At 37.5% G+C, this 72,089-nt stretch overlaps 1 pseudogene; it reads right to left on the bottom strand.

Moving 5' to 3' along the window:
* Window positions 1-39,425: 39,425 nt before the first annotated feature.
* On the bottom strand, window positions 39,426-68,917 carry LOC121169109 (annotated as a pseudogene).
* Between the last annotated feature and the right edge of the window lie 3,172 nt (window positions 68,918-72,089).

Raw genomic sequence — 72,089 nt, 5'->3', positions numbered from 1 at the left:
TGGATTTGCCAGTGGATGATGTGAACTGATTTAGCCTGGTCTACTCCTGACCCATGCCAAATCTTGGGAAACTTTCCATGGCCTGTTCTGGGCAGTTTTCCTATTGTGCTTCTTGAGCTTACCTGCCGGGTCTGTGTCCTGCCAGAGGAGTTGCCCAGGCTCCTCCATCAGAACCAAGGCTCCTCCATCAGAACCTGTCCCAATGCCAGATTTTGTGCATACCAGTGGATCCATGAGCCAGCCTTACTCAGTTCACCTCCTGTCCTAGCAAGAACAGTGGCTTTTCCTGACTGGCCTTCAACCTAATCTGTTTCTTGCTGTTGGATGTTTCAGCCCAGCCAAGGCTCGCCCATACCCACATAGAGTTCACACATGGCTCAGTAGGGATTGAGACCTAGCCTAGTCCATCGCACATCTACCCTGGTCCTCCAGAGTACCAGAAGGTGTTGGAGTGTTGCCCGGATTGGTGTGTCAAGTCCCAGTCCACATTTGTGCCAAGATAGACTATAACTGTATCCTGATCAGAACGCTGCACCCATTCCAGCCCCATGCTCCTTGGTGGGAAACTCAACCCAGTTAGGGTGTCTCCTTAGCTCCCCAACCGGACTTGTTCCCAGCCATAGATCACATGCATGCCAGTGTTTGCTCTGACTCAGCTTGGCACAGATCTTCACCTGTCCCGACACCTGCCTTCATGTCCCTGGTTCACGCAGACCAGTAGATGAAAGAACCTAACTCAGCATGACCTGTGCTCCATCCTGGTTTCTAAATTTACTTATGGGCTAAGGTTTGCTCAGTCCTGCCCTTTACTTCCTGTTCCATTTCCAATTCACCCATTAGTCAGCTGTTTTAACTATTTCACCCAGCTTCTCCGACCCCCAGGTCTGGACCACATGCTCACCAGTGGAAGCTATGACTTGCCAGAGGAGTTTCCCAAGTTTCTCCACTTGTTCCACTCCTAGACCCAGTTCTCATACATGCCATTGTGTTTTAGGCTAGTGTCCGACATAGTCTGACCTTCCATTTGGCCTTGTATGAGCTGGTGAATGTTGCAGCCCGGCCCACCCACACTCTATTCAGAATGCACATTCGGGTGCTGCTGCCCTGACCAGTCCAGACTGCTATTGGTTACTTTACCTGGGGTTGATGGCAGGCTCCTTGATCACACCTAGCTTAGTCCATTACCACCCCGTCTCTTGAACTAACCAGTGGGACTAGTATTTCCACAGAATTCCACACAGCCCCTACAGAATCTACCCCCAGATATGGTTCTCTGGCGTGCTGGTTAATGTCATGGCCTTGCCTAATGTGACCTGTTTCCTCACCCACCATCATGTCAGGTAATAGGATATGAACCTGCTAGACAAGCCCCGAGTCTTAGGTTTTGCATGGACTTGTGTTCAGTGGTCAGCATTGTCCAGTGGTTACAAGTTCTTCAAAGGAAAAGTTACTCTGTCATTGGGAATCTTTGGGATTGATTCACATCCAAGAAGCACAGTGGGTTCAACATGGAGCTACATAAGCAGCGATTCAAAGAAGCAAAGCCACAGAGCTCCCATCCGAGTGGCCAGCAGGCTGGTCTGGTGCCGAATGATGCACTGTCCACGCAGGGACAACTTACCACATACATGCAGTAGCTGGAGTCAGGGATTTGAGCATGGAGATGCCCTGGCCTGGCACCCACCAGCAGCTAGCAGGCTGCAAGAAGTTTCAACCCCCAAGCCAACATCGTGCCCCTCCCCAATCCCATCCCCTGCCCAATGGTAACAGCAGGTGCACTCTGAGCCTGCCTGGACCTCCAATACCTCCCCCCTTGGTGTACTCACCCCTAAGAGAGCAGCCCCTAGGGCCCAGGCAGGCCCAGGGACAGCTAAGCACGTGTATGCAGTGGCTGGAATCAGGGATCCGAGCAAGGATAAGCCCCAGCCTGGAACCCACCGTGCCATCCATTTATGTTCATTAATTTTGTATCCTGCCACCCTTCCAAAGTCTCTTATGAGTTCCAATAGTCTCTCTTTTTTTATAGATTTATTTTATTTGTATTACAAAGTCATATATACGGAGAGGAAGAGAGACAGAGAAGAAGATCCTCCATTCGATGACTTACTCCCCAAGTGACTGCAACAGCTGGTACTGTGCTGATCTGAAGAAAGGAGCCAGATCACTTTTGTGTCTCCCACCTGATTGTAGGGTCCCACGTCTTTGGGCCATCCTCAACTGCTTTTCCGGGGCATTAGCAGGGAGCTGGATGAGAAGTGGAGCTGCTGGGATTAGAACTGGTTCCCATATGGAATCCTGGCAAGCTCAAGGTGAGGACTTTAGCTGCTAGGCCACGGCACAGAGCCCCGATAGTCTCTTGAATGAGGTTTTTCATTCTCCTTTAAGAGGATCTTGTTATCTGCAAATAGAGATAATTTCAGTCCCTCATTTCCCAATTTGAATTCTTTAATTCCTTTTTATTGTTTAATAGCACTGGCAAGGAATTATAATACTATATTGAACAGAATACTACATTGAAGAGTAATGGTGACAGTGAATATTCCTGTTTAGTTTTAGATTTTAGTGGAAAAGCTTCCAGCCTTTCCTCATTTAGTGTGATGTTTGCATTTTTTTAAAACTTTGATTGTGTTGTAGATTGTTCCTTCTGTGCCTATCCTGCTTAGGTTTTTAGCATGAAGGTGTGTTGGATTTTATCAAATGCCTTTTCTGCATATCTTGAGATGATTATATTGTTTATATTTTTCAATTTGTTGATGTGGTGTATCATATTTTTTATGTGAAGATGTTGGACCATCCCTCCTTGCCTAGGATGGATCCCACCTGGTCCAAGTGAATAAGCTGCCTGATCTGCTGTTGTATCTTATTGGGTAGTAATTTTTGCATCTATGTTCATCAAGTATATCGGTGCGTAGTTCTATTTTTCTGATATGTCTCTAACAGGTTGTGGTATTAAGGTGAAATTGTCTTCCTTCATACTTTTTTGGAAAAGCTTGTGGAGGATTGGGGTAAGTTCCTCTTGAAATATTCGATAAAATTCGACAATGAAGCCATCAGTTCTAAGACCTTTCTTTGTTGGAACTGCTTTAATTTCCAATGCAATGTCAATCCATGTATAGCTCTACCTAGATTATTGATTGCCTCATGATTCAATTTTGGTGGATTTTATGGGCAAAGAATTGATCCATCTCTTCTAGGTATTCTGGTATGTTCGCATAAAGTTGCTTGTAATAGTTCCTAATAATTCTCCATATGTCCGAGGTATCTGTTGTTACATTTCCTTTCTCATCTCTGATGCTATTGGTGCATATATTCTTCCTGCTGTTTCTGATTAATTGGGTTAGTGGGGAGTCTATTTTGTTGATTTTCTCAAAAAACCAGCTTTTTGAATCATGAATCTTATATATAGTTTTTGGTCTCTATTTTGTTTATTTCCTCCTTTGTTTTGATTGGTTCTTTTTCCTACCAATCTTGGGATTGTTTTGCTGTTGTTTTTCTAGTTCCTTAGAGATTAGCTCATTTACTTGGTGCTTTTCTATTTTTTCAACATAAGCATTGATTGAGATAAACTTTTTTCTCTTAGCACTACCTTGACTTTGTTCCCTAAGTTTTGATATGTTCTGCTGATTCCTTCATTTATTTCAAGTGATTTGTAAATTTCCCTTTTGATTTCCTCTCTAACCCATTGCTCATTTATTAACATATTATTCAGTATCCATGTATTTGCATGCCTTCCTGGGTGCTTTGACTTCTTGGTCTCTGGTTTTATTCTATGTTGGTCTGAGAAGATGCGTGGCATAATTTTGATTTTTTAAAATTTGCTGAGGCATGTTTCGTGGCCTATGACATGGTCAATTCTGGAGAAGGTTTCATTTACTGATGAAAAAAAGTGTATTCTCTGTATGCTCTATAGGAAGAAAGGTTTGATAGATATCAACTGAGTCCATTTACTCTAGTGCTTGGGTGAGTTCTGTTGTTTCTTTGTTAGATTTCTGTCTCATCGATTTGTCCATTGATGTTAAAGGGATATTAAAGTCCCCCACTATTATTGTATTGGAGTCTATCTATCCCTGTAAATCCATTAATGTTTGCTTCACCTGGCTAAATGACTTGGCATTTGGCACATATACAATGATTTTGACAAATTCTTCTTGTTGAATGGATCTTTTAATCATTATATGGTGTCCTTCTCCATCCCTTTTAATGTTTTTCACCTCAAAGTCCATAGTATAAGATATAATCATGGCTACACCAACTCATTTTTCCTTATCATTAACCTGGAATATCTTTATCCATCCCTTCACTTTCAGTTTCCACTGATCTTTGCTGGTGAGATGTGTCTCCTTTAAGCAACTGATATATGAGTTTTACTTTTTTATCCTGTCCTCTAATATATGGTGTTTAATTGTTGAGTTTAAGCCATTTACATTCAATGTTAATATGGATAGGTTGCAGTTTGGTCCTATCATTTTAACATTATGTTGTTCTTTGACTTCATCTTCTTTTGACCTTTGGCTGGGATGTTCTCCACATTTGCATTGGTTTTGGTAGGTGCTATTTCTTTTCTCTTTCATGAGAACTTCTTTAAATATTGTTTGTAGGACAGGTTTAGAACAGGCAAATCTTGGAGATTTTCTTTACTCTGGGAGAATTTTATTTCCTTTCAAAAGACCAAGGAGGGCTTTCCTGGACATATTATTCTGAATTTTTTTCCCTTTTAGAATCTGGAATATGTCATTCCAGTCTCTTCTGGCCCATAGCATTTCCTCTGAGAGGTCAACTGTAGAGAGCTTGATTATCATGTGTCATGATGAAGTTTACTTTTGATCAATTCTTTTGGGAGTTTTGTGACCTTCCTGTATGTTGTTTCCTAATTCTTTCTCCAGATTGGGGAAGTTTTTTTTTATTATTTCGTTGAACACACCTTTAATTCCAGCTTCTATTTCTGCAACTTCTGGAACTCTCATAAGTTTCTCCGCAACTTCTGGAACTCTCTTACTTTTGTCATTTTAGTTATATCTTTTAACTCGTAGATATATTTTTTGGCTTGATCTACCTCTACTTCCAGGTTTTGATTGTTTTCCCATAGAAAGTAATATCTTCCAATTCTGAGATTCTCTCTTCTGCTTCATTCACTCTATTTTTGAGACTCTCCATTGTACTTTTAATTTACTCCACTATATTCTTAATTTCTGAAATATCAGCTTTCATTTGATTCATCTCCTGTGTGACATTTTCCTTAAGTTTCTTGAACTGCTGCTGTATTGTGTGTTTCTCATTGTTTTTCAGAAGCTTTATAATTAGTTTTCTGAGTTCTATGCCCCAATTTTCTCCATGTATTCCTCAGTTAACTCTTAGGCTATAGAGGCTTTTGCTCATTTGCTGGAGAGTCTTCAGTAACATTCATAGTGCCTCTCTCTTTTACTTTTGTCATTACAATTCTTTTTGATGGGTTCTTCTTTTTAGGGCACATTTCTAAGGTGTAAAACCTACAGGTCTACAAGTTGCTTTTTATGTTCAATCAGTGTCCAGTATTAGGACAAAGTCAATTGTCCAGAACTGGGTTTGCAGCACTGGTCTTGCCAATATGGGCTGACCATTAAGTCTGAGTGCCACCTGAAGTTATATTGAGTGGAATCTGTAGAGTGACATAATATAACTCTTTTCTCTGAGGGGTCTGCACAGTGCTCTAAGGTGGAAGTGATTTTGTTCCCAATTTAGCTCATACACCTCTCAGCTGTCCTCCCTTCTGTCTAACATTGCCTGGTCCCCTGAGTTGACACCTAGTTCCTACTGATTTAGCACATGAACAGTTACTGCTTCTTCTCCCATCCTCTGAGTCCTTGCCCCTCTCTGCAAGATGGTGCCTGGTGGAGCACCGAAAGTGATCCAGGGCTGTCAGTCATCACATCCTGGAACTACATAGACCCTGCAGGTGCTGTTTGCTATGGCCTCAGCTCAGTGTTTTTAGCTAGAAATGAGCCCTCTACGGGCCATCTCTTCAGATTCATACTCTCTGCCCCACTGCATAAGATGGTGCCCGGTGGGGTGACAATAGGAAATCGGGGCCATCAGATTTCATATCCCAGGACCTCACAGACCCTGCAGGATGAAAAGCTGGTCCTGCCCTCCCCATGGGATCAGCCCACTGAGATCAGTGGAAATGAACCCATTCCAGGCCTTCCCTTCAGAGCTGTACTTTCTGCCCCGCCACACAAGATGGTGCCTAAACTCTGTGCTGTGAGGTTCGCCTGGGCACTAATCTGCCCTCTGAATTCCCATGCTCCTCCACTCATTGCTGGGCCAAACTACTTGGCAAATTGTGCAGGTATCAGTTTGCACTCTCTTCCCAGGCTCCCCATGTGAATCCATGCTCCCACATGGCTGCCATAACAGCCATGGTCACCACTGGATTCCTGGAAGCCACTGGAGCCCTGATCACTGCTTACCAAGCTGCTGGTGGGTTTTAGGTTCACTGTTACACTGCTCTGCCCTGGACATAGCTTCCCTATGTCTAGGGAGTCTCTTGGTACCCCCGTGCAACCTGCCCTACCTCTATCTTTTCTTGTTATTCTGCTCCTTATGCTTCACCCTGTCCAATGATTCTTCATCATTCCATACTTGTTGCACCCTATGCCAGAATCTTGATACTCCCATGATACAATTTTATAGGTGTTGAATTCCCCCTCTGTTTTCCTTCACTGCCTCCCCACTTTGCCCCCTTTTCTACCCTGTATTATTACAATGGTATAATCCTTCAGCAATCAGTTACAAGCCCAACATTCAGCTATTTAAGTGCCTCATGGTTTGGTAGGCATAGGCGATGGTAGAAAATCATAGCTTATACAATTTGCTTTTAGTTGACCTAATATATAATGGTGTGCGTTTTATGGTCTCTTATAGATGTGTTTTGCCTGTGCAGCACTCCTTCTCATCAACCACTAAAACTCATTATTTCCATGATGGTACCTTTTCCGGAAGGCATTCACTTGAAATTCCACAATAAGTAGTCTTTGTAAATTAGCTTATTACCTTTTGTAGTGTACATTCAAGAATCTGCTGTGTTCTCCACAACTTTTTTATGTTATTCCCATTTAGTTGAGAATACTATTCTCGTGCCTTGATGTACCACAATGTATTTACCCATTAACTCATTGAAAAACACCTTTCTTGCTTCCAAGCTTTGGCAATTATGAATAAATTTGCTCTAACCATCTATATACAGGGTTTTGTATGAAGACAAACATTCAACTCTTTTGGGTTTATAACAAAGACATGAAGTTATGTGGTAAGAGTATACTGAATTTTGTAACAAATGCCAAATTTCTTTTTAGAGTGTGCCATTTTACATTCCTGCCATCAATGAATGATAGTTCTTGTTGCTCCAAAACCCAACATTTGGAGTGTTGCATTTATCTATTCTAACAGATTTTTAGTGCTACCCTTTTGTTGTTTTACTTTGCATTTTCCTGATTATAAATGACATGGAGCAAATTCTAAACTGCTTCTCATCTACACATGCTTTGTCTTTTTTTTTTTTTTGGTGATGTGTCTTTTATGGTATTTAGCTCATTTGACAAGAAGAGGATTATTTGCTTATTGTAGAGTTGGAAGAATTCTCTGTAGATTTTAACAGAATAGTCTCTTATCAGATATGTCTTACAGATATTTTGTTCAGTCTATAATTAATCTTTTTATTCTCTTCAAAGTGTTAGTAATGAAGCAGCAATTGTGGCAGCCAGTGTTGTGGTGCCAGTATATTAAGCTGCTGTTACCTGCAGCACTAGCTTCTTATGACTGCCATTTTAAGTCCCATGTGCTCCAATTCTGATCTAACTCCAATATTGTCACAACTGGAATTGCAATGGAAAAATAATGTAGGTACTTGAGCCACTGAACACATGTCAAAGATTGAGATTCAGGGGCCCAGCACGGTGGCGCAAGTGGTTAAGGTCCTCACTTTGCACTCCCTGGATCCCATATGGGCGCCGGTTCTATCCCAGCAGCCCCGCTTCCCTTCCAGCTCCCTGCCTTTGGTCTGGGAAAGCAGTCGAGGACGGCCCAAAGCTTTGGGACCCTGCACCTGCGTGAGAGACCCAGAAGAGGCTCCTGGCTTTGGATTGGCATAGTATCGGCCGTTGCGCTCACTTGGGTAGTGAATCATCAGACGGAAGATCTTCCTCTCTGTCTCTCCTCTCTGTATATCCACCTTTCCAATAATAAAAATAATAAAAATAAATCTTTTTTTAAAAAAAAAGATTGAGATTCAGTTTTTAGCCCCGTCCTCGATGCTATGACCAAATCTGGAGTTAACAGGTGGATGGAAGAGCTCAGTCTTCAACTCTCTCTCTGCAATTGGCTTTGAAATAAGCAAAAAAATTTGAGTATTTTTTTAAATAAGGTGATAAACTTTTTGTTTTAAATTAAAACAAAAAAACACACATTATTGTGAGAATACAAGGATACTTCAAGTGTGCATAAAACAGAACAAAAAATTTAAGTATGGTAGAGTTCAAAACTTTCAAATGCATGAATAACTTTTCTATAATACACATACTATTTGAATTTTCGCAACATTCTTCATGAATTACTACAAATATAAAGTGAAAAATGGTGGAGAGTTTAAGTAAAGTCCAACTTATTAATTCTCTCATGGATCCTTGCCTTTAGAATAGTATCTGCTTTTCCCCCAAATGATTTCAGAATTTTTTTTTGTGATTTTTTTCCCATAAAAACTACTATGGAGAATGTAGTATTATGTAATAAATTGAGTTCAGAACAGATTGACTAAGCATGATACTTGAAGGCAAGTGCTGAAAGCAAGTACCATGAAATCATGCATTTATTTTCTTTTAATAGTGCAGTTCCAATTGAATTCTAGTTTTTTCCTTTAGATAGTGTAAGGTTTATGCTTATCTCAATACTCATACGCATACGCTATATTAATAATTGAAAACAACTATATTTTATTTAAATGTTAAGAAGCAACACACAATGATGACACTACAAGTGTACTTCCAGTGTGGAAGAATAGAATTAAAAGATGTACTTTTATGGCTATAAAAATCGTGACATTAACGCATAGTTTTTAATGCACATTTGTTGTACAAATTTTGAAGACACCCCTCATGCATTACTACATATCAGTTTCAAATAAGAGTAGAGGATTTAAATAAAGTGCACGAATTGCTGGAGTTAACAGCTTTGCACTTACTGTGTATCACGCAAGATGTTTATACATCATATCACTTAATCTTCAGAAATATTTGTGGTCGATATTGCTCATTAAACTAACACATGAAGTCTCAAATCATCCAAGACTCTACATTTAGAAAGAGATCTATACTCTTAAGATACTCCATCAGAAAAACATCTCCCCATTTGACAAGTTTGGAGTCTTGTGATTTATTTATACTTTCCCCAAATTTAGATAAAAACACTGGGTTCGCACTAGTGAAACAGGACCAATAATTCATGTCAAGTAGCATTTCAGTCATGTTAGATAACATACTTTAGATATCATGTTGAATGAGTGAGCATGCCAAAATCCACATGTGCTCATCAGTAACGTTTGAAAAAACATCAGATTTCCCAGGGGAAATATCCTGTGAAAAGAAAACACCATATTTATAGAGTGGTAGTACATCAGAAAACTAGACATTCTGAATTCAATACTGTGATAAAATCTAGATTTTGTTCATATAACTAACTGATGTCTTCACTTTAAGCCATGGAATGAAATGACTCATGAAATGACGAAATGAGTTTTTTTTTTATAGATACAAATAGTTATACATACTAAGTAAAGCAACATAAACTGCATAGCACAATAATTAATATATAAATAAAAAACAAAACAAACATTGGCCAGTAGTATTAACAGTGGTAATGCAACAATAGTAATAGTAGCAACAGCAAAAGCATTAATGAGTTCCTGAGAACTGTTTATTTTTTAAAAAATTATTTTTTAATTTTTATTGGAAAGGAAGATTTACAGAGAGATGGAGAGGCAGAGAGAAAAAAACAAAATCTTCTGTTAACTGCTTCACCCTCAAATTATTAACCACAGCTGGAGCTGAGCTGTTCTGAAGCCAGGAGGGGGAAGCCTCTTCTGGGTTTCATCTGTGGATGCAAAGTCCCAAGGCTTTGGACCATCCTTGACTGGTTTCCCAGGCCACAAAAGGGAACTGGAAGGGAAGTAGAGCAGCCAGGATATGAACTGGCACCCATGTGGGATCCTGGCACTTGCATGTCGAGTATTTAATTGGTGAGCCATCACAGTGGACCCATCTGAGAACTGTCCTGTACCGGTAAATGTAAAAGTTAATGTAAAATGTAAATGTAAAAATTAAATAAGTTGTATGTAAATAAGCTTAAAATACTTCAGTATTCTATAGTTATAATCCAAAATGGGTTATATAAATATGAATTTTGATTTTAAGTGTCAAAACCTATGATTATTTCCAAAATTAAGGGTTATATTAAATTTGAATGGAATGGTTTTGATGGTTTCACACATAATAAAACTATACAATACAGGTTAATTAACTACTTGTGTGTTAGAACTGCTGGTGACTTAGCAATTATACCTGAGTGATAGATTTCCAATGAACGTACAATTGCAAAGTGTAGCCATCTGGCACATTTTATGCTATACCTGAGGGTAGGATTGTTCCACAATCTTTTTTTCAGTAAATATGTATTTATTATGTATATGCATTTGTATTTGTTATATGTGTATTACATATTATGTATAAAATTATTTATATATGGATATCCAATTGATGCTTTTATGAGTTTAAATATGGAAAGTTGCCTTGCTCTGTTTGCATTCCCATGTCCATGCTGAATGCATTCTCTTTATATTTTGGTGAACAAAAGCTAAGCATTGAGCTTGTGACTAACTAGTTCAATTTGACAATTGAATAACATTCCCTGGAAAATTCCAGAAAATGGATCTTGGGACAGTCAGCTGAAGCTGCCTAATAATCTAACTTTTCATGGTCATCATGACCAGAGGACTGATTTATGAATTCATGGTAAAAGTAAACACGGTTGTTACAATGAGCCCGTTATCCAAACATGGCTAGGGACATCTGGCTCTATCCTTTCTTACCTTTATTCCTTGATTTATCTTCCCTTTTAGTTCTTTTTCAAAGTCCTTTTGTAAATAGTAATTTGGGAAGAGCACATTTAAGAATGAAGAAGTCTTTCTCCACTTTGAATAGTTCTGCTCCCTTGCATCAACTTTTGTCTCTCAAGAATCTGTTTTCAAAGTGGTAAGTCCAGCCTAGTTTTGGCATGTAACATCGTTCTAATTGGTAGTATTGGTAGTGATCTAATTTCTGCAAAGATGATGTATTTTCTTGGCATCCACTGGAGAGGACATGCAACATAAAAGTTTAACCTTTTAGTATTATCCCATTGACAAACAAGCTTCATCATATGAGTTTGGGGGAATATATTCATCCCATCGCAATGTTATTATAAATGAACAGGCTCTTCTATGGTTAAAACAGTTCTATGACCATATTAAATGAAGGAGTATATTCACTACAATGCATTTGTGTGTTTGTGTGCATGTGTCCATGTAACATCTTTATAACAGCAAATTATGTGTATAACTGGATATAATTTTCAATTAAAAATAAATCAGTAATTTGTAATATAATGAATTACATGAACAGATTATGGAATGTTGGGGATGGGAAACCTTTTTTTTTTTTCTTTTTTCTTTTTGCCAAAGGTCATTTAGACATTTACAACATCATTTTCAGGCTGTAAAAAAAAATGTCACTTTAAAAATTAGCCTGCTACAGATTAATTGAATTTTAAGTACTGCCCGTGGTTGCCTTGGCAGGGCCAGACCAAATGAATTAGCAGGAGTTATATGGGCTGCAGGGCAGACATTCCCCACCCTGGATGGTGAGTTTGTCAATTAAAAGAATGTAGAAGGAGAAATACTTTCAAAACTGCTCTCTTGAGTTTCATTGTTCTTTGGTTACTATAAGTAAAATATTATTGAAATTTATCTTTTATAAATTTCTACTGGTTATAATTTGAATGTCATAAAGTTGTAAATGTACAACTCAATGACTTATAAGTGAACTTATAAGCTGTTCCCATAATAATAACATATATGTTTCTATAATATTGTCACCACTTCAAACTTTTTCTGTTTTGCCCCTTTGCTGATTATGAAATAAATTGTATACACCAACAAAACTGCAACTGGTCCCTCTCATTCTTTTCAGTGAGCCATTAATGTGAAGCTGACAATGAAACCCCTAAAGTATGAACCAAAGAAAAAGTGATTACAGGTTCAGGCTTTGGGGTTGGGGACAACTGCAGCTCCCTACAGTGTGGCAGCTGTGGGGGATGCCCCTGCTGGGTCAGACCCAATGCTGGGGACTCAGGCCAAAGTCACTGCTGAAAGGCATTGACTGAGTCCAGGGCTTTTGGTGGCCAGCATATTAAGTAGTGCCAGGCTTCGCTTGCTGGCCACACAGCAGTGAACTCTGGGGTTTTTAAGATATGTAGTTGCTCCCCGGGGACACCCATGAATTAGGCCAGTTTTAGTGTAGGTGAGAGGTGAATTTTGAGTTATTCCCAGTGACAGGGTCATGAAAGTTTCAGGCATGCGGTGGGGACTGAGACCAGAAGGTTTGGAGGGAAGTATCCAGAAGATAATTTGTGTTAGACTGATTCACCAGCCCAATTAGGAACCCATACATGGGCTGTTAGCATAGAGCATCACTGATGGCCACACACCAGTCCACACGAAAGCTATGGATGGGGGCCTCTTTGGTAGGGTTAGGTACCATTACCTGACTGGGTGGTGTAGTGGTCACATTTGGCAGAGTCAAGACACTCACCAGCATGCAAGAGAACTTGGTCTGGCGGTAGACTCTGTGGGGTTGTATGGGTCCAACCCTGTAGAAATACAAGTCACACTGGTTAGCTCACAAGCTGGGCTTGTGATGTACTAAGCTAGGTGTGACCATTACACCTGCCATCACTCACGGGTAAAGGAACCTACAACAGTCTGGGCAGGTCAAGGCAGCAGCACCTGAATGTGCATCTTTAAACAGGATGTGGGGTGGGCCAGGCTGCAACTGGAAGAGGGCAGAATGGGCAGGGCTGAACTAACCTTAACTCACAAGAAAGAACAGAAATCAGGCTGAAACACAGGTCATGTCAAGTAGGCCCTTGCACCTACTGATCTACGTGAGCCATGGACACTAAACCACAGCATCTAAGGCAGGGTCCAGGACAGGTGAGGGGATGTGCCGAGCTGAGTCAGAGCAACCACTGGCCTGCACCTGATCTAAGGCTGGAAATAGGCCCAGTTGGGGAACTAAGGGGACACCCTAGCTGGGTTGAGTTTCCCACCAAGGAGCACATGGGCTGGAATAGGAGCTGCTTTCTGATCAGGAAACGGTTGTAATCTCACTTGGCACAAGTGTGGACTGGGCCTGAAAGCACCAAACTGGCCTAGACTCCAGCACGATCTTGTGCTCTGAGGACCAGGGTAGATGTGTGACAGACTAGGCTAGGTCTCAGCCCTTACTGAGCCATGTGTGAGCTGTGTATGGGTATGGAAGAGCCATGGCTGGGTAGAAACATCCAACAGTAAGAACCAGATTGGGTTAAAGGCCACTCAGGAAAAGCCACTGTTCCTCTTAGGACAGGAGGTGAACTAAGTAGAGCTGACTCATGGACCCACTGGTGTGCACTAAATCTGGCACTGGGAGAAGTTCTGATGGAGGATCCTGGGCAACTCCTCTGGCAGGACATGGTTCCTGCAGGGAAGCGCAAGAAACATAATAGGAAAACTGTCCAGAACAGGCAATGAAATTATCCCACTGACATACACATGGCATGGATTGGGGGCAGACCAGGCTGAACCTGTTTACATTACCTTCTGGTGAATCCGAGCACCAGAACAGAGTGCAGGTTGAGCCAGGTTCGGTTGCAACACATACCAGTACACAACAAGTAATGCCAAGGTGAGATGAGCCATACCAGATGTGGTTGCAGCACCCAAACAGCACATGTGACAATCAGGGAGGAGGCAAAGCCAACAGGGGAACGTTTGGGCACCCCTGCTGGATAACTACTTCCATTGGAAAGCGTGAATTGGGATGGGGGAAGTTCAGACTAGGCAGGGCTATAGCACCTGTGGACCTCACAGGGAGCTGACTGTTCTGACTTGTGCAAGTAAAATTAGAGTGGGTTGAGGGGTGTTTGGGCTTAGCCACAGCATTAGCTGGCAGAGGCTGGTACTGGGAGCTAATTCTGTCAAGTCAAATGCCAGAATCTCCTGGAAACTGCATAATCTGGGAGTGGGTGTGGCCTAGTAGGGAAGTAGTGGGCACCTCTCTCAGGGTTACCACTCTCACTGGACAGCACAAAAACCAGGATAGGGGCAGGGGTGGCTAGACAGAAAGGCACCTGCCAGTAGGTGTATGGGCTGGATAGTAGGCTGGTTGGGTTGAACTAGGCTTTATTGCCCATTGACATGTATGAGAGCTAAATGGGAAGTGGGACAGACTGGACAAGCCTGCGGTACATACTGGCAAGCATAGGAACTAGGGTAGGGGGCAGATCTGGTAGGGGTTCTGGGGAGTAGCCCCAACTAGGCTGCAGCTCCCATTGGTTTGCATGAAGACCGAATATAAAGTGGGTAGGATCAAGCTGGACTACAACACCCATTGGTTCACGAGGAAGACAGGGCTGGAAACAGAACTGACCCAGCAATAGCAACAACTAGTATGTGCAAAAACTGATTGGTGCGACGGATGGTGCTGGACCCTGTACTAGCAAACTCATGCAAGAATCGGGTCTGGGATGATCTCAGATGAAGTATCTTTAGAGATTCCTCCAACTGAACTGCTGATCTCAGAACCCCAACCATGAAGAGACTATGTCAGCCAGTGGATTCTGAATAGGTTACATCACGATTGGAACAGCGAGATTTGCAGCGATTTAGAACTGTTGGACCATCAAAACTGTTCGAGCAGGACCCTTGGAGCGCGCCTCACATCGGGGATCAGGGATGGGTGGGAGGCTGGGTGGGGCTTTTTCCTTTGTTTCTCCCCTGACCCCAGATACAGGGAAAAGATGATAATATGAGTGTGGAAATAATGGTATTACCCACTTTCACCCTGTAGCCCTTGACCCTTTATATTCTAACCAACTAAGTAAGATTATTAATATATATATATATATAAAAGAAAAAGTGATTACAGATTACTAACGGTATGTTACTTAAGCAAAGCCAAATTATTTATATACATATATACCTATATGTATGTAAAATATCTCTATGTATCTCCATCATTGTCAGAAGAGACATGGAATAGTGGCTGTTTCCTTAGGTGTCCAAATTAAGTGAAGATTTAAAGAGCAATTAAAGATATAAAGGGAAATGTAATGCATGACCCATTCTAAAGCAGCACATATATTTTTGGAAGCCATACCTAAGAAAGTTCACTAGACTTACTACACAAGGAGTTTAAAACAACTGTCTAATCTGTATTTACCACTAGAAGGAAACATGAGAAAGGACAAACAGAATCAGGAATGAAGATAGCCAAATTATACCAAAATGACACCAGTGAGTAGACCAATATATGTGCTATTAGAATCAGTAGTGCAAGAGAGAGATAAGTGGGAAATGGTTATTTGAAGTCTTTCCAAACTTGATTACTACAAGAATCTAAAAAATCCAAGTAACCCAAAAAACACAAAGTTGAATATAAAAGAGTCTTGTTGATTAACAAATGCTGTTAGAGCTACGTGAAGTGTAAGAAGTTCTAGAATCCTGTTCTACCACAAAGTGACCAGGGAGAATGTTCATATATAATGCACATTTCTCTATTGAAAAAACTAGAAGATAGAGTTTAAAGATCTTCAACAACAACAACAAAAAATGCTGAATGCTTGAGGAGATATTATTATGGGACATTATGCAACATCTACATGTGTATATTAGAAATATCTGATCATACCAGATAACTATGAGCACTTTTTGTGTCTGCTAAATAAGTTTTCAAATAAAATTTTAAAAGTAATATTATAAGTAATATAAAATTAAAACCAATGGTACCTTCTGGACAATAAGATGCTGGACTTTATGCTAGGTATATGCTTGCAACGAAGAAATCTCAACTGAACTTGAACTGTGGTTATGCAGCAAGGTGGAGGAATTCACCATGGGGGGAGGGTTGTGGGAGGGGTAGGGAGAATCCCAGTGCCTATAAAACTGTATCACATAATTTAAAAAAAAGTGGAAAAAAAACTAATGGTACCTAATATCTTTACATAGTCATATTATCTTTGGTGATGTGATTGTTCATGTCATCTATCCATTTTGTTTTGCTACCTAATGTTTCTATAATAAGGCCTATCAAAATATTATGACCCAGAGTTGCCCTTCAGGGCCCTCTGTCCTTCCCCTGACAACAACAGTAAAACAAGTGTGTTAGTCCCATCATAATCATTAGCCACCTGCAAAACGTTTTCTAAAAATAACAGTTTCTGTTTTTTTCAAAACATAACTTCTCACTCTGGAGAGACAGCACCAATTCCACCAAGGTGAATACACATGTTATTGACATGTGCATCTTTTGATGATCATAAGGCTAGACACCTCAACATCTGCAGGCACAGAACAGAATGACCCTACTCACAGGATTGCCTAAAAAGCCCAAGCTCCTCTGGAATTTCCCAGCTTATATATTTGTGTCTGTGTAAATTACTTCACTGAGACACACAGAAACACAAACACACAAAAAAGCAATTCAGGAGCAATAACTCCTCTTTCCTTTGCACTTTCATCTATCTTTTACATGGAAATTTAATTTTGAGGTACTAATAGGTTCACATGCAATTACAAGAAACAATACCATTTGATATTGACCATACACTTCACCTACTTACCCAGTGGTAACCTCTAATATAACTATAGAGCAATATCACCACCACAAAATTTCAGTGAATAAAATGCTTTGAATATTGATGTTTCTGATTTTACATGCACTTGCGTGTGTGTTTGTGTTTAGTTCTGTGTACTTTTGACAAAGTAAAATTCCAATAATCTGTTACTAGAATCATGATTGACAAAGAAATCTCATTCCTCTTCCCAGAGATCCCTTGCAGCTGTTAAAATCTTATCTTTTTTTAATCAAGACAAGAATGCCATATAAAATATAAACCAAGTAGTACAACATGCAAACAATCACTTTGCATTCTTTCAGCCATGAATTGTGAGCCAGATTTTGTCTGTCTTCATGAAAATTTGATGTGATCCCTACACTGCTTCAAACAATTGTGATAGTAACATAAGAATATTTTATTGAGTTTTAATTTTTTTAAAGATTTATTTATTTACATTGGAATGGTAGATACACAAAGAGAGAAAAGATACAGAGAAAAAGATCTTACCTTCTCCAGAGCACCCTCCCCGCCAGCAGCCACAATGACTGGAGCTGAGTCTATCTGTAGCCATTAGCCAGGAGCCAGGAACTTGTTTCAGGTTGGCCAAGAAGATACAGGGTCCCAAGGATTTGGGCCTTTCTCTACTGCTTTCCCAGGCCACAAGTAGGGAGCTGGATGGGAAGTGGAGCAGTCCAGGCAAATGCAGCACCCATATGGTATCCCAGTGTGTGCAAGGTGAGGATTTAGCCATTGAGCCATCACTCCAGGCCCCTTATTGAGATTTTAATTTAAATTTCTCTGTGGTTAAAGATGCTGAGCATCTTTCATGAACTTTACAATTCTATATCTACTTCAGTAAACTCTAGTTTTGATTCATGTTCATTTTCTGATTGAGGTTGATTTTTCAATTTTCTTATTATTACTCTTCAGTTCTGATTGGTATTTGCAAATTCTATATGTAAGTCCTTTTTTGGATATATGATTCACAATATTTCTGGCAGGCATTAGTTTGCCTTTTCGTCCTGTAAACAGGATATTTTAGAGCAAAAGTTTGTTCTTTTATTCATAAAGTATAGCTCACAGATGTTTCTTTTTATAAACTACACCTTTTGTGTCAAGCATAAGAATTCTTTACCTAGTTCAATAATGCAACATATTCTCATTTTTTTTCTAAAAGTTATATGTTTCACATAGTACATTTATATCTGACCCATTTTAAGGCAACTTTTTTAGAGACACTGATATTGATATTTGTTAATGAATTATTTTATGATTTTCCAATTATATGTGCTATTTGTTCAATCAACCATTCTATTGAATGGTTTTGCCACATTCGTTGGAGAAAACATATAGTTATGTGACTCGTTCATTTTTCAAACTGAACTACTTGTTTTCTTGCTGTTATGATTTGATTTGTGAATTCTATTGTCAAGTAGTAGCAAAAAGGATAAAAGAGCACAGAAATTTAGCCTGTTAGCTATAACATCAGCTGAGATGACCATATTCTATAGCATAGTATGTGAATTCAAGTCCTCGCTCTGTATACTTGTTCCAGGTTCCTGCTAGTGTGAATAGTAAGAGGTAGCAGGCAATGGATCAGGTTGGAGTAGGGTCCCTAATGCACATATGGATTTAGTTTCTGGCATCTGGGGAGTGGTCAGCAGATTAGCAATCTGTTTCAAGAATATGTATCTTTGCAAGTTTTTGTACATTGTGGATACATATCTATTCTCAGATATCCAATTTGCAAATGTTTTCTTCTGTGTTTTTATCATGTCTTCTTAGAGCGATCATTTTAGATAATTTTGATGAAGGCAGTTTTACCGTAATTTTGTTGCAATGTCCAACTCCAAGTCATAAAAATTCTTGTGTATTTTCTAGTAAATATTTGCATCTTATGTTTCAAGCTGCAAGCCATTATAGGTTTGCATTTGTATAAAATGTGAGATAGAAATTAAGATTTCATTTGTTTTGAGCATAAATGTCCAATTAATCCAAAAACATTTAAAAATATTTTCTTTCTCCTTTTAATCATCCTTGAAATTTTGTCAGAATTCAGTTAACAATGTTTTTCTAAGCTAATTTCTGGAAGCCACTGTGTTCCATTGACCTGCTTGGGTACTTCAAAAAGTTTATGGGAAAAGGAAATTCAAGGTTAAGTTAATTGTGTTTAATAGAAATAGAAATCCAAGCCAGTTTTTTTCATAATTTTCATTTTCCATGAACTTATGAAGAGCTTCATATATATCTATTTCAAAAGATTCCATTTGTAGCTGTACTAAATTTACTGCAAATATAATGGTTTAAAATAAGATAAGTTTATTAACTTATAATTCTGAATGTCAGAGGTCCACAATATATCTGTGTTGGTCTAAGCAAAAACATCATCAGGACTGCATCAAAACCAGAATGGCAGATGATCTCACTCTTATTTCTCTTGCCTGCTTCTGGAGACACTTGTGCTTACACTGAGCCAACTTGGATCATCCAAAATATTTAACTTATTTATTAATATTTAAACTTATCTCATTTGCAATGTCTCTTTTCACATATCAGGAAACATACAAATTCTGGAAACCAATGTGGGCATCATTGGCAGGAAAGTCACTATTCTGCCTATCAAAAATGAAAAGACATATTTGAGGAGAAATTATATTGACTAATTTTGCCAATCCATTATCACAAGATGTACTATTTAAGCATTCTTTGATTTCTTTCATAAGACTTTAGCCGTTTTCAGCAAACAGATCCTGTATTTATTTTGTTAATTTTGAAACCATAATAAGTGGTACTTTTACTTTACTTTCAGGTTTTCATTTATACTACATAAAAATTGATTGGCACTTATATGTCAATTTTCTATCCTGCAACCCTGCTAAATTCACTTAATATTTCTAGACAGTTTTTAAGATGTATTCCCTGGTATTTCCTATGTGAATAATTACTTTGCCTAGAAGCTTAGATGATTAATTATATATCCTTATTCTTGTCTAATATGTAGATCTAAAGCTATAAATATTCCTGCAGAAAATGTCTTAATTACATCAAAGAAATTGTGATATATTACGCTTTGTTTTTTTTTTTCAAAGCATATTTTCTGTTTTATCCTAGTGTTTCCTTTGACGTATGGTCTCTCTCTCAATTTCTCTCTCTCTCTCTATATATATATGTGTGTGTGTGTATACATATGTATATATAAACTAATACCTTTAATTAACCATATACAATTTTATTAAAATTAATTTGTTAACATATGTAAATAAACCATATACAATTTTAGTAGTTACACATCCATTGAAACTTGATTTTTTTGCCTCATATATGACCAGTTGTGGTGAATGTGTCAAATAGACTTGTAAATACTAATACTATAATAATGTTTGCCTGATTGTCAAAAAAACATACATTGCCAAGTTAATTAATACTGTTTTTTAGATCTTTAATATCCTTATTGATCTCACCTTATCTTTAAAAAAGAATATGAGATCTGGTGGCTGGGTGAGTTTGGGAGGAGTTTGGGCCTTGGGCTTGGGGGCCTCTGATGCTCCCTGCAGTGTGGTACTCTGGGGGGTGCCCCTGCCGGGTCGGACTCAATGCTGGGGATGCATGCCAAAGACACTGCCACAAGGCAGTGAACGAGTCCTCGGGCTCCCCCAGGACCCAAGAGAGCTCTTCCCTCAGGGTAAGTCCACCATGAGGGTACTTGGGAACTGGGTTAAAATTCCTAGCTCCGCCCTGCCGCTAAGATCTAGCGGCTGGGTGAGTTTGGGAGGAGTTTGGGCCTTGGGGGCCTCTGATGCTCCCTGCAGTGTGGCAACTGTGGGGGATGCCCCTGCCGGGTCGGACTCAATGATGGGGATTCACGCCAAAGACACTGCCACAAGGCAGTGAACGAGTCCTCAGCCTCGCCCAGGGCGGCCAGTGCACCAAGTGGTGCCAGGCTTTGGCTCCTGGCCGCCCGGCATGGCAAACTCTGGGGTTTTCAAGATAAGTAGTTGCTGCCTGTGGTCACTCATTACTAAGACTAGTTTGAGTGTAGGTGCGTAGTGAATTTTCGGGTATTCTCAGTGACAGGGTCATGAAAGATTTAAGCATGCGAGGGGACCAAGACCTGGTGGATTGGAGTGAAGCATCCAGAAGATAATATTAGAAAGACAGATGCAACAGCTCAATTATGAATACAGAGATGGGATATTAGTATAGAATATCACTGATCGCCACATACTAGCCCACACCAAAGCTATGGATGGGGGCCTCTTTGGTAGTGTTGGGTGCCATTACCCGACCGAGTGTTGGAGTTGTAGAGTGGTCACATTTGGTAGGATCACGACACTATCCAGCAAGCAAGAGAACTTGGGCTGGGGGTAGAGTCTGTGGGGTTGTGTGGGCCCAACCCTTTGGAATACAAGTCCCCCAGGTTAGCTCACAAGCTGGGGTTGCAATGGTCTTACTTAGGTGTGACCATGCCACCTGCCATCACTCATGGGTAAAGGAACCCACAACAGTCTGGGCAGGTCAAGGCAGCAGCACCCAAATGTGCATCTTTAAATAAGTGTGGGGTGGGCCAGGCTGCCACTGGAAGAGGGCTGAATGGGCAGGGCCGAGCAAACCTTAACTCACAACAAACAACAGAAATCAGGTTGGAGCACAGCTCATGCCATGTAGGTCCTTGCATATACTGATCTGTGTGAGGCAGAGGCACTAAGCCACAGCATTCAAGGCAGGGTCCGGGACAAGTGAGGGGCTCTGCTAAGTGGAGACAGAACAACCACCGGCCTGCACCTGATCTAAGGCAGGGAAGAGGCCCAGTTGGGGAACTAAGGGGACACCCTAGCTGGGTTGAGTTTCCCACCAAGGAGCGCATGGGCTGGAACTGAGGCTGCATTCTGATCAGGATACGATTGTAAACTCACTTGGCACAAGTGGGGACTGAGACGGGAAGCACCAAGCCAGGCCAGATTCTAACACCATCTGGTGTTCTGGAGGACCGGGGAGAGATGTGTGACAGACTAGGCTAGGTCTCAGCCCTTACTGAGCCATGTGTGAGCTGTGTATGGGTATGGAAGAGCCATGGCTGGGTAGAAACATCCAACAGTAAGAATCAGATTGGGTTAAAGGCCACTCAGGAAAAGCCACTGTTCCTCTTAGGACAGGAGGTGAACTGAGTATTGCTGGCTCATGGACCCACTGGTATGCGCGAAAACTGGCAGTGGGAGAGGTTCTGATGGAGGAGCCTGGGCAACTTCTCTGGCAGGACACAGTCCCCTGCTTGCAGGTAAGCGCAAGAAGCACAATAGGAACAACCCAGAACAGGCAATGGAAATTATCCCACTGACATACACATGGCTGAACCTGTTTACGTTACCTTCTGGTGAATCCGAGCACCAGAACAGAGTGCAGGTTGAGCCAGGTTCGGTTGCAACACATACCAGTACACAACAAGTAATGCCAAGGTGAGATGAGCCATACCAGATGTGGTTGCAGCACCCAAACAGCACATGTGACAATCAGGGAGGAGGCAAAGCCAACAGGGGAACGTTTGGGCACCCCTGCTGGATAACTACTTCCATTGGAAAGCGTGAATTGGGATGGGGGAAGTTCAGACTAGGCAGGGCTATAGCACCTTCGGGCCTCACGGTGAGCTGACTGTTCTGACTTGTGCAAGTAAAATTAGAGTGGGTTGAGGGGTGTTTGGGCTTAGCCACAGCATTAGCTGGCAGAGGCTGGTACTGGGAGCTAATTCTGTCAAGTCAAATGCCAGAACCACCTGGAGACTGCATAATCTGGGAGTGGGTGTGGCCTAGTAGGGAAATAGTGGGCACCTCTCTCAGGGTTACCACCCCCACTGGACAGCATGAAAACCAGGATAGTGGCAGGGGCGGCTAGACAGAAAGGCACCTGCCAGTAGGTGTATGGGCTGGATAGTAGGCTGGTTGGGTTGAACTAGGCTTTATTGCCCATTGACGTGTGCCAGAGCTAAATGGGAAGTGGGACAGACTGGACAAGCCTGCGGTGCATACTGGCAAGCATGGGAACCGGGTAGGGGGCAGATCTGGTAGGGGTTCTGGGGAGTAGCCCCAACTAGGCTGTAGCTCCCACTGGTTTGCATGAAGACCGAGTATGAAGTGGGTAGGATCGAGCTGGACTACAACACCCATTGGTTCACGAGGAAGACGGGCCTGGAAACCGAACGAACCCAGCAATAGCAATGAGCAGCATGTGCACAAGCTGATTGGTGTGACGAACGGTGTTGGAGTCTGTAATAGCAAACTCATGCAAAAATCAGATCTGGGATCAACTCAGATGAAGTTTCTTTGGATATCTCTCCAACTGAACTGCTGATCTCAGAACCCAAACTATCAAGAGACTGTCAGCCAGTAGACTCTGAATAGGTTTCATTGCGATTGGGACGGTGAGATTGGCAGCAATCCAGAACTGATGAACTATCAAAACTGTTTGAGCAGGACCCTTGGAGAGCGCCTCATGTTGGGGATGGGGGATGGGTGGGAAGTTGGGTGGGGCTTTTCCCTTTGCTACTCCCCTAACCCCAGATACAGGGAAAAATGATTGTATTAGTGTGGAAACAATGATATTACCCACTTTCACTCTGTAGCCCTTGACTCTTTGTACCCTAACCAACTAAGATTATTAAAATAAATTAACGAAACATTTACAAGAATTCTGTTTTTGATGAACATACTATCATTATATAATTCTGCCATTTATTATTGTTAAAATTCACCTTTCAGGAAGCATCATCTTTAAATGTTCAATTCTGTTTCATTAAGAACATTCACATTGTTCTGCTATCATCAGGGCCAATCATCTTCAAATTTTGTTTCCTTTTTCTCCAACTGAATTCCTGAACCAATTAGATAATAATTCCCTATATTTCCCTTTTCCCAGACTCTAATAACCTCTATGTCCTGTTGATGAAGTTAATTAATATTGATATCTTATTACTGGAATTATAATATTTATATTTTTGTCACTCATTAGTTTACCATTGTAATCAAGCTTCATGCATGTTGAAAAACTCTGTCAGATCTCCTTTCTTATTAATATGTAATTATATATAGTGATATGCTTAGATCACTTTTATTTCTTTTTCATTGATCTAATGATAAATATTTCTCTTGCCTCTACTTTTGACTGTTGTGAATGATGCCACTACAAAAATGCCTCCAAAAATATGTGTTTACATCTCTACTTCTGGTGTTTTAGATTATGAACCTTGGAATTAAATAACTGAATCATATGAGCAACCATTCCCGCAGTGGCTGTGCCATGTTGTATACACACTAACAGTGCACATGGATATCAACATTTCCATATTAATACCAAGACTTATTATTTTCTACTTTTTTGTTTTCGTTTTTTTGATGATGCACATCCCATAATTTGTGTGAGGTGGTATCTCACTGTCATTTCATTTATGTGTTCTAAATAATTTATCAATGGTTAGCATATTTTATGTGCTTCAAATAATCAGTATGTCTTCTCTGCAGAAACATCTTGGTTTACATATTTTTTGTCGTTGTTGAATTGAAGGAGTTCCTCATACATTCTGGATACTAAGGCCATTTGAAATATATTCTTTTTTTTTTTTTAAGATTTATTTTTATTATTTTTTCATTGGAAAGGCGGATATACAGAGAGGAGAGACAGAGAGGAAGATCTTCCGTCCGATGATTCACTCCCCAAGTGAGCGCAACGGGCCGATACTATGCCGATCCGAAGCCAGGAGCCTCTTCTGGGTCTCCCACGCGGGTGCAGGTTCCCAAAGCTTTGGGCCGTCCTCTGCTGCTTTCCCAGGCCACAGGCAGGGAGCTGGAAGGGAAGCGGGGCTGCCGGGATTAGAACCGGCGCCCATATGGGATCCCGGGCGTGCAAGGCGAGGACCTTTAACCACTTGCGCCACCGCGCCGGGCCCTGAAATATATTCTTATAAATATTTTCTCATATTCTGTAAGTTTTCATTGACTTTCAAATGTAATGGAATGGAATTCAAATATTTTTGCTTTTCTAGTCTGTGCTTTTGTCAAAAGTGATGTACAGTGTTGATAAATTATTTTTTCTTATGTTCTCAATAAGGTATCTTCATTTTTTATTCCCTTTTTGATATACTCTCTCTGTATTGTTTTTTGTTTATACTTAATATCTTATATTGAATAAAATATGATTTAGTTTTAAAATTTGATTTAAATTAAATCAACTCAGCTTTAATAGAAAACAAAAGCTCTAATCCTTAATATAAAACAAAAACTCTAATTATACATGTACCATATCATGCTACCAGTGTAAAAAAATCTACAGGTTTGGGGCCAGCATTATGGAGTAATGCGTTAAACTGCTGCCTGTGATTCTGACATTCCATATGGGCACCAATTTGCTGCTCCACTTTGGATCTGATCCCTGCTAAAGCATCTGAAGAAGCTGCAGGAAATGACTCAACTACCTGGAGGCAATGACACCGTCGTGGGAGAGCAAAATGAACCCCTTGTCTCCATTCAACCTCTGCCTTTTCCTTGCCCTGGCCATTTCAGCCATTTCAGGAGTAAACCAATAGATGTGAAATATAGTCCTGGAACTCCTGAGTTTCTCTCTGAAAGTTAGTCTCTCAGATACATAAGTAATTAATTTTCTTTTTACTTTCTTTTTTTTTAAGATTCACTTTATTCTTATTCAAAAATCAGACATACAGAGAGGAGGAAAGACAGAAAGGAAGATGTTCCATCCACCGATTCACTATCCAAGCTGCCACAATAGCTGGAGCTGAGCCGATCCAAAGCCAGAAGCCCAGACCCTCTTCCAGGTCTCCCACGTGGGTGCAGTGTCCCAAGGATTAGAGCTGTTCTCTACTGCTTTCCTAGGCTACAATCAGGGAGCTGGATGGGAAGTGGGGTCACTGGGATTAGAACCAGCATCATATGGGATCCTGGTGTATGCAAGGCAACGTTTTAGCTGCTAGGCAGCAGCACAGCACCCCCCCCCAACCCTTTTTTAAAGCTTCCTATACATTGTTGATTGGTGCAGATTTATATATCATTCTAATTTATATATTGGCCTCTTATATTTTGCCAAAATTGACTATGGAACTGCAAACTAAAATTTCCTATATTCTCTTTCCTATCTGACTTTCTACTTGCCCTTCCTGGAGAAGTTTATTCATTGGTATGACTTTATGTTACTATCTAGTATGCATTCTTTTCTTTATGAATTACTTCCTTTACCATTTGTTACATGGAAGGTCTTATGGCAATGAGAACTGTCATATTTTATTATCGAGACATGTCTTAAATTCACAAACTATTATGATGAAACATTTTGCCAGTTAGTGGATTCTCAGTTCACATTTCTTTTTCTTTCAGCACTTTTAATATCTCATTTTATTGCCTTCTGTGTGCTGAAGGCTCTGCTGAGAAGTCAGCATGCAATCTTTTGAAGACATTGTATTTCAGAATACCTTTAAATTCACAAAATAATAATTGTGAAACAGTAATAAAAATGACCCCATATACTACTCTTCATTTCACCTATTCATACCTCTCATATTAGCATGTTTGTCATAATGAATGGACCACACCCAGCATCACCAATTTTGTGTTATCCAAACACCTGGTAATCCTCTAGTCCCTCTCAGGCTCTGGTAGTCAATATCCTACATGAGGTAGAACCTGGTATGTATCTTTCTTTTTCTGACTTATTTCAAATAAACATAATGTTTCCCAGTTTGATCTATTTTGTTGCAAATCATAGAACTTCATTTTTTTTGTATACTAAATAATATCCCCCATTATGTGTGCATGTGTTTGTATCACATTTTATTGAATCATTTATCTATTTATCTAATAATGAACACCTTGGTTCATTCTATATTTTGGCTATTGTGAACAAGGCTGCTCTAAACATGCTGATACTGGTATCTTTCTTGCACAATGTGTTCATGTCTTCTGTGAATATAACAAGCATTGGTATTGCTGGATCATATGGCATAGATATAGATATAGATATAGATATAGATATAGATATAGATACAGATATAGATATATAGATATATAATTTCCATACTGTTTTCCACAGTGGCTACAGCAACTTACATCCCAAACTTACATCAGTAAAGGGGTGGATAAAGCACCCCCTTTATCCACATCTTTACCCAAATTTTTTAATGCACCTTGATTAACAGCCATTCTGAAAAACAGTGAGGTGATAATCTCATTTTGGTTTTGATTTGCAATTCACTAATGGCTGATGAAACATTGGAGGCATTTCCACCAGGTTCAGTGACAAAATAAGGATACTCAATATCTCAGCCTATATTCGACACTATAATTTGCTTTTATTTGTCATTGTCAATAATTCTTTTCAACATGTAATATTTCCCATTCAATTAGGTAAGAAAAGCAAAAGAAAAGCATTCTTACAAAAATATACAACTGTTTCTTTTTGCAGATGAAACACTATTTGTATGTTTGGTGGAAACCATGATGTCTACAACAAGGATCAGGTTTTTTTGGGGGGTCTCAAAGAACACAGTATATTCTTATATATATACCATGATGACTTTCTTAGAAAAACATACACCACAGCAAAATCAGTAAAGGGAAAAGGGGAATTTGAAAAAAAAAAAATCTAGAGGAAATCAAGTGGAAGTTTCCAAGACTCCTTCTCCAGTGAAATTAAACAGGATGCTTTTGATTCCTCCTACAAAAAAAAGCTCATATGATTGAAGAAGTATCAAAGTATAAATGAGAATATACTAATAAATAAAATCTTAGAAGGAAAATTAGCCTTACTAAACGTTAAAGTATAACTTTAAGATTCTGCAGTAAAAAGAGTACAGTTTTGGCACATGAACAGTAAAACAAATCAGTGGAATAAAATTTAAAATCTAGAATTAGATGAAAAATATAGGAGGGGTAACGGTGTGGTACCTAAAGGCTAAAGTCCTTACCTTACATGTGCCGGATCCCATATGGCCACTGGATCTAACCCCAGCGGCCCTGCATCCCATCCTATTCCCTGCTTGTAGCCTGGGAAAACAGTCAAGAATGGCTCAAAGCCTTGGGATCCTGCAGCCATGTGGGAGACCTGGAAAAGGATCCTGGCTCCTGGCTTCAGATCGGCTCAGCTTCAACCATTGCGGCCACTTGGGGATTGAATCAATAGATGGAAGATCTTCCTCTCTGTCTCTTCTCTGTATATCTGACTTTCCAATAAAAATAAAAAATAAATCTTAAAAAATACATGATAATTTAGTGTATGATGAATGTAGAATCCCATGTTCAGGGTAAAAATGAATTTTCAATAAATATTTGGAAAAAGAAAATTGGATTCACATTATACTAGAGAATAAATGGATTAAGTACAAATATGTTCTTTCAAAAATTACTACACATATATCTGCAAAGCATAAATATATTCACCTTTAAACTTACAGCAACAGACTCTTTTCTAAATGACTAAAAGTTCAGGCACAGTAAATTAATGGTTTATGTGATTAGATTTATAGTTTTAAAGTTTGTATGCCTTCAGCTTTTTGCTAATACAGATCCTGGAGGAAGGCTCAAATACTTGGGCTCCTGGCAACCAAAGGGAGATTCAAACTGAGTTTCTTGCTCCCAACTTTGACTGGTCAGGCTCCAGCTTCCAGCAGCTATAGGCATTTATTGAGTGGACCCATGGATTGCTGTCTCTCTCCCACTCTCTCTGTGCACATATACACACAGACCAAATAATGACACTTTCCAGAGAGTCACAGACTGAAATTCAAGATATTCTTAAGTGTCTTGTCTACCACTCTGTTTCATATTTTTAAAAGGGGCTGATTCTGCTTTGGGGATACTTGCCACTTTGCTCTATCACACTCAGTATGCTACTGTCTGAATCTTTGTACTCATAGATTTTTTATGTGATGAGTGCATTTAAGCCAGATACACATATATTTATGTTTCCCCTACTTCCATCTAGTATGTATTCTAATGTTGTTACTGTGGAATGTACTCTAATGTTACTGTGAAACAACTTATCCCATTAAATATGAAATATTACCATGTAGCTTGGCACTAACCTGTTCTTCTCAGCCTGCATTGCTTTTCTTCATAACACCTGTTGTTATCTGAACTCATCTACATATATGCATACATAATACATAAATACCACAAATGTAAACCTATATTTACATATATAGATATATAGACATATGCCTAGTTTTATTGTTTGTATCTTCCTACTGTGTTACCATGAGATTTGTTGTACTAAGTCTTATAACATATTCCTAGTACCTAAATAGTGCCTGAGCTTGTAGTTAGTAAGATAAATAATGTTTGTTGGATGAATGAATGAGAAAAACACAATATTTTAAAGTCATGTTTGTGCGAGTCTTGATGGGAGGAATCTATGCCCAGAATGTGTGCAGCTAGATAATTAATAATTCAAAATAAATTGGCAAAGGCTTGACGATCTATTATTAGTTGATATGCCAGTCTAGCTCTCTATCTATTGTGAAGAAGATATCCATAGCATGCACAGCTCTGTGTAAGTATAGAGATGCGTTTGTTGAAATAGGTCCTAAAGAACTAACAGTGTGTAGTCGAACATGTTGATGCTGTTTCTAAATCCATGTGCTATCATTCAGCTTTGGCAAGCTCTGCTGTTAAAGACCTGGATCAGCCAACTTGAAAGTTTGCCCTTGACACACTATCTGCCTCTCTGTATGTAAGTGCCAGGGATTTTTACTCCCCTGTCCTTTACATAACTGCCTGAAGCAAAAGATCAACAAAAGTGGGAGTAGGACATCAGCATGTTTACCTGGAAATAGGAAAAAACTACAATTTGTGGAAAGCAGGGCACAATGAAAATGCAGCTCCTTATTCAGGAAGGAAGTGGCAGTCTTTTAAACAAAGTAGCAAATGTACAGGGCGTGCACCCACAAACGTGGCAGAACTGGGAACTGCGATTTATGCTCCAGAGGTCTAGAGTTTTGAACTGAATTTCTGGCTTCATTGAAATCACACCCTTTCTTGTACTCTTCCTGGCTTTGTTCCCACTACCTGCCCTTAACATTTTAATGATTTCTCCCTGGAGTACTTCTCTAATGAGTTACTGATGCTTGAATGTTTTGGCTATGGCTCATCATTATGTGCAGTAAGCATTTCCACAATGTACTCTCAATGTATATATGTGGTCATGTGCTTGACAGAATGCAGAATAATGCACAGCTTGTTATATTTGATATTTAGATAGAGAGGGAAGCTTGCCAGGTAATCAACAGAAGGTTTCTCACTCTAAATCTTATCAAGTTTCTAACACTTGTTACTTTGGTAATATTACAGCTCGAATCTGAATAAATAAACAGTAATTCTAACTAAAATATGCTTTCTTCAACCGCAGCAAACTAGAAGTAGGTTGGCTAACTTTTCCTCAAAGTGTTCATACCCTCCGAGTATTTCAAAACTGTAAAGAAAGGAGTAATGAAAGTTTCCATATCCTCATAAATGCTCCAAAGCAGTTTGAGAAATGTTTGTAGAGAATGTTTTCACTCTCAAAATAACCATGGAGAGCTTTAAAGAAACTGTGAAGTGGCATGAGCTGTGAAGTGGCATGATAAGAGTAGTGAGGCATATTTAGCAATATAAAATCTGAGCCTCCTTTGAGCTATTGAATTGGATTGTCACTCTTTTTACTGCCATAAGTTCAATCTCCTTATTCTCTCCACTTCAAACGATTCATTTCAATAGGTGTAGGGAGCATATGTGGAAGCTCCAATGACTGGACTCGGTGAGGAGGCAAATAACAGAACCAACTTGGAGAAGAGTTTATTCATCAAAGGAAATTTCAGTCAATTCTCCAATGCTAAATTGCCTTCCAATAGTTATTAATATAAAGCTGATGACTCCAGGTTACACCAAGATTGTGAACAAAAAATATGTGTGGCACACTAATGTATTTCTGTAACATGAAAGTTTCCTGGGAGGCTTTTGTTGAACTTAAACAACAAAAATCATTACCATCCTATAATTTCAAAACCATTAACATAATCAAACACACTTTTGTATGTGTGGATTTTCTAATCTTGCTCATAAGGAATAACTACTGATTCTAGTACTTCTTTTTGCACGTTTCAGTGTAAAAGCACTATTCTTCACCATAGAAACTTGTTAATAATTCCAGCGACTACTTTTAAAGAGAAGAACAAAAATGAGTGAGCTGAAAATTGTCCTGCTTTTGAATGTTCATTTTTCATTCAAAAATTCTATTTATATAGATGATTGAGCAAAGTAGGGTTCAGATGCAAACCAAGAGAATCGCTTCATGTGTGATATTCCTCCTCTGCCAAAAATGAACTAAAAAATGGTAGCTTGCCAGAACAATACGTGTTGCACAATATGAACAGACACCCTCAATGGGGAACAACATAGTAAGATATATGGTGTGGGAGTTATTTAACATTTGCCTTAATTTTGATTTTATTATGAAGTAAATAAAATAAAGTTATTATGGCTTCAATAGTATAAATTTGCATATAAAATGAGTGCACTAAAGGCAGCAACTTAAAAGGGATGACTAGATTCATTGTGCTTCTATTTATGCATGCAGTTGATGAGCTAGAAACAATGTGCCAATTTTATATAGGCTGGTAGCCGTCAGATAAAGCAAACAAACAAACAAACAAACAAAAAAACCCAACTATCAGCTTACCAAACTTAAGTGTTATCTTTCTTAAATGATGGCATAAATGGATTTTAAAAAATTTGCTGGAGTGACTGTTGTGTGTAGAGGGTTACGCAGACATTTATTATACGCACATTCCTTATCAGAGTACTAGCCTAAGTCTCAGATTCTCCAATTCCAAGTCAACTTTATGCTAAAACCATTGGGAAAGCAGTAGAGGGTGGCTCAAGTACTTGGGTTGCTGCCACCCATGTAGGAAACCTGAATGAAGTTTTGAATGTCTGGCTTCTTGACCTGATCCTGAGGATTGAACCAGTAGATTAATGATTTTCCTGTGTCTATCTTTATTCCTTTTTCCCCTCTCTCTCTTTCACTGACTTAATCACTCCATTCTGCCTTTCAAACTAACTACCTAAATAAATAAATCTTACAAATACAATACGAATTTACTGTAATTGCATGAGTTATGTTCATACAAGCTCAGATATTCCAAGCAAGCCTCCTTATTTAAGGTTGTGATTTTCCCATCGTAGCCTCTCAGCTACTGGCCTTTCTCAAAGGAAATATTGATGGGGCATTGTAAATGTCTATTGAGTATACCTCTGCAGCCGTCTCTACCTCTAGAATATCCCAGAGAAACAAAATCTTAAATATATATATATAATATATATTATATTAATAATATATAATATATATTATATTAATAATATATATATATTAGCTATTTGAAAGGTAGAATTACAGAGAAAATGAGATCTTCCATTAGCTGGTTCACTCTCCAAATGGCCAAAGTGGCCAGGGCTGGCCAAGGATGGGTAAAGTCAGATGTAGGAGCATGGAATTACTTTCTAGACTCCAAGGCAAGCTCAGCGGCCTAAGCACTTGCACTGCATTGTGCTGCTTTCCCAGGCACATTAGCAGGGAGCTAGATCACATGTGAAATAGCCAGGAACACTGCAGGTAGCAGCTTAACCCCGTATGCCAAGCCTTTCTAGATATACTAGAGTTCCTAAGTCAAAAGGTTTCATGTTTTAGTAACAAATGAAAAGAGGGTTACCATGCATGCTAGTTGACACTAGATTAACTGTTCAGAAATGATCTTTTTTTATTCCTTGAAAAGTGTTTCTTCGGTATTTGCTAGTAGCTTAGTTTAGAGATGGAACAGACTATTCCAGGGGTATTAGTTTCTCCATGAATCATCAAATGCACCATCGTGTTGGAAGGTAGCAGAAAATGGTCTAGACCCTTATCTTCAGTTAGTATATGTATGCCATAATAACCACTGATTTGTTAGGCTATTCAACGTAATACACATTGCTCAAGCATTTACTTAGCTCAGCCACATGTAATTGAAAATTTATTTCCTAATAGCTTTTATACTTCTTAAATAAATCATGTTGATAAATTTCCCCTAAGTAGATTATGTTATTTATTGCATTTTGTTTCATCTCTCTCCTTTATATGAATTCACCAATCCTAAGCACACTGGGCCTACCCAGCCTCTATGGAGAGGTTATTTGACTTTTGTGGATCAATAGTAATCAGTCAAATGTCACTTGCTTAACTTCTTGCTAAGTGCCCAAATATAACTTCAAATAGGTCTTTAAAAAAGCAATTCTCATTAAACATTAATTGAATAGTCCAAAACCAGTTTTTATTATGTTGTTACCCTGGCCTTCCAGGGGAAAATCTCATGTGGGCTGTTTATTCAGTGAGTCAGTAGCACTAAAACACACCATTCTCTCCCTTCCTGGGATTTCTCAATTGACATGAAACTAAATATATTGGACATTCTCTTTCTTTGCTTTATCTTCAGATACAATTCCTTAATGATGTCTTCTAATTTCTCATTATGTTGTCATCTAATATCCTTATTTTCCTAGCATCAAGATATGTTTAAAAAAAACATAAAATAATTTGAAAAGTAACAATCTACTTACCACCTTTCCTTAGAATGAATGCATGTGTTCTTCTAACTGGCATATCTGTACTGAATGCAAAACAATAACTCGGTTTGACTTTGCTATGAATAATTGATCTCGCTAACAAAGCAGCTGAAGGACACTCATGATTCTGAAGAGAGCACACACAGAGAACGTCAGAGTGAGAACCTTATTATCTTTATAATATCTCACTCCATTTTGTAAAAACAAATAAACATATTTCGGGTGAAGCTCTTTGTACATGAAATCATGTTTAACAATTCTACAAAGCTGATTCTAAACTATTTCATACACAGAGAACTTTCTGGGTTTGAAAACCAATTTCTTTTTTTTTTTTTTTTTTTTTTTATTGTAAAGGCGGATATACAGAGAGGAGAGACAGAGAGGAAGATCTTCCATCCGATAATTCACTCCCCAAGTGAACACAACGGCCGATGCTATGCCGATCTGAAGCCAGGAGCCTCCTCCGGGTCTCCCACACGGGTGCAGGGTCCCAAAGCTTTGGGCCGTCCTCCACTGCTTTCCCGGGATACAGGCAGAGAGCTGGAAGGGAAGCGGGGCTGCCGGGATTAGAACCGGCGCCCATATGGGATCCCGGACATGCAAGGCAAGGACCTTAACCACTGCGCCACTGCGCCGAGCCCGAAAACCAATTTCTAAAACTCATTCTTGTTGTCAGAAAAACATTTTTACTTTTACTTTTTTTTTCAGTTACAAATTCTAATACCAAAATCACTTAATTTAGAATAATGCATTTATTTGACTTGAGGCTTAAATTAATGCAAACCTAAGGTACACTGATACAAGATATTCTTTTGATGCACACTCTTACTTTTTTTTTTCTTCCATTAATTCTGAAATCTAGATCTTATCAGTAAGATTCCCTTTGGAGAGTAAAACAGAGGGAAAATTCAATGGTAACTGGACTAATACAACTTTCAAATAGTAAAAGTTCATAATTGCATTGGAAAAGAGACTGTCTTAAAGAGTTAAGCAAAACATGTTGCTCCACAACCATCACCTCTTTTATCATGGGTGTGTGACACATTTTTTTTTTCCTTCCAAAAGTTAGATTGAAGTGATAAAACGGTATGACTGTAAATGAGACCTAATTTGGAATCATAGTGTTCCCATACTGAATTAGATTGAGTCCATAGTATGCCTATGACTGAGTAGAGAAAATGCATGCTGATTTTGATCATGAGAAGATAACAGCAGCCAACTAGAGGAATTTATTCTCGGAGTTCGAGAAATATCTACAGTAGAAAATCTTTTTTTTTAAGACTGCTATTTTATTTTGATTTTGATTTTTGATTTTTTTCTGGGAAGACAGTTTCAGAGAGACAGAAAAGGAGAAAGGGAGAGAGAGAGAGGCCTTCCATCTACGAGTTTACTCCCCAGCTGGCCACAATGGCTGGACATGGGCTGAATGAAGCCAGGAGCCAGCAGCCTCCTCTGAGTCTCCCACATGGGTGCAGGGGCTCCAAGGACTTGAGCCATCCACTGTTCTTCTCCTAGGCCATTATAAGCTGCTTAGACCATAAGTGAAGCTGCAGGGAGACAAAAGAGTGCCCATATAATATGCTGGCTCTTTAGGCTGAGCCGTAGGCTACTATTCCACAGGACTGGCTCTAAGCAGTGGAAATTCTAACATGGACAAAGTAGACTTTAACAAACTATTGAAAGAAACAAAGAATTGTATTAATGTAATGACTAAGGAATCTTAAAACATGGAAATATGACTATCGTAAATAAATCCATCAAATGTCAGGGCATGTGGCTGTTTACAACAAAAGTTAAAGGGTATAAAGGGAGATAACAGATTCCAATATAACAATGGGGGACTTCACCCCACTTCCATCTATGGACAGATCAACTAGACAGAAAATCAACCAAAAATATCATAGGTAATCTACATTATGGTCTCAATGGACCAAGCTGGTATCTACATAATATTTCATCACACAGCTACAGAATACACATTCTTCATCAGTGAGTGGAATTTTTTTTCTAGGATAGAGTATATGCTAGGTCAAAAAGCAAGTCTCAACAATTTCAAACATTGAAATAATGCCATAAATCTTTTCTGACCACCAGAGAATAAAGAAATCATAGAAATTATAAATTGCAGAAATTTTACAAAGTATCATAAATGTAGGCACAGTGAATAATCTAATCCTGTGCGAACAGTGGGTCATAAAAGAAATCAAAAGGAAAAGCTTTTTAAAAAGTCCTAGAAACAAATAGATATTAATCCATACCATGTCCAAACTTTTGGGTTACAGCTAATGCAATGTTTATTCTAAAAGGCAGCCACATCAAGACATTGCAGAGAAAGCAAATAAATGATGTAACAATGCTTCTCAATGATCTAGTAAAATGAGAAACAAACCAAATTCAAACTTATTGTGAGTAAAGAGATAATTAAAGTTAAGGAATCAACAAAAAATACAAAGACCATAGAAATAAGGAACCGATTTTAATGCGATTTGATACAGAAATCTTTCATGTAAAAAACTATTAACTCACAAAAAGATGGAAGATGTTAAAGGGTAAAACAACTCAAAGAATCCATGAATTGGGTCTGGCACAATTAACTCAATAGGTTAATACTCTGCCTGTACTGTCAGCACTTTATACGGGCACTGGTTGAAGACCTATTTGCTCCACTTCTCATTCAGCTTCCTGCTTCTGGCTTGGGAAACAGTGGAAAATGGCTCAGGTCCTTGGGTTACTACACTCACATGAGAGACCCAATAGAAGCTCCTGAGCTCTTGCTTCAGATCAGATCAGTTCTGGATGGAAAACCTCCTTTCCCTCCCTCTCTCCACCCACTTCTCTTTAATTCTGATTTTAAAGTTAACTAAAGAAATCTTCAAAAAGGAAAAAAGCAATCCAAGAATATTAAACATATATATGCACTCAAAATTGAGATTCATAGTTCTTTGGAATGAGTATGACTATGGAGCACTGAACAATAGAAATATCCACTGAGGTATTTTGGGGTTGAGGTGGAGCTGGAGTGTTTACATACACACAATAAGAAATTAAGTATAGTAAATTACATCTCCTCATTCTGCAAGGAGGTAGTGTCTTGTCACCCGGTTATCAAATATCATTCACATTAAAGATTTATGAGATTTTTACAAGGCACTAAGACCATCTGTTGTAGCCGGCATATGTTGTTCTAAAGTATGAGTAACATTTCAGATTGTGGTTTTATGATATGGAATACCTGACCATGGTTGGCCATGGGGTTAACATTCCAATTGCAAGACTGCCCCCGCCAACAGGACCAAGTAGGAGCTTTATCACTCTTTTGGCTGGTGGGAAGGTAGAAGAATCAGTGTTATCAACTGTGACATTATATACGGAGACTCAAGAATGTTATGGGTTGGTTTATCCCACAGTGCAGGCAACCTTGAAGTGGCTGTTATTAAAATATTTAAACACTAATGCATGACTGAGATGGAGATGGAATCTATTTGGCATTAGAGTGTTGGGAAAACATCTGGATGTCTGTGTATAAGTAGTTCTCCATCCAGGTGTATGCATGTCAAGGAAGGGTGTAGTTTAACTAGGACTTCTTGGAAGGCTGATTCCATCCACTAGGTTTCTTGGTCCAAAACTATCATTGGTGAGGAGCAGGTGCCCATAAAACTTCTCAAAGGGCAAAGGCCTAGCTTCCCAAGCATGTTGTGCATCTTCATCAAAGCTAAGGGTAAAAGATGCCACAAAGGTGCCTGGATTTCTTGGGCCAGTTTGTAAATGTCTTTTTTTAAAAGTCCATTGAATCTTCATACCTTTCCTGAGAAATGGAGATACCATGCACACTGCAGGGTAAAATCTGTGTCCACTACCTGACCTATTTCTTAATTCCTTTCTGACTTATAGGCTGGTCCATTGTCACTCAGTACAGAATGTGGAACACCAGACCAAGGAAAAATGTCCTGCAATCATATTACTTCTTCTGCCTTCTTAATCTTATACACAAATGCCTCATAGTCTTGCCTTATATACAAATGCCTCATAGTCTTATACACAAATGCTTCAACCTATCCTGAAAAAAAATCTACCGTGCCCAACCAGATTATGTAAAAACTTGTTTTTGAAGAATTGTTATCAGTAGATTTTGCAATTTTGCATTATAAATGTTAACTACGGAGAACTCATTACATATATTCTACAATATAAAGCTTTTCCAACTGAAGAATAATTAGACTCAAGAAGTACATATTGGATATATCTCTCAATTGTGAATTCTTCATAGGAAAATAATATTATGAGGGAAAATGTTGAAATGTGTTTGTGATTTATGGAAGATGACATCCCAAAGAAAACTGGTTTAGTAACATTGTCAATAACTATTTTCGAACTATTTCTAATATATGACACATATAACAGGAAGTATGAAAGAAAGTATATTAAAATGAATCAAATTACAAAACAAAAAAAACCACTAACTTCTACCAATTATGAAACAATATTTTTGTGTGTTACCATGGAGATATAATGAAATATATAAAGTAGAATGTTAATATTACTTATTTACATAGTAATGGCTCACAAATGCATTTCTGCCATCAGTAGTCTAGAATATGCAGTAGTGCATTTTTCTTATTTTTGTCTTCTTCTACAGATAGTATCTTGATTCTTGAAAAAGTAATAAGGCTGTGTACAAGAATGTCACAGAGGGAGCTAACAGAGATTCATTTGCAACCTATCCTACTTATTTAGTAAACTATTTTAACTTCTTATTTATCAGAAACTTTTCATAAATGCTTCTTCAAATTTCAGTGATTCTTGACATGAAAAACTAAGCTTAATACTGAAGACACAGATGAAAGCACATCTTTATTCTAACACCACAGGACCACAAATGAGCTCTCAATGAAAAGGAAATGTAGTCAAATATTTCTTCAGCTTCATATCACCCAAAATGTTTTTTATATAGATCATATCATGCTAAATGAGTAATTATATACAATGTACCTATGCTAATACAAAAAAGCCAGTTGCTTGGAAATCCTTTATCAAGAAATAGTTACATATTAATCATGTGTATGTATGTATGATTTCAGTATATAGATGACAGTTTCCTGATGACTGTTAGGCATCAACAGATATTCAAGCATCTTCTAAATAATCAAACTTAAATGACTTTCAGCAGCATCTCGGTATCATATGAGTTTTGTTTACTCAGAATTTGAAAATTGCTGGTTGGTGTGGAGACTGCGTAGTGTGTCTCTGCCTCCTCCGTACGTGATTCACTAAAGCAACCTCCATAAAACTATAGTTGAGAAAGGGAATGTACTGTAACTATGATCCACAGTAGTCCCTATAATTATACTTAAAATTGGGGATCATTCCATAATTTCTTAACTTCTTCCCCTTGAGAGGTAAGACAGATGTAAACCCTCAGAAACCGTATAAGCACTATGTTTTTTTTTCTGCTTAAATAAAGTAACATTTTTAACGTCATTGTCAAGACTTTGTCAGTTTCATAATTTATATTACCTTATGTGATACCAGTCAGACTTTTTAAAGATTTTTTTTTTTATTGGAAAGTCAGATATACAGAGAGGAGAGACAGAGAGAAAGACCTTTTGTCCAATGATTCACTCCCCAAGTGGCCGCAACTGCTGGTGCTATGTCAATCCAAAGTCAGGAGCCAGGAACTTCTCCAGGTCTCCCACTGGTGCAGGGTCCAAAGGCTTTTTTTTTTTTTTTTTTTTTTTTGCCAGCAGCAAATCTCACATTTATTGAGGCAGCATTAGTTTGGGGGTTGGGGGGAGAGGCCTGGCCGCCACAGGGTCCGTGGGGCCCTCCCCTGGCACATGGCAGCTGTGGGTACACGGCAGGCGCGGGTCAGCCGGTTTGCAGCCAGCAGCCCTTCTCCTCCACCTCCTTGGTCACCATCAGCAGCACCTCACACAGGCCCGGGGCCAGCGAGGCTTCCAGAAAGGCCCTAAGGCCATCCCCCAGGGCCTGGGACACCCGCAGCTTGGAGTCCAGGTTGTAGTAGATGCCGTCCACCTGGCGCAGCGCCACCCAGAGGCAGGGACAGCAGCCCCAGAGTGACCAGCGAGGGCAGGCTCAGGATGAGGCCCAGCACCGGCCTCCTGTCCCACCACACCGCAGCCAGGCCCAGACCCTGCAGGGCGGCCATGACAACGTTGACGTCATAGTTGCCAGTGCCCAGGAGCCTGCGGTGCGGGTTCAGCTGGGAGTCTGGGGCCAGCCTCTTGCAGATGTCGTCCGTGACCTCCCGGCTGAAGAGCTGCTGCTGCTGCAGGACATTGTTGAGTGAGTGCACGACGCAGAGCTCCAGGCACTAGCGCTCATAATACACATGCCGTCCTGGTGCTATGCCAATCTAAAGCCAGTAGTTCTTCCGGGTCTCCCACGCAGGTGCAGGGTCCCAAAGTATTGGGCCGTCCTCGACTGCTTTCCCAGGCCACAGGCAGGGAGCTGGATGGGAAGTGGCTGCCGGGATTGGAACCGCCGTCCGTATGGGATCCCTGGCATTCAAGGCAAAGTCATTCAGCCACTAGGCCACGCCGCTGGGCCCATCAGTCAGACTTTTAAATATTTTTCGTTCAGCCATTTTCTTCTCCACTTTCAAGGTGAGTATGCCTCTCTGTAAGCATGTAAATATAGGCATTTAAATGAATATATCTTTATCATACAGAATGTTTATCAATATTATTTTTATTGATCACCTCATTGTTTTAAAATATCAAGAAATATGAAGTAAATACGATCTTCTATTTTAGTTGTGGAATTTTTATATGTGTCTTTAAATCTCACAAGTATTCATCTTACGTATTGCTATTTCCATAGCAAATACACAATAAGTGTTTTGGCTAATGGGGGCTTTATGTTTTAATACAGTGACAAAAGCACATGAAAAAGATTTAGTTACATATAAGGGAGGGTGTCTTGGCATTAAAAAATAAAGTTAAATTAAGCTTATATATGTACCTCTTCAGGGCCAGTACTGTGGCTTAAGCCACTGCTTACAACCCTGGCATCCCATGCGGACTCTGATTCAAATATTCAGCTGTTCAACTTCTGATACAGACCCATGCTAAATGTGCCTGGGAGGACAGAAGAGGAAGATTTGAGTTCTTCAGTCTCTGCAAGCACATGGGAGACACAGACAAACTCCTAGGTCCTGGGTTCAGACTGGCCTGGCTCCAGCCATTTTTGGAGTTAGACAAATCTCTCTGCATCTCTACCTCTATGTCAATATAATCCTGCCGTTCAAATAAATATTTTTTAAAATCTTCAATATCCTAAATTATTAATAAATTGATCAAATCCATCCCTGTAATTCTATCTTAAATTTATCAGCTTCATCTCTTTAGTTCTTCAAGTCTGTGGGTGCATTTGGTTTTTTTCCAGAGTCACAATAACAAAGTACATCAAACTTAGTGGATTAAAATAACAGAAATTTATTTTCTCACAGTTTTAGATGTTAGACATTCATAACTTGTATTATTCTACTCTCTTTGAAGACTGGTGGTGAGCCCCTCCTCATTTCTTTCAGTGTCTACTGATAGCTAACAATTTTTGTCGTCACTAGGTCTGTGGTAGCATAACTGCAATCTGCCATCATTGTTATCCTGCATTTTTTCTGTCTGTGTTGATTTTCCCTAACAAATTCATACTCATTACATAACGGCTTCTGTGGTTTTAATGACATCATCTTCACTAATAACATTTTCAAAGACCCTATATCCAAATAAAGTCACATTTTCATGTTCCAGGGTTGGCTCAAAGTTATAGCGGAACCTATAATGTTAGATTATATATTGTTAGATTATTTTTGAGAGACAGCTGAGACTACAGACTTCTCAATGCATATATTGAAGTTCAAATTCTTTTGTTTAATGTCTGCTGTTTATGTAATAAATATACTTTTATATGGCTCTGGGATCAATGACCGCTTTTAAAATCAGAGGTAATGAGAGCTTATAATAAATTGAAATCTTTCATTTGCATGCAGAGCAAGTTCTATTTGTTCCCATGGAAGCTACTGTGAACAAAATTAACTCCACATGAATTATGCTTCAAACAAAAATTTCACTTTTGGTCATTTAGCCTCTAGTTGAAAAGGTCAGGGATTGGATATTTAAAGCTTCTATTTCACATTTCACATATGTAACCACGACACAATGCTAAATTTCTTGTTCTCTGCTTGTGATAACAAATGTTGGCATCCCCAAATAAGAAATTTTCCCCAGAGAAATTCTCTAGAGCCCTATCACTAGTTATTTGGATAACATTACTCCAAATTATTGAGTAGTGGCTAATAATCTCCTTTCAATGATATACACATTTTAATACACCTGAGAATTTGTTCTACTCATAAAACAGCATATGATTCAGAATGATTTGCTTAGCATTATAGCATTCCATTTTTATATTTTTATTTAACAAGGGATTTTTTTTTTTTTTTGAAGAGAAAAGTAACACAGAGAGAGAAAAAGAAGGAGAGAGAGAGAGAGAGATCTTCCATTCACTGGTTTGGTCCCCCAAATACCTACAGCATCCAGAACTGCGCCAAGCCAAGAGCCTAGAACTACATCCTGAGCCAGAGCTCCTTATTGGTATGAGGGAGCCAAGGACTGTGACTATTAGTGATGTTTCCAAAGATGTGCCTTAACAGGAAACTAAATCTGAAGCACACAAAACAGCTGGATTCAAATTACTTGTTCTGATAAAGGATTCAGTGACCCAAGTAGCAGCTCACCTGCTCTGCGACAACATATGTCCTGATTTTTATTTGCAGGTGTACAATTCAGTGGTTTTGAGCATACTCGCAAAATGGTATAACAATCACCACAATGCTTAGAACACGTTCATCACTCTCAAGAGAAACTCTATGAATAGTCAATCACCCTTTGATTTCATTCAATTTCCTCCACCAGCCAATCTTGAGCAAACCATAATCAACTTTCTCAAGACTTTTGTAGTCTGAACATTCCTATAAATTAAATCAATTTCTTCTATTTAGCTTGTTTTGAAGGTTCATCCATGTTGTATCAAATTTCAGCACTTCAGTCCTTTCTTGTGGAATATGGTGTATGAATAAATGGTAATATTTGTTTATCCATTCAACAGTTTATGGAGAATTATTTTTTTTCTTTTAGGTTGTTATGAAAAATGTTATTAACATTAGCATATACTTTTTGTGGGGGATATATCCTTTCATTTGGGGATGTGTATATCTATAAGTGGGATTGATAAAATATATGTATGATATCTTGTTTTTTAAGTTTTTGAGAAAATATTCCGAGGGAACATCAGTCAGCAGAAGTTCTCATATTGTCATTACATGGCTATATTTTTTATGTTTTACCATTAACTAAGTGAAGACATTTTTATAGTTGGATATAGTGCAGAAATAATGTATATAATGAAATATTATATTCAGGTATACTGTATTTTTCACATTCAAAATGAGTTTTTTAGAAATTACATGCAAAATTTATATGAAAATGTTGTGATGATTATATTGTAGATACAACACAAAGAATCTGCAAGTACTAAAATGAAATTTCCATGTATAACTTAGTAATCTGTAAGTATTTTTAATCATTTAGTCAAAGATGAATTTATGTTTCTTTTGTGGAATAGTAAATAGAATTCAATGTGGCTTCCATGAAGAACATATTTTATGTGATATACAGTTAAACAGCATTGGTTTAGAAAAAGATAGTGATTTGAATATAGACCCACATAAACACAGATAAAGTCTAATGGCATCAATCTTTCAAAAGTCTTCACAAAGAGACACTCATACCTGAAACTCCACAGAAACATTAATAGGAAAAACTAAAATGTGTGATATATTTCTGACAATTTACCTAGGACTAGAATGAAAAAAATGTTTTAGTTACTTGATCTGGCACAAAACAGTTGTCTGTTTAGCTTACCATCATGAAACCATTATTCAGTTAATGAAATAATAGGAAATCACTCTGAGGTTCATCATATTTCATTTGTTTATTACTCTTGTCTGAGCATTTTCAGTAAATTTTCCATTGTCATTATTTTATCTAAATAGTGTATGTGTTATTCAAAACAATTTATTTTATCATCTATTTCCATAGAACATATAAACATATGTAAAACAGATTTTTAAAAAGGTAACGCGGGCCCAGCGCGGTGGCTCAGTGGTTAAGGTCCTTGCCTTGCATGCCCAGGATCCCATATGGGCGCCAGTTCTATCCCGGCAGACCCGCTTCCCTTCCAGCTCCCTGCCTGTGGCCTGGGAAGGCAGTCGAGAACGGCCCAAAGCTTTGGGACCCTGAACCCGCGTGGGAGACCTGGAAGAGGCTCCTGGCTTCGGACCGGCATAGCATCGGCTGTTGCGCTCACTTGGGGAGTGAATCATCGGACGGAAGATCTTCCTCTCTGTCTCTCCTCTCTGTATATCCGCCTTTCCAATAAAAAAACAATAAAAATAAATCTTTAAAAAAAATAAAAAGGTAACGCCATTTTTTTTAAAACAAAACATGTTGCTGTGTGAATAACCTGTCCTGTTCATCAGCAGCATTCATGTGAAGAAAAGAAGTTTTAAATCGTGCAATTGTTCATGTTGGAATTCAAATTAGATTTTTATAATTTATAATAAAGGAATGGCCTTGAGGATCATGCTTTCTTAAGGGTCATTAATCTGAATCTCGAAAGCTCTTTTTGAATACTAGATTGAACCTGGCTCAATTGAATCATACAACCTGTAAGCCAGCTTATACTTCTAAAGAAAAAATCATTCGAAATAACAATAAAAAGAAAAATCACCAAATTAAAAATGGGCAAAGGATTTATGTAGACATTTCTACAAATAAATGTCCCCAATAAACTCATGAAAAGATACTTATTGCCACCAGGAAATACATATCAAACACAGTGAGATGCCACTTTCCACCCAGTGGGATGGCTACAATCAGAAAGATAAACAATAGAAAGTATCAGTGAGGGTGTGGAGAGATTGAAGCTCTCATGCATTATTGGTGTGTTACAAGAATTATATCCACTTTCCAAAAATAACTTGGTAATTCTTCAAAAAGTTAAAACAGTGTTACAATATTACACAGTTCCTAGATAAATAGATTCAAGAGAAGTGAAAAAGATACATGGATTAAAACTTACAAATGAAGACTCATAACAATAAAATTCATAATCGCTAATAAAAGAAAGCAATTCAAATGTGCATCCACTTATGGACAAATAAGTACTATGTGAAATATCACATGTGGAATATACAGTTTAAGAAGAAATAAAATATTACTATCTATTATAAATGCAGATAAACATTGAAAACATTTTGAAACACGTATGAAATGAAAATAAACGAGATGCGTGTTGCTGATATTTTGTTGGGGCTTTTAATTGATTGGGATGATACTCTGCCAGCTCTACCTTCAGACCAGAGATGGTCTCCCCAAGAAGCCGTCGAACTTATCTGACAATAAGATGCTGGACTCTATGCTTGGTATATGCTTGCAATGAAAGAATCTCAACTGAACTTGAACTGTGGTAATGCAGCAAGGTGGAGGAATCCACCGTGGGGGGAGGGTTTCCGGAGGGGTGGGGCAAATCCCAGCACCTATAAAATTGTGTCACATAATGCAATGTAATTAATAATAAAAAAAATGTTTTGAAAAAAATAAATGAGATGCAAAGGCTACATACTGTAAGATTTCTTTTACATGAATGGTCACAGGATACGAACCCACACTGAACAGAAAACGTATTAATGCTTTCCAAGGGCCAAAAAGGGAAAACGCAGTGGCGGGGGTGGTGGTGGTTATTTGGGCGGTCATGAAAATATGCTAAAAATATAAAATTAATGTAGCACAATATTATAAACATACCAGAACTCATGAAATTGTGCATATTAAAATAGTGATTGTTATTGCATCTAATATGTGCCCTGATAGAGGTTTTATTTTTTAAATTGAATATGTCATATTCATTGTGATAAAGTGAAAAGGTATTTGGAAGTAAAAACCTAGTATAAGATAAAACACATAATACAAAATTTAAAGGCTATTTTAACTGGCTTTCTTGGTATTTCGTTTTTTAATTCAATAATCCCAAGAGCAGGTGATATATTGCTCTCGTTTTACCAATGAAGGGAACTAGGGCAAATGGTATACTAAATGTCACATAGTTGATACAACACAGATAGGTTAATCAACTAGGCTTAAAACACAGGTAAACTGGCCTCAGAGTCAATACTGTTACTTTACGGAACTGAATCTCATAAAGTAAAACCAACCAATTAAATTTTTGCTTATATCCCTTTTGATCTGAAATATCTTGAGTAGAATATAAATTAGGGAATTCAAAAAGCACAACATGTTTAGAAGATGCTCCCCAAGCAGTGCAGGGCAAAGGAGGAAACTGGCTGCTGGTTTATGAACATACAGTCTGTGAACATTGTAAGAACCATGATTATCATGCTTCAACCAGCACAACAAAAAAAGAGAGTTGCAACAGATCAAGGCATTAGTTAAAAGTAGCTTAATATTCTCCTAAATATTGCAAACATTTCTTTGAGCACTTTGCAGAGCTACAAAGCCTGGTGTACCTGAAAAGAACATCAGAAAAGGTCTGAGTCTGTAAAAAGACAACCATACATTTAAAATGTCTTGCAGAGGCTTATAAGTATAGGTAGAGCAAATAATATCACAGCTGATACCAGAACAGAATGACATAAAATGGTACATTATCATTTTCTCAGTGTGAGAGACCAATAAAGACCCATTACTTAAAAGTTTTAAAAGATTTATTTATTTAAATGTTGAACTTAGATAGAGAGAAGATAGTGGGGGAGGAAAGGAAGGATAGACAGAGAAAAAGAGAGAGAGAGAAAGAGAGAGAGAGAGAGTCTTTCATCTGATGATTCATTCTCCCAAGTAACCATAATGACAAGGACTGGCCCAGGCCAAACCAGAAACCTGAAACACCAGTCAGGTCTCCCATGTGGTTAGTAGGGACCCAGATATTCGAGCCATCTTTAGATGCCTTCCAAGAGCATTCGCAAAGAGTTCAATGGGCAATGGAGCTCAAATGATGACCAGAAGGAATGTCAGCATGCAGGCAACAGTTTAACTCACTGCGCCATAACATTCGGCCCCTACTTAGAACTTCTTATATGTAACTTCAATTTTCTTTTCCTTCACTCACTACTGAGTGATAGTTCCTGTTCAGACTTCCACCAGTTTTACATATAACAATCTAAAAGTACTCTACTATCTACCTTGTCAACCTCTTATATTTTTAAAGATTCATTTTATTTTTACTTGAAAAGCAAAGTTACACAGAAAGGGACAGACAGAGATCTTGTCTCTGTTGGCTCAGTCCGCAAATGACCACAACTGTCAGGACTAGGCCAGTCTGAAGCTTCATCCCAGTCTCCAACAGGGGTATGGGAGTCTAAACAGTTGGGTCATCTTCCTCTACTTTCCTAGTCACATTAGTAAGGGGTTGGGCTGGAAGTGGAGCAGCTGGGACTCAAAGCTGCTATGCAACAGTGTCAGCCTCAATCTCTCATTTCTTTACTGTTTTCTGTAACACACATGAAATCTCAGCATGAACACCTTTCAACCTCAAAACATATGGTCATTGATGACTCATTAGCTTATACTGTCATAACATTATCTGTTTGCCTTCTATTCCTGCTTCATTCTTCTGTATTGTGTTCCTGTACCTTTGGATATTATTATCAGATAAATTACTCACACTTAAGCCTAGGCCTTGTTATCTCAGCCGAGACTTTCAGTGGCAGCACGAATTAAGATAGATCAGAGGAAAATGTGTAGGGCCATTAACTCACACCTCATGATAGAAGCACAAACATAATTCAGAGAAGGAAAGGATGGATGGAGGTGATCACTGATGGTAAAAACAGCCACACGAGCAAATTATATTTTCTAAAGATTGATGCAATAACATGCTTGTCTTGAATGTTCTTTCATTTGTATTTGTATCTTCCATCAAGCACCTATAATCATTGAGTACTTTTTGTCTTTGAAACTATATTTGGCTTCAGTTTAATCACAGTGAAACAGCCATAATGTGGTGTGACTTCTGTAGTTAATTCTTCAAAGCTAAGGCAGCTTCCATCTTCTGAATTTGGAGCCTTTAGTGTGTATATAAGAAGTTTCACCACTCTAAGGCAACTATGCTATGATAACCCTTAATTACACATGGAAAGGAAACACCCCAGTGCTCCCCTGGAGAACCTGAACCCAGGTATTAGTAAAGTGAATGAAAGAATCTTCCAACAACATTAGTCTGCAGTTGTCTTATTCACTGAGCCTCTACATTCTTCTCAACTGAGGAAGTAGTGCCTGGAACGTTAAAAAATTTTAAACTTTGAATTGATTTGCTATTTATGTAAAATACATGTTTTATAATGCTTTATAATTCTACCTTTTACAAGCAATTTTAAGTCAGCATGACCAACAATCTGATAATAAACTCACTTGAAATATACACATCTATACAGAGAATTTTTCATAAAATATATTTTAGTCACAGTGTACTAAATTGACTTATTAATTGCACAGCATCCTAAGGCTACACATATTAAAGCCAGTCCTCAGTGAATGTAGAAATCTTTACATGATTATAATACTTAGTGACAAATTAAGAGTAAAACTTAATTTTGATTTGTTTTGAATTTCAGTGTTCCTTCAACTAAATTCACATTTAAAGTCTTTTATACCAAAGCAGACAACTTTGTAAAATAAAATAAAACCTAACCTTTAATGATTATTGTTTTAGATTTTTAAAGAGAGGACACAAACATATAAAGTCAAACATTAAAAAGCAGACATTACAATCTTCATCCAAGAAACACAAAGAACCATAAGTAATTATTGAAAACATGTTAAAAAAACTGAATAACCTAGAGGAAACTGAGAAAGCCCTGGAAACCTAGAAACTGAAGATACAAAATTTGAACAGATTAATAACAAACAAGTAACAAAATATCTCCCAAGTAAGAAAAGCCCAGTAAATACTGTCTTCCCTGAGGAATTGTTGGAATGTTAGAGTTACAGTGATGGAGCAAAAAAATTTTCAGTCTGAATCAGGCTGGAGCTAGGAGACAGGAGCTTCATTTATGTTTCCCATGTTGGCGCCAGTGTTCCAAGGACGTGGGACATCTTCCACTTTATTTTAGAGTTCTATAAAACATTGAAGAAAAAACTAATAACCAAATATTTTCAATCATTTTGAAATATCAAAGAAGAAGATACATTTCCATATTCATTTTACAAGCCAGAATTACTCTAATACCAAATCTGAACAAGGATATTAATGGAGAAGAAAATTAGAGGTCAATATTCTTGTTGAAAATCCATATTTTAAAAATCCCTAATAAAATACTAGTAAATTGAATTTGATAACCTATTAAATGGATCCCCTGCTATGGTCAAGGGAAACAGAATACCAAACAGTTTTAAAAGGGATGTCTTTTTGCAACAACATAGAATTGGAAATAATGTTGCTAAATTAAGTAAATTAGCACAGACAGAGAAAGCCACGTCATCTTACTTACAAATGGAATCTAAAACAATAAAATTAATAGAAATAATGAGTACAATGGTGGTTACAGTGACTAAAAGGGTGTGGGAGAAAAAAATAGGGAAACGATGGTTTAAAAGATATGAGTTTGGATAGGAAAAAGGGTTTTTCATTAGCACAGTAGTTTAGCATGTTGAACATAGTTCTCATGCATTGTTCATTGTAAAACTGCCAAGATTAGTTACAGAATTATATATGGATAGATATAGATATGCTACTTTAATCTTATTACTCTGTATTACAAAGAACAGTATCATTTTGATCCCTATATACAACTGCTAATATCCAATAAAAAACTTTTCAAAATTTCATTTTTTTGTCTAAAAAGCAAAACCAATAAAAACAAGAACAACACATACATACTCGATAAAGTCCTTTTAAATTAATTGTGGGAATCTCCAGAAAGTATTTTCATATATTCTTGGTTGAAGTCTAAAGCAACTGCCAAAATTCACTGGGATCACATTATAAGTCTTAGGGCTACTGCTACATCTGCAGTAATATATCACCTCATGTGGAAGCAACAGTGTCTTCTCCTTAAGGATGCAATTATATGTTTAATTCCACATAGTGTAGATTCTGACTTGGTGTTAAGCATGCAAAAAATTTCTTAGGGAGTGAAAGATACACAAGAAAATTAGGTAAGCAGAATTAGGCATTTGTAGTGACCAGATGGCAATCTGTCCGTCCTGACAAAGTCTCTACCAGTCCAACGGGAGCTGCATGGTGAAAATTCTCACAGTCCTGAGGAGGGCAGTTGGACAGTAATGGCATGGCCTGACCTTTGCACCACAAGTTTGCTCAGTAATCACTATGGTAGAAATCAAGAAACTAATAGTTGGAGGCTGTCAGCAAGTCACACTCTCTACTGCTGGGCAGTGAAATTTATCAGACATGAGTATATATGCAGTATATTTTTGCATTTCTGAAGCCACTTGTCTCCCATCAGACATCAGTTTCACTCAAACCTTTGCCCCATTGCAGCTTTTCATGTCTGTGCTACTACCCTCATAGATTTAGAGAAGTACTTTATGTTGTTATGCAGACAATGCCTGAGAGGCTCTCGCATTCTCACTCTTTCATCTCCTCTAGCAATACAGCTTATATCTTACTCAGATTTTTTGCTCTTTAAATTGACTGCCAGACTTAATCTTTTGGTAGCAAGAATTCTTTCATAAAAATGCCCTTCATCCCACAGGCAAAGAAATGTCAGGTTGACTAATTCACTCATTTACCTTGTAATGCAGAAAATTGTTTGGATGGTTTCCTATCTATATTTGCATAGCATTATCAAAGCCGTCATTTGATATGAAGCCTACCTTCTTCAGAATTATCTAGGCTGCATGTGTTTCTTGCAGCCATTGTCACCATTTGAGAAGTGCACATCCCATATTGAAGTGAGTGATCCAAGCTCTGCTTACCCTGAGTCCAGTCAAGCATCCTGAGGATGTGCATCCTGGGAGGCACCAAATCATGGCCCCAATACTAAGTCCCTGCCCCCCCGCAAGGGAGATGTAGATGGGGTTCAGGGCTGTGAACTGCTGCCTTAAGCTGCAACAGGTATTACTGTAGTTAAACAATAAATGGAAGATCTGTGTGTGTGTGTGTGTGTATGTTTGTGTGTGTGTGTTTGAAATGAGATGTAAGTAAATAAATGGATAAAAACAAAAACAAATGTTAAAAGAATTATCTGAGCAATAACACAGATATTAAATATTTGTGATATATTTTAAAGACACAAATACATATTAACTATGGAAAGAAAGCAATCTTACACATTTAAAATTTATAATTATGTCCAATATATAGATTTCCATGCTGTAGTATCTGTTTGGGTATTATCATATATTTTGAGCTTTTATGTAAGACATTTATGAATTTTGTTGGCAATGACCTTCAATGGATTATATAACAAATATCTAAAATGTAAGGTTGAGATTTTGCATTCTAATTCCTTATAGCAAATCAGTAACAAATATATTTCTAGTTTTATAGGTTTTAAATCTTTAAACACTTGGGTTTTCTTGAGCATTTTGTAGATTTGCATGAGAATTCCCCTGAGATATCACCAACGCGCTTTATTTAATGTTACAGGAAGACTCTGAGAGCATATGGCATCATCAAATAGCAGCAACAGAGACATGATATAATGCTACGTCAATCTTGGAGGTTGCTACCTTATTTTTGAACATAGATTGAGAGTAGAAAGGAACAAAAACATTCGTACAGACTAATCAATAAATGTTAATATTAGAAATGACCTTATACTAGTAACAACGGAACTTAAGGGGGGAAAAACATAACGGCCAAACACACCGCAAAGCCATCATCATTTTTTACAAAGCCATCTGATTTTAGCCATCTGGTAATTCAATTGGCTAACCTTCCCCCTTGCAAACACAGGGTTCCCACATAGGCACCAGTTTGTGTTCCAGCTGTTTCAATCCCCATTCAACACCCTGCTTTGTGGCTTGGGAAACGAGCAGAAGACAGCTCAAAAGCCTTGTGACTCTACACCCAAGTGGGAGATCTGGAAGAAGCTGTTGCAGCCATTTGGAGGCTGAATCAATGGGTGAAACATCTTTGTGCATCTTTGTAAAATCGGCCAATAAATATAAATAAGACTTTTTAAATTAATTTTAAAGATTTATTTATTTTTATTACAAAGTCAGATATACAGAGAGGAGGAGAGACAGAGAGGAAGATCTTCCATCCAATGATTCAATCCCCAAGTGACCGCAACGGCCGGTGCTGAGCCAATCTGAAGCCAGCAGCCAAGAAATTCTTCCGGGTCTCCAACGCGGGTGCAGGGTCCCAAGGCTTTGGACCATCCTTGACTGCTTTCCCAGGCCACAATCAGGGAGTTGGAAGGGAAGTGGAGCTGCCGGGATTAGACCCGGCATCCATACGGGATCCCGGGCACGTTCAAGGAGAGGACTTAACCGCTAGGCCACTGTGCTGGGCCCTAAAAAATCATGTTTTAAAGGCACTTAAAGCTAACAAATCACAGAGTGGATATTTCACCCAACTTGATGCGTTTTGCATAAAGGCATGAATGTGAGTCCAAACTGACCCAGTTCTAGCTTGGTGATAATGCTAACATTCATGCTGGGAGGCAGCAGGTGATGGTGCATGCGGATGAGTCTTTGTGGTCTATCTGGAGACCTGGATTGAGTACCCGTGCTCCTGGTTTCAACGTGGCTTGGCTATAATCATTGCAATAATTTGAGGAGGGTGGAAGACCCTGTTTGTCTGTTTCACTACATCTTTATCGCTCTGTCACTCTGTGCCTTAATTCAATACAAGTAATTTTTTAAACTAAAAAATAATTGTGAATTTTAGAAGAAAATTAATAACTATATTCTAAATACAATTCAATTTATTAATTACTAGCAATTACACATAATTATAACGAACTTTTGTTTGCAATTGGAAAAGGGTTGAAGGAACTGATAATTATACACTAGACTATAACATATATTCACAGAAATGAAACCTAAAATCTAATTAACACATTAAACAGCTTTGTGGCAATCTACTAGCCTTACATTATAAAGAAACAAGTACTGGGGCCCAGTGAGATGGATCAGAGGCAAAATCTTTGCCTTGCAAGCATCCCAGGTGCTCCATTTCCTATCCAGATCCCTGCTTGTAGCTTAGGAAAGCAGTAGAGAACGGCCAGGCCTTGGGATGCTACACCAACATAGGAGACCCGGAAAAGGCTCCTGGCTCCTGGTTTTGGATGGGCTTAGCTCTGACCATTGCAAACAGTTTGGGAGCGAACCAGTAAAGAGAGGCTCTTTCTCTCTGTATTTCCTCCACTCTGTAAATCTGCCTTTCCAATAAAAAGAAATAAATATTTTAAAAAATAAGTGCTCATGTTCTATGTGATATAAACTTCATTCATTGAAGTCATGTTGCATTATAACTCTAACTGCAAGCAAATGTCATTGAAATCTATTGAAATCACAAGTATGTATATTTGCAAGCTTTTATTAGCCGCATTTGGTTTAAATTTTAAAATGCAGCAGCGGGTCTGGCATAGTGGCATAGCGGCTGAAGTCCTCACCTTGAACGCGCCCGGGATCACATACGGTTGCCGGTTCTAATCCTGGCAGCCCCACTTCCCTTCCAGCTCCCTGCTTGTGGCCTGGGAAAGCAGTCAAGAATGGCCCAAAGCCTTGGGACCCTGCACCCGTGTGGGAGACCTGGAGGAAGTTCCTGGCTCCTGGCTTTGGATCAGTGCAGTTCCAGCAGTTGCAGTCACTTGGGGAGTGAATCATCGGACGGATGATCTTCCTCTATATCTGTCCTCCTCTTTGTATATCTGACTGCAATAAAAATAAACAAATCTTCAAAAAATAAAATAAAAATAAATGAAAATGTAGCAGCAAATTCAAGGTGAAACTTTGTTACCTTTAGACATGTACTAAACTTGATTCAAACTAGTCAACTTGCAAAAGTCATTGTGGAATGAACAAATAATGTGAAATGCCTGACCTCACTATTTGGTGAATTATAACTGACACTTTCACATTGCTCATAATTCAGCTTAAGAAAATTCAGGTTTATCCAGATTGTTCCATAAGGCACCTAGAGATTTAAAGGTAGAAACTTTGCGTTGAAAGTACAAATATAAATTATTATGCTGGGCAAGTGAATGTCGCAGAGTGAAATACAATGTAGTAAGAACTCATAAATTAGATGAGTTTTGCATTCAGGCTGTTTCCATTTGGGGAACGGTTGATACTGATTTCCTGTGTTGCAATGGTGTTTTTATTATTCTCCCTATAGTTTCAATTTCTGGACTAACAATTTGAACACATAATACCCTTGCAGCATTTTGTAAAATTATGTCAAAAAATACAGTGATGAGTAGGAATTGTGTTTGTAATAGCATGAAAAGATTTATTAATTCCCTCCCCCTGGAAATAAGTATGAAATCAAAAAAGAAAAGAAAAAAATCAGGGCAGAAATCCACTCAAGTCAAATAATAAATCAAGAAGTATTTATTTACAGGAAAGTTGTAGGTATTCACATAAAAAGAGTGGAGTGGGAGGACAAAAGCTGCAGTCTTGTCAGGGCAGAAATGCCTGTGAAAAGCAGTATTATTGCTGTCGTAGAACACAAATTAAATTGTGGATGCAGAATAAAAACTCATACACAGGTTGGTTGTAAACCCACAAAACTTTTAGGGTAAAAAAAAATGGAAAAAATATCTGTAGGTCTTCTAGTCAAATTGACAGTAATGTCAATTTGAGGAAGTGTCACAATGACAATAAATTTAACTGGAAGTGAGTTTATAAAAGGAGTTAGGAATGTCTTGAAATAGCTTAGCATACTAAGAAATTATGATAATGCACAGGTGATACTTAAGAAACCTCACCATAAAATACAGTCCACAGCAAACTTTATTGCAGGTTAAATTTGTAACAATTTTTCCCTACTGACTAAAATATCCTTATACACTAGTCTCAGGGAAATCTACCAGCAGGCTCAAAGGCGATGGTGGGTGTTCTTCCACCAGCAAGAACCGCTGGGAGGATTTGGTAGGGGATCTCTTGGATTTATTGCGTACAAATTAAAAGCTTAAAAAGGTTAAGGAAGAGGCGGGCTAGAGGGCATCTCCTGTCAGTAGCCCCACCTAATAATGACACTGCAGTTGCCTAGAAGACCAGTCTGTTCCCCAAGACCCTCCAGTCATGTCAGAGGTTGCATTCTGCATGCAGGGCTGGAAGCTGTGCCTCAGGCCACGGACTGGTAAGCTGTGAGCTATGTCTACCAAGTTGCAGGCAGAGACTCAGGGGTGATCTCCCACACACTAGGTAGAAGTTTTAGGGTTCAAGGGATTTAACCATGAATATTTATAAAATCATTGGCAGAACATAAAATAATGCAGACACAAAATCAACTCTTCAGAAACTTAAGGATTCAGGATACGTACATATAGATAGACAGAGAGATAATGTATACATACCTGTATAGGTATAGATACACATCTTTAAGCATTTATCATATTTGTAAACATATAGAAGATTAATAAAATATGAAATTTAGAATGAATCATAATTGCGATTGCAACTTTACACTAAAGTATGATACATCAAACACAATGTAATGCATTGGAAACAGAAATGTGAGCAAAATTATACCAAAATGAAGCACAGATACAAGGATTTTTCTAAAAGGTCATGGAAAATGTAAATTATGAGAAACACTCTGCAAATAATTCCAATTTTTGTACCAAAATAAACTTATATTTTGCTTAGTTTTTCATAAATATTTCAAAAAGTTGTCATAAAAATAAATTCAGGGTCACAAATAATATAATGTAAGATGTAATAACTGTAATAATCATCAAATAAGAATTCAAGTCACACAATCATTCCAGAAGGGTGATGTAAAATGACAGTAATATATTATGAATAGCTATACAATAAATAAAATATGTTTAGCATTCATAAAACACATCTATAGTATATGCAAGGATAAAGCGATAGATAACAATAATAATATATTTGTATTCCTCAAGTCCCTAACAGACCAAAGCAAAATATCAATGATTTTTTTTATAAAATCTTAATGTAAATTTAAAGATTGTTTTAAAGTTTGTGCTAACTCTAGTATTTTCAGTATACAGAAAATAAAGTGTGCATTCTAATCCACTGCCCATGAATCAGATTTATTCATCAAATATGTGGACTTAATTTTAATAAATGTGAAAATGAAAAACACTCTTAAAATATTCCTTGATTATTTTGAAAACAATTTAAATTTTCTTAGAATTAATATTTCTTCATATTGTCCCTTTAAGTCAAAGTGGAAAGACAAACTAAGACTGAAGCTACCTCAAAAGAAATGACAATGAGAATGTGAACCAAGGAGAAAGCTAACCAATATTCAGAATATGCTTAACAGTAAACTGATGCATTTATTTAAAACTGTAAAAATAAATAGAATAAAGGATGTATTTTTCAGAATGGCATAAAGCAGCAAAATCAAATGAAATATATGAGATTCTTACATGTAAATTATGTTGATATATTTTAAAAAAAATTGCGTAGAGTAGAAACCGATTTGTAAAAAATCCAATAGCTTACATAAGACTAAGAGAGAGAGAGTAAATATAGCAAACCTAAAATGGCATGAAGGAAGTAACTCTAACATACAGGAATTAAATACACACAAAATCTATTTTCTAGGAAATCTAAATCTATTCTCAAGGAAAATATTATTTCTCAAATTAAATGGTGAAATATTGAAAGAGACATGTTTCCATAAATAGGGAAATATTAAAATTAAATCTTTGACAAAAAAGTACTCAGCCCATATGATATCATAAATTCTATCATAGCTTAAATAGCTGTTTATCTCAATGCTACTTATACTTCAAAGCATAACAATGAATTGCCTATAATTAATTTTTGAAGCAAAACCTTCCTTTGATAGCTAAAAATGCGAAAATTGATTGAAAATGGAAATTACACACCAATATCTTTTTCTGAACATTAACATAAAATTCTAAGCAAAACACTAACAATATGGCAACATTTTAAAAATTATACTGTCTTTGCAATTTGGTTTATCCCAGTAATGCAAGACAGTTTGAAAACATTGAAGAATATATTAATCATAACTTCTACTTAGATCATCAGAAATAACATCATATTATGTCTTTTGTGAGGAATTTTCAATCGACTCTTAAACACACCCTTAATTAAATAGGAAAAATGAATACTTCATTAGCATGGAAATATATGCTTCCAACTTAATGAAGAAAATCAGGATTATTCAAATCTAAGGAACAAGACAAGTGTGCCCATAAAAACCTGCATTATTTAGCAGTATCTTCTATTATTAGCCAACATGTTTAGACAAGATAAGAAATCAATTACAGATGAAAAAAAAAAGCAAAGTTGAAAAGGAGAACAGATCTAATATTCTAACTGCTACACAGAAGAAATTAATAGATAGATTGCTCTAATTAAAAGTTTAGCTTTGCAATATAAAATTATCACGTAGTAGTCAGTAGATCTCATAGGTAACAATAGCATAAATTTGTAAAATTCAATATAAGGAAAAACTTATTTGCAGTAGTAGCGAGGTAAAATACAGAGAAAACTATCAAAATGTAATAATGTACAAGAAACCCATTTAAAAATAAGTCTGAGTAACTAAAAATAGATTGGAAAAAAATTAGAAAACCATTGCTTGTTCTTAGAAAGATTAAATATCATAAATTTACAAAATGTCTCTGCACTAGTAAATTTTAAACAATCTACATAAAAGTAGCAATACGGCTTTAATATTATACTTTGGAAATCCAAATTTAGAGATGGTAAACTCTGTGTGGAAAACTAAAATAATAACCATGGAGAAAAAAAAAAACCTTAAAAAGAAGAGTAAAATAATGGTATGACACTAACTTTTGCATAGAAGCACACAAAAATTTAATTAAAATATTTAAGGTGTGGGTATTGCAGTGCTAAGTTAAGGCCCAGTGGTTTAAATGCTGCTTCAGATGATCACAGACCATCAAAGGGGTGATTTATGCTACTTATTTCTAATTTCAGCTTCTTCGTGCTGTGTCTGGGAAGGCAGCAAATGATGCCCAAATATATGAGTTTCTGAAATCTATGTAAGGGACCAGAATGTCCTTTATAGTTGTTGGTTTTGGTTTGTCTGTCCCAGCCATATCTGGGTTGGGTATTTCTAGGGAGTCAACCAGGGTGTGCCAAATTTTCTTTCTCACTTTTTTTTCCCCTTTTCTGTCATTCTGCCTTTTAAGCCAATACAGACATTTAATTTTTTCTCTAAATGCAATACATATATATATATATGAGTGTGTGTGTGTCTATACTTGTGTATGTATATATAGACATGTATATATGTACTGCATTTTTTAAAAAGAAATTGAGTCTGACTCAATTTTTTCCTGTCATACCAGTTGGAAATTATCCAATTCTCTCAATCCAATAGCTGTCAATGCAGGGACTTTATTTATTGTATCTTCTAAGCCAATAAATTGAATCCATGTACCAACCTTACTGGAATTGTTAGAAAAGGAGTCCAGAGTTGTGGCATAGTGCTTAAAGGTACTGGTTGTCCTGGCTGTTTCACTTCCAATCCAACCCATGCCAAGGACCTGAGAAAAACAGTGGAAGATGGCCCTATTGCTTTGGCACTTTCACACATGTGGGAGACCCAGATGAAATTCCTGGATCCTGGCTTATCCATGACATGTGTGTACTATTAAGGAGAGAATGAACAGATGAAAGATCTTTCTCTTACTTCCTTTCTGTCTCTCCCTCTGTCTATAGAACTATGCATTTCAAATAAATGAATGAATATTAAAAAGAGAGAGACTGGAACACAGATGTATTATGCCTTAACTGCAAGTTCCTCAGACGGCTTGCTTACAGGAAGTAATCGAGAAGAACAACACCTGACACTTCTTTAGTTTGCTACAGGGCTTTACACAATCAAGGATACAATCCACCACTTTGAAATTAAGTCAAATTTTTAAATAATTGTTTCTTCTGGACAAAGCGTTTAAAGAGTGTATATTTAATGTTAATAAAGAGTGCAGCATTTGAACATTTATTTTTAGAAAATAATTTAACAATTTTGTAAAAGGGATAGACAATGATGAAACGTCAAAAATCCTTCACTGAGTGAAGTATTAAACAGCGGTCAAAACACTTGTCTTGACATATATTGCTTTTCCTTACGTGTATGCAAATTACATGCAGAATATCTATTTAAACACATATTTAGGAGACTTCCAATTTCTGTGAAACCATATGAGAAACTTAGAAATGATGACTCCCATGATTACAAAAAAGGCTGAACAATTGAAAATCAATAGTTCTTTTTAGATCCATGAGAATTGTTATTACAGGACACACTTAGGTAAAAAATACTGAAGAGTGAGACATGCAGATACACAAAACGAGGTTTTATCTGAATGGAAACCTAGGAGTAAGACACTGCTACTGGCATGAGTATTAGCCTAATAGTCTTTAAACGAGTAAAGTGATTGGAATTTCACAGGGCACAAACTTTACATGTAAGAGTTCACAGGGGAATGTAAGCGTATAAAATCTCATTCTCCAGGTGTGTTACCTCCAGTTGTCCTATCGTATTTGTACAGTGCAGACAGAGAAAAACACCCATGTACATATTGAATGTAGATAGGGAAAGTAGCCATTTGGAACTGAAACTCTATCAGATATCAAGAGTTGATGCTAAACAAAATATAATAACAGATCTTCAACAACTGAGATTTAACCAGGATGTGTACAATATGGAGAAAGAGTTGCATTCATCCTTAACTCTATCTAGCTTTCATGTTGGAGAGATGAAATCTCCAACTCCATCCATGACTACACCATAGGCAGAAGGACTAAGAAACACTTACGAATGTCACAGTCCAGGGGAAGAATCTTAACAAAAGTCCAAGACCTAATATGAGGATTGGGAAAAAAAAAATTCCTCCACTCCGTTACTCAATATTATTGTTGCCCTTTTTTCTAAAAAGGGGATACAACTTAGAGTATTACCTATCAATATCTTACATAAAAAGAGAAAACCCGACTATAATCGAATATTTTAAAAAGTACAGCAGGGGTCATTGTATTCTCTGATATCTACAATGAGGCAAAAAATACAACCTGTTTCCTGTCTGATAATATAAACCTTCACACTGATGACTTATTTATCTCATTCCCTATAGCTAGACATTATATACAGATTTTCCCAGAAACTATAAGGTAGGAAAAAATATTACATTATTGGCTTCATTTATGTCACATCATTTTGACAGAGTAGGTCATCATGTGACCAGCAAATGTGAATGCAGTTAATATGGTGATCCTATAGCATTCAAATAAAAAGTTTGGAGGAACTGGAGAGGATGGTGAGAGACACTAAAGAAAGAAAAAGACCTAGGAAAACAACAAGAACTGGATTATGTTCCTGCAGAAGTTGATTGAAAGTGGAAACATACCAGCCCCTTTATGACTCAGTGTATTTTTTTAGGGCTGATACAATGATCCATGAAAAACACATACTTTTTAAATTACCAGAGTTCTGTAGAGTTTCTTCTGAGAGGACAACTGTAAGTCCAATTGGGGTTCATCTGTATGTTAATTTTTTTCATGCATATATTTAAGAAACTTTTTCTTATGCTCAACTGAAGAAAGCTTGATTATCATGTGTTGTGATGAAGATAGCTTTTGGTCTACCCCATTGTTAGTTCTGTGCCCCTCTTGTATGTTGTTTCCCAGTTCTATCTTGATATTAGGGAAGTTTTTGTTTATTATTTAATTGGCTACATCTTTAAACCTAGCTTGTCTTTCTGCCCCTTGAAACTCCCATAACTCTTATTTTGGCCTTTTAATAGTAATATCTCCTTATCCCTAAATGCTTCTTTTTTTTTTTTTTTTTGCTTGACTCAGTTATGTTCCAGCTTTTTGATTATTTCTCCATTGTGACAAGAAATACCCTTCAATTGTGATATTCTTTCTTCTCCCTCACTCATTCTATTATTTAGGCTTTCCACTGAATTTTTCATTTGCTCCATTAAGTAAAAATACAATGTGCTATGCATCTCTATTTCTAAATTAAAGATGAACTCCAAATGATTTGTCAAGACATTCAATATGTCTTCACAATAGGATGCTGAACTCTGCCATTGACCATACTATAAGGTCAGGATACACTTAAATAGCAGAATGATGTGTTTATGAAGGATTGTCCTATTGTAGTGATATATGGGAAATGAGTGTGGGGTAGGGGATTTGGAGAGAAGAGAACAATAATCTTGGAGCCTATGGAATTGTATCTTAAAATAATAAATTAAATAAAATTTTTTAAATTATCAGATGTCACAGCTAAAGTAATGAAAGAAAGTCAGCTTACTTGAAGAATATAAAATGAGTGATGTAAAATAGTGAGCTACTAAAATACTGCAAATAAATCATTGAAAATTGTGATACCACAACACTCAAAAATAAAGACTGCATTGAGAGACCTAAATAAGTTGAGCCAAATTCACAGGCACTAATGTAGCTCCAGATGAAAATTTCCAACTTCAACTGATGTTTGACTATGATGATAACAGAATTCAGTAGAATAGATAAAATTCAGAAAAATACACAGTGTACCACAATGTGCCACAGTTGATCTAACAAAGCTGACACTGGAATACCAGTAACTCCAAAAAAATGTAGCCTCAGGAAAAAAAAAACAAAAGAACAAGCTAACGTTCCACTGCGCCATTAAGGAAACATGAAACAAAAATACATAATACTGAATATGAAGATGTTACTGACATATCTGAATAGAATTTCGAAGTGTAGAGATAAATTGCTGTTCAGAATGTCAACAACAGAGCAGATATGGCAAATTAGTTGGGTAATTTAGGCCCAGATTTTGCTTACTATGATCTAATAACTAGCGCAGCTACAGGGATGTACAGATACAGGCAATACATTCAAATGAAGTCATTTAGGCAGGAGATAATGTCATTAGATACACTGGAGTTATGGTGCTCACCACTGATGTGGTTCTATTAAGTCATGGAGTTTGGCGGGTTAAGCCTGTTTGCTACTCCAGCGACAATTGTGCTTCCCCGTCACCCAGCCTCTGTGTCACACTCTGTTCCCCAGGGATCCCACTTCTCCCACTCGGGGTCTCCTGGTCTCTTTCCTGGGACCTCATGGTTCACATTTGTCAGGTGTGAGTGGATCTAGCAAGAAGGTCGACTCTCCAGCAGCTCCCTCCCCAACAGCACCTCCCTGTCTCCAGGAAACACCCTAGAGGCACTAGTAGGTTAATCACTCTCCTTCACAAATGTTCCACACTCTGGGCTCCTCTGCCTCCCTCCATTTCCCTGGGGGTGACAGAGGTCCCCGCTGGTTATCACCCTGTGCGGGTCTGTGATTCACTTGGCGTTGTCCGTTACCCTGTTTGCAATTGGCATTCGCATCCTGCGTTGTCGGCTGCAGGCTGCAATCCTGTGCATTCACCATAGCTCTTCTTCGCCTTCAAGGCACTTGACTCCCTCGATGAATTCTAGTGAGGTTCAGACATCTTGTGTAACATTTCTCTTCTCCCAGCTTCACGTTCATCTGGATCCTGTCCCTAAACTTTCTTCACAGTCATCTATACCAGCCTTCCGTGGTCCGCCATCTTGCACCATCTTGTATCTATCCCCATCTTTTCTTCTTAAGACACTTTCATAGTAAACTATTTCAAACATATTCTTAACCTTTTCTTTATACAATTTCTACTGCTTTGAGCAGCTTGGAATACATTTTTAGAATATATATATATATATATAGGGCCCTGCACTGTGGCGCAGTGGTTAAGGTCCTCGCCTTGCACTCCTGGGATCCCATATGGGCGCCGGTTCTAATCCCGGCAGCCCCGCTTCCCTTCCAGCTCCCTGCCTGTGGCCTGGGAAAGCAGTCGAGGACAGCCCAAAGCTTTGGGAACCTGCACCCATGTGGGAGACCCGGAAGAGGCCCCTGGCTTCGGATCGGCATAGCATTGACCGTTGTGCTCACTTGGGGAATGAATCATCAGACGGAAGATCTTCCTCTCTGTCTCTCCTCTCTGTATATCCGCCTTTCCAATAAAAAAAATAATAAAAATAAATCTTAAAAAAAAAGAACATATATATGTATATTCTAAAATGTATATATATACATTTGGTCATATTGTGTATGACACAATATGTTTTTGGGTTTTAAGACACAAGATACTACTCTTTATTTCCTTTCCCTATTGTTCCATCTATTACCTAAGAAACACTAGGGTACTGTTACTTCCATCAAAAATTTTAGCCTTGAATGATTATCAAACATGCTTTCCCTTTTCCTGAGCGTATCCTTAAAGACTTTCAGTTACAAATGTAAGATCAATTGCATTGGCTTTCAACATTTAGGTTTTTTTTTGTTTTAATCCATTACATTTCTGTGAATGATTATATGATCATAGTTATATGTTGGACATTGTGTCCAATTCAAAATGTATATTCAGAAATTATATTCTCTAGTCATAGTTTCTTAAACCTCACAGTCGTTTAATGCTACTGAACATGCATTTTCCCCTCCGTGTCTATTTTCACTTGTCAACTTTTTTAAGATTTAAAACTGTATAAGCCCCGTTCTGATGTTACTTACTCTTCTACCCAACTCATATAGATCAGCCAGAAGTTGAAGAAATGTTGTCTTATAAAGTACAGTCAGACTGTAATTGAATCAAAGAAAAGCTAAGCTCTGCTCACCAGAGTGATTCTGAGGCTAAGGGATTAAAAATTGATTTTTGAGAATCAGATAATGTATGATAAACCTTTTCTGGCAAGAGTTTGAGTGGAGTATTTGTAATAAAAAAGGAAATGCATATAGTATATTTGTCCTCTGTAACTATAGTCATACTCCTCAATTTCCTCAGCATGGGTTCTCATCTTTTAAATGCCTCTGCCAGTGTGTGACATGGTCTTGGCGTGCTGTCACATTTCTTGTGATTCTATTAATAATTTACTCCTGCTATTTGTAATTATGATTTATTTCTCATGCTCACAAATCTAGCACTGAGGTAAATTAAATTTTCTTAAAAGCAATTATTTTTAAATGAATGATTTATGGTATATAAGTGTAGTCAAGTGAAATTATGCCTAGGAAGTGGCAATAGAATCAACAGATACCCTCTCTGAGACTGGTTACCCATATTTGAAGTAAGCAGGAAGACTAATAAATTGATAGAATCACACAGAAGTGTCATAGTATTGCCAAATGAAAGAGCTAATCTCCCTTACAAAACTGAAGGGCAAGATATCAGCTAAGGATTTAAATTCTCGTATTTACGCAGATGTGACAGAGCATGTTCAGCCATCTAAGTCAGTGTATTATAAAAGATGATAATCACATTAATTAGATCATGTAAGAGATTTAATTGTGGTCCATTGAATTAAGATGTTGCTAGCAATGACAAGATCCCATCTGAGCGTCAGTTTAAGTCTCAGCTGCTCTACTTCCAACCCAGCTCCTTGCTAATGTGCTTGGTAAAGAAGCAGAAATACCTCAATACTTGCGCCACTGTCACCAATTGCGGAGACCCACCTGAAGCTTCAGGTTCCTATCTTTGGCCTGACCAAGTATGTATGCTGTGACCAGTATGGATATTTTAACCAATGTATGAAATAACTTTCTCCCTTTTTCCTTCTTTCTCTGTAAGATTTCCTTTCAAATAAATACTTCTGTTTGTTTTTAAGAACAAAGTGTGAGGCAAGTTTCGTTCCATAGTGGGTAAAGCGGCCTTATGACATGAATATCTCCTGTGGTAAATGTTTTATTCCCAGTAGTTCTACCGCTATTCCAGCTCCCTGACAATGCCTGGGGAAGCGGCAGAGAATGTCCCAAGTGCTTGGACAACTGTACCCCTATGGGAAACATAGATAAGACCCCTAGTCCCTGGCTCATGGCCCCTGGCTTTGCCTGATTTAATTCTGGGTCTTACAGCCATCTGGAAGTAAGCCAGTAACTTTTGATCCTGATGTTCAAAATAAATAAATCTTCTATTTAAAAACTATGTTATTGGTGGGCTGTTAATAACTACCAAGCAAAAATCATAAGAAATATGCAGTTAAAGCCACAAAAGGCAAAAAAGAAAATGGTGGACAAAGTAGAAATACAACAAGAGTAATGGATGGAAAAAGAAACAGTTTTAATCTATGTTAATCTAACTATCTCACTAATACATTTGAACTTCAAACTTCTAAGTATAGCAATGAAAACATAGATTCTGTCAGAGTGGATCAAAGAAACAGAACTCAGCTGTGTGCTATCTACAGACAAATGCCTTTCCTGAGAAAGATACATCCAGCCGAGAAGTAAAGGAATGGAGGAACATAAATCATGTAAAAACTAATCAGGAGAAATTGTGAATTGCTTCATTAATTTCAGAAAAGCAGAATTCAGAGACATGACAGTTATTACGGATAAGGAGGTAAAATGCACAATAATCAAAGCAACTCTTCTCCAAGAGGAAATAATGATCTTAAATATGTTGCTCCTAACAATCGAGCATCAAATTGTGTGAAACAAAAACTGATAGAAATGCAATCATGAATAGGTAAATCCACTATTAACACTAGAGACTTGACTATCCTTCTTCCAGTAATTGACTACTGTAACAAGCAGGAAATCAATAAGAATGTGACTGAACTAAACAGTGCTGTAATTAATGGAATCTAAAAGACATTTATAAAATAATTCATCCAAGAACTACAGAATATACAATGCATATACTTCGCAATTACATTCATGACACAGGCCATGCTTTGCAGAGAAATAAAACATTTGAAAAAAAGAATAAAAATAATGTTGAGTGCTCTAAGATCACAACATAATCCAGAAAGCAACAAATAGAGTACTTAAAATCTAAAATATTGGACAATTAAATAACACACTTCTTAGCAGAATGTATGTCAAAGAATAATCTCATCAAAGTGCCTAAATATATATGCATATATATAAATATTTAATTTTGATGATGATTACATGTTTGGTAAGGGTGTAAAGGATCAAAGGTTAGGGAAAAGTCAGTGAAATTATTGTTTCCAAATTTTCTATTTCTCCCTCTTGTTTCTGAGGGAAGGGGAGAGGTAATGGGAGAAGTCACACCCAGCTTGCCAAATGTCCCAATACCCAGAAATGGGGAACTGTCACCTTAAATCAACCCAGAGTCTGAATGTGGTTCACGCTCTGAGGGTTCTGCCTATGTGGGTGGGGATTTGGGCCGAGTGATTCACCCTATTCGTGCTGTGCCCCTTTGAGCCTACTTCTGTGTCTGCTTGTGGGTGGATTAAACAAATCAACTTTGCCTTTCTTCATTTTCTGATCACCAGTGAACTCCCTAACCCATTTGACTGTCACTGGAGCTCTGGCTGCTGGTGGAGCTTGAATCACTACTCACCAACTGCTATTGGAATATCTGCTCACTGCAACACCACTGCTTCACTCTGTCCAAGGGTCTCCAGCATCACTTTGACATTTGCCTGTCCTCTATTATTTGTTGGAATCTGCCCTCTCTGCTTCACCCCGGATAATGATTCTCTGTCAGTTAAAACCTATCCACACCCTATACCACCATCTCCATTTCTCACCTGTTTCCACACCAGGCATCTTGTTCAGGTGTTTTGCATTGTGTGTGTTATTTCATCACCATAAATGATAAGTTATATCATATCGAATGTTTATATAATGTTGACCCAAGTTACAATATAGGTACCACATTAGCAAAAACTTTATTTTGTTTGCTCTATCTCAAACTCATACAATGTTTTACATGTATTGGCCATTATTAAATATTCATTCAGTTGAAAAAGTGGAAAAATAATTTCCCAAGCGTAGTAAGAGAAAACAATCAAATTTTCTGCAATCTAGTTACCTGATCAATTTGATAATATAGAAGTCCCCACATAGTAACTAGAAAACATTAAAATTATATAAATTAAGTTTCAGTGATAAAGTTAATAGCTTGAGGGCTTCAAAAAATGTTATAAAGCAATGGAACCTAGTAATGAAATCAACACGTTCATGTCAAGTGAATTCACCGTGTGTTGTCACTTGGTATGAAAGTATCAAGTAGTTTAAATTTTGCTGTAGAAAATTGTCACTAGCTGTTTCATACCTATTTTTGTATTCTTGATATACTATTGATGAATTTTTTATTGCCCAATGATATTAACTTTAAAAATATATTTCTGTCAAGTGCAGTTTTATAGAGCTCCCCCATTAAGTTTTTAGAGTTTTGTGGTTTAAATTCTGTTTAAAATAATTCATCTTAAATCGATATTTCTGTATGGCATTAAATATGAACCAAATTAGATTTTTCTTTTTATTTTGCATAGGGTTATCCAAATTCCCAAGTAACACTGAATAAAGAATCTACCATGTCCCTAGGCTTTGCTAACCTCATCAAGGAGTTATTAACCGAACACATATGAATGAGTTTCTAGATTTTCTATTGTGTTCCATTGATTTATGTATGTTTGTATGACAGTACATTTTGTATGTCAATATGCAAATTCAATTCAACATAAAAAAATACCCAACAAAAATAGAATGAATACGTCAGAATACAACAAACTAAAAAGCTCCTAATTGACAGAGAATTAGCAAAATGAAAAGAAGACCACCACAAAGGGAAAATTACTACTAAAAACTCAAAATACCTAATGGATACATTGAAATCAGTAGCCAAATAACTGTACTTCAGTTGTAATAGATCTTGAATAGAAATTGTTCCAAGGAAAACATTTAAATGACTACCATATATATAAAAATTTACCCAACTTCACTAGTCATCAGGGAAATGAAATTCAATACTAGAATGAGATATCAACCCAAATCTATTCAAGAGGACTGTTATCATAAAATCTGTTGATGAAAAATGTTAATTCAAATGTATAGATGGAAATGCTTGTTAGTACATCCAGTATAGAAAACAGAACATAGGTTTCTCAAAATTTCAGAAAACTTTATTTTAATTTATCTTATTTATATAAAGTAAACAAAGTTCATGAATTTTATAATAAATATTTAGGGGTGTAATGGCATTAAACATCTCTCTCCTGCCTTCTTTCTTTATTATTTTGATTTTCAGTTCACTTTGTGAACACAGGATTAACACTCTATATGGTAAAAAATTCAACACACAGCAAGAAGAAAAAGAAAACCTATTGTTCCTCAAGAGCATAGACAAAAGCTTTAGACGATAATCAAATCTGAGAATGTCAACCTTGATCATGTAGATTGTATTTATTATGTTCTGAGTATAAATAAATACAAATCCTGGAAAACACACATCCATCTCTCTGAGACTGGCTTATTTCACTAAATATAATTGTTTCCAGTTGCATAAGTTTTGTTGCAAAAGACAGAATTCCATTCTTTTTGTAAATGAGCAGTGTTTCATAATGAATAATATTTTCTTTTTTTATATAATTTCTTCCTTCACTCAACTATTGGTTAGCATCTGGGTAGATTCCATATCTTAGCCATCATGCATTGAGCTGTAGCTAACATGGATATATAAATAACTCTCTCATAAATTGATTTTATTTCTTTGGTATAAATACCAAGGAGTGAATGTGTATTTTCATACCTCTGAGAAATTCCGATATTGTTATCCCTAATGACTAAGCTAGTTTGTATTCCTACCAACAGTGAATAAGAGTATATTTTGCCCACACCCACACCAGCCTCCCCTTCCCTCCTTTTTTTTTTTTTCTTCTAAATAGGACAAAGCCATTCTAAATAAGATGAGCTGAAATCTCATGGTGTGGGCGATCACCCTGCTGTCTAGGGTGTGTGGCTTAAGCCTGACCCTCCCCTTGGCCTGAGACACAGCCTTCAGACCTACATGTGGAGTGTGACTTCCAACATGGCTATGAGGTCACGGGGAGTATACCTGAACATGACCTCTGACATCAGCAGAAGATATAGGGAGATAGACGTGTCATACACCAATCACAGCGTCTTTGGTGGGCATGGAGTCTGCCGGAAGGCTCCCTCCTGCCCTTCCCTTCCTTACCCTTTAAAACCTGTAACCTGTGCATAATAATGTGGACATTCCTCACCAGCTTGTCTCTGGAGGTTCTTGCGGGCGAAGGCCACCATTTGCCTCACTCTCAGTGACCTCAGGGCCTGCTGGCAGGCCCAAAACCCTGAGATCATGGTTCTAACTGAATTTTGCTTATGGCTAGTGAACTTGACTTTTTTTTTTTATCTCTCTGCTCGCCTTTTGTATTTCATCTTTTGAACATTTTTCAAATGTTTATAAAAATAAAAAAATAGCATTTCTGAGATGCATCCATGTTGTAATGTCTCTGTATTTTATATTTTCTACAGCTGAATAATATTCTATTATATACATACAAACACACGCACATACTAAAACTACATAGGGTATTTTCTCACTCTTACTAATAATTTTTGTACACCTTTCAAATATATCGTATTCCCTCTCCTTATGTAATTCTCTATCATTCTATTTCCAATTAATTCTTACTCTTTCTATAGCTCTCAATGAAAGAGTTACCTACTCAGGGAAAAAAAAAACTTTGATAACTTCATCAAGATTCTAAATCAATGTTATTTTTAAATATTTATTATTTTGAAACACAACAATTAGAATATTTTGTTGAATACCCATGAACCCATCATATGGATTGGACTAAATAGTATTTTGGGAGGTTTATTTTTTATCTCAGATTCTTACATGGATGTTAATTTACTATAAACATTTAATAAATATTTCTGATTTGATGTATTTTTCTATGAACTTCACATCAATTGTTATTAAATCTTGAGATTCTCATTAAAGTCTTATAATTTTTGTTTCATTTAAAATAGGATACTTACAGTTTGATACAATTTTTTCTCAGTTATTCAATCTCTGCTTGGTCCTCATGTATACACCTTTCATATAGGTTAGTTTAAGAAGTGACCAGAAAGGTAGACAATCTGAGGAAGTGAGTAGTTTAATTTAGAATTTCTTATTTCAGGTTTATTATTTTAGTAATCAAAGACAGCAAACATAAAAGTAGTTTGGTTAGTTTAAGTACTCCCAATTCATTTTAGAAGAGAGGTTTAGTATGCTGCCAAGTATGCATTCGTGTACAACTTTCAATCTGTTTACTATCCATCTGAGATCACTGCGTTCATTTATTCCATACCGTGTTTACTATAAAAGATAATGTGAACTACGGAATGAAAAGTGTCATGATAAAAATAGAAACTTAAATAATGGCAACTTATTGAAGAGTAAACAACTGTTGTGTTATCATCTTTCATCCCAATATCGCCAAATTGCTGTCATACTTTGCTGACTGAAGACAACAAACGTCATCAAAACTGCCACTGTGTTTCAACATAAAATTCAATGTTTTCAAACTATTTTTCAGAGACAAAGATGGAATTTCAGTGTGGTTTACCAATAATAAATATAAATGTACCACCAAATGTTATCTCCTTTTTATTATGAAAGGAAAAAATCAGTGAAATTGGACACCACTGTTTCCTTCCAAAATATTGAGAGGCTTTAGCTGGGTTTCAATGACTTCAAGAAAGAGTTGCCATTTTAAAACCTTTTAAAAAAACAGCTTTATTGAAGACCCTGCATGAAAAATGTATTTTAAAATTTGAGTAGTTTGTACTCTATTGATAAGGGACTAATTTCAATTCATAGGCAACAATCAGAAGGACATTAAAAAGCTGTGTATCAACTTTTTTCCTCAGGTCCAATATAATTTTTTTGTAGGAGCAAGAAAAAAGTGAGGATTTATGGTCAATATTTTGTATTAATGATTAATTTCAGGGAAGTTAAAATAGTTTCATGTATCTCCAAATCTCTGTTGATCAATTTGCAGATGTTTGAAAGTTTATTAGCAAATGTTCTTAGTGAAAGGTATACTATTTGGGGTCTGCGAACTTTAGTTTCATGAACTCTTCATACTTTTATTGACCGTTTAAAATAAGTGTTGAGGCAGAGCTGTTGTCAGTACAAAGCAGAGGTAAGCTTAATAAGTTTCTAAATTGGGTTTCTGTCATTGACAGACAGCTTGAAGCCTGCTGTTTAATGAATTATACCCAAGAAAGAGAAAAAAGTGATGCTAGGTAAGCAATACGGATAGTAGCAGATCTATCAAAGTCCTATATTGATATTGAAAGTATATTTTACACACTAGATATATCAGAACAAAATATCACTTTACATCTATTTTTTTCAGCCTAATTTAAAAAGCAGATAGCTAGCTTAAATCTGGACACTAATGTAAGAATATGAGCTCTCTGATTATGATACTTTCTTTTTTTTTGAAAGATTTATTTTTATTATTATTTTTTTTTTATTGGAAAGGCAGATATACAGAGAGGAGAGACAGAGAGGAAGATCTTCCGTCCGATGATTCACTCCCCAAGTGAGTGCAACAGCCGATGCTATGCCGATCTGAAGCCAGGAGCCTCTTCCGGGTCTCCCACGCGGGTGCAGGGTCCCAAAGCCTTGGGCCGTCCTCTACTGCTTTCCTGGGCCACAGGCAGGGAGCTGGATGGGAAGCGGGGCTGCCGGGATTAGAACCGGCGCCCATATGGGATCCCGGGCGTGCAAGGCAAGGACCTTAACCACTTGTGCCACCGCGCCGGGCCCAAGATTATGATACTTTCAATAAACATGTTCACAATTAATAATAAACATAGTAAAAGACATATTTAGCAATTTAGCTTTTGGTTCTAAAGTTCAAAGTATTTTTCTTCATTTTCTACTTATCTTTGCACTGTTTAGTAGCTATATGTGATTATCAATTTGTTGAAAATTGGATATTAAATTGGTATTTGAGTAGTGGTTTTAGGAATGCCTTGATCTTGTTATTTAATAGTTCATGAATCACTACTGAAACATCTACGAAGGAAATGCATGAATGTAACTAATGGTTAGTAAAATTACTTTTTTTGAAGTATGGTATTGAGTGCTGATTTTTTTAATTCATTTTACTTGTTGTGTTAATTTATTGCAAATGCAGCAGACACACAGAGAGAGTAAGAGAGAAAGATCTCACAACTGGTCATTCCTCAAATACCTGCAAAAATCAGGGCTTGGACAAGCCAAAACCAGGTGTACGAAAGTATTTTTTGGTTCCCATTTGGGAAGCAGAGACTCATACTCTTAAAACATCACATGCTGCTTCCCAGGGGGCGAACTAGCAGGAAGCTGGGATCAGACACAGAATCAAAATCCAAAACCGGGCACTCTGATATGCAATGTGGTTGTCCCCAGTGGTATTCTAACTGCCGCGTCAAATGTCCACTCCCACAAAACTATCACCTGTATTGTTCGTAGAATCCAGGCTTT

Source organism: Ochotona curzoniae, unplaced genomic scaffold, assembly GCF_017591425.1.
Source record: "Ochotona curzoniae isolate NIBS_2020 unplaced genomic scaffold, NIBS_Ocur_1.0 scaffold_1852, whole genome shotgun sequence".
NCBI classification, from domain to species: domain Eukaryota; kingdom Metazoa; phylum Chordata; class Mammalia; order Lagomorpha; family Ochotonidae; genus Ochotona; species Ochotona curzoniae.
This window is presented reverse-complemented; position numbering and strand designations above follow the sequence as displayed.